This window comes from Microcebus murinus, chromosome 21 (genome assembly GCF_040939455.1).
Source record: "Microcebus murinus isolate Inina chromosome 21, M.murinus_Inina_mat1.0, whole genome shotgun sequence".
Taxonomy (NCBI): domain Eukaryota; kingdom Metazoa; phylum Chordata; class Mammalia; order Primates; family Cheirogaleidae; genus Microcebus; species Microcebus murinus.
The window spans coordinates 33,227,273-33,298,850 of NC_134124.1; the positions used below are offsets into that span (position 1 = coordinate 33,227,273).

Consider the following 71,578-nt stretch of genomic DNA (forward strand, 5'->3'; position numbering starts at 1 on the left):
CATTGCTCCTTCATCTTCATCAGGAAGTATTCTGTAAAATGTACATTCCTGGACAATGCTCCGGAGTTTGGAGGAGGGTGGAAGGGATGGAGAGGATGTGGGATTTGAAGTGCCAATTAAACCCAGATGTAGTAATTAAACTGGGGGTAAGCCTAGGTGACACCAAAGCCTCATCTCTAAAATGTTTTCTTTTGGTATTTGTAAATTTGCATTAATATACAAAAGTAATAGTATGGACTAAATTATAAAGTCAATAAAATTGTTTTAGGAGCCCAAGAGTAAAGCAAAAGACAATTTTAATCCCAGAAGTTATCCCAACATGCATTTATCTTTTCATAAAAAAGTACATAAAAATTCTCACCCCCAGGAAAAAAAAACACCAATGAGAAGGAATGAAATTATATTTTTGAAGCCTCTTAAATTATTGCTGCTGAGAAAATGAATTTTAGTAATTTTTAAATTATATTTATAAAACTAATGATGCCTCTGACTGACAAGAGGTTTGGCTATACAAAAATACAGTTTTATGTGATACCAATAACAATTACTATTTCAGTGTTTTTAAACCTGCCCCAAATTACTTCTTTAGCTATGTGAACTACTGTACTTTGAAATGGGTATTCAAAAATACACATTTTTTAAAATGAATTATTACAATGCATTACTAGACTTCAAGTGTGAATGCTATTACTCATGAACTTTATAAACATTGAAGAAGAATAAATAAATTATGGGATATTTGACAGTCTTCATTGCAAACACTTTTTAAAGGAAAGGACAAAACCCTTGTGTTCATGGTGAGGGTCTCAATTCAGTCCTGAGTGTTTGTCCATTGACCAAAGTTGACCGATCATCCGTGTTGGCAACACAGGCAGGAGCAAGGCTTGTTTGCTTGGCTACCTTGCTACTAATACCCTGCAGCGTGCGTTAATGTGCACTGGTATCTGGAACCTCGGTTTTTCCCATCAATCAGCAGAAGTGGCATTTTCCTGAAGTAGTCAATAATATCTGACACAGACAAAAAGTCCTGAAAGAGTCAAAATATAGAGATAAGGCAACATTGGAATGGGTAACATAAATTTCACCCTCAGTTTTTTTTTTATCTGCATAATATATCCTACCTCTTCAAGCTATGATGATTGTGGGAAACTTAAGTAAAATATGACAAATAGTTTAATGATTTCTGCTATAGAACTCACAAACATCCAAAAAAACATGGATAAGAGACTAAAAATGTGTGTGCGTGTATATATACATATATAATGTGATACATACTTTTTAAAACTTCATATAGAGGGTCATTTACTCCTAAATATTTTAATTACAATACCTTTGCTTTGAGGTTGCGCTCTTTGGTTTTGGTTTCTGTATCCCTACTTCACTCTCAATATTAGTAATGTTAAGAGGCATAAGGAATCAGGAGGCCAAACATCATTCACAGTGTCGAGGTGGTATCTATAGCATGGCACAACGGTTCCTTCATGATCTCTCTGCTGTGTCCCCATTGCCACCTCCATGCTCAAAAGGGCTCAGCAGCCAAGTCTTTCTTTGTATAGCCTTGATCACCCTAGCCCTGATGGCCAGCCTGGGAAAAGCCCTGTGCATCTTTCTAGACATGTGTGAGAAGTCACCTAGGTACCCAAATCAGGATTATGCATTTTCTTTAAGACTAATCTGCTAGGCGCCTACTTTCATGGCAGCTGCAATGAGTGGTTTGCACTTGTGTGTTTCCACACGAGACCAAGAAAAATCTTGGAGGGCAAACACCTCTCTTTCTATAGGGTCTTTGCATCTCTATCCACAGTGAACCAGTGATTCAAACATTTGATCAAAATCATGCATTTTTTTTCTATTCACTAATATTATCATAACTTAAAAGTATTTGGAGTGAAGTGGAAGGTATTGGTATGCTGCTTCTCATTCTGGAAGTGTTGGATGCAGCTGGTCCCCCTCCTGGAACTCTGAACTTAAAAGAGCATGTCTGGGGCATTAACTTTAATTGTTAGTTTCCTTCGTAAAAAGTAGCCCTGAAGGTTTCTTTCACTTCATTTCTGATTACCACTCAAAAAGTGACTGGCATGAGAATCTAAACCTCTGCCTAAAAGAAAAAAATTATCTTTGGCAATTTGGCCATCTTCACAGAGCCAACCCTCCATTTTTAGTAAGAAATGACCCAGGTATCTAAATAATCAGCATAGCAAATATTCTAGTTTTTCCCCTTTCCCAAGTGGCATCCATTTTAATACATCCTTATAAGTACACTGCAATCTACATTAAAATTATGTCACAGAGGTGAACAATAGGGACTTGACTTTGACACCAACTGGATTTTTTAAAAATTTAAATGTTAACATTTTTTTCCTGATTTTAAAAGTTATACATGTGATTTTAGATTATTTGGAATAAAAGATTCAAAAAGACTCCTATGGCAGAGGTAGCCATTGTAAACATTTTGCTTTATTTCTCTTCTAATAAATGAAGGGCCTCACTCATGTGATTTAACTCTGAAGTTGCCATATAGTATGGACTCCCAAAGAACGTTGCCGTGAGGCTCCACGAAGGTATGCAGACAAACATAAGAGAGTTTGGGGAAAGGTTGAAACTTGAAATCCTTACCTCTTTCCCTCGGAGCCCAGTTCCCAACAAGTAAACTTGACTTTCCTGCTGGTAACGGATCTGGATATTGTAAACTTTATTTTTGTACAACACCATAAGGACATACGGGTTGGTTATTGTCTTCTTAGAGCTGTCTCTAACCAGAAAAGTGCCATCCTAAAAGGATAAATACTTGTTATTATGGGAGCAGTAAAAGTCACTATTTTTGCTGCCTGCAAGAGCAGTAGACAACCCTCTAGGGATCCATCAAACTTGTCAGTTGCAGTTTGCAGTTCCTTGACTGCAAAACCTGACAGTCAATGAATACTTAGTTTCCCAAACAGCGTCAGATCCCACGTGTCATGAATTTTTTGGTTATCAAGAGAGAGGCAGCCGAGATTATATTGGAGAAATTTTCAAGTCAACCTCTTTGAAGTCTCTTGATAAAAAGAAGGAAATATTTTTTTCAGTAAAAACCAAATAATAGGTGGTTGAGTAGATAAAAGGCCAGGAGAAATACTTTATTGGTTAACTCAAGATATATCTTCCTATTCCTGTGAGTTAATTCCCTAACCTTTCTTTTTGACATATGAAGTCAGAAAACACCCAAATACCTATGAAATGTACCCCTTTTAAAAACTCATGATCTCTACATATAGTGTTTCATTCATCAGACACCTGAACAAAATTGAATGCAGCTCTATGTGTTCTTATCATCCTTTTTTCTAATATTTACTAAACTAGTGTTGTGATTCATCTTGTACTTTAAATTTCCATCCAATAAAGTATTGCTATATAATATTAATATTGTAAAGACCTAATGTTAAAATAGAATTAATTAGTAAGGGCTCCTTTAAACTAGTCCCTTCTCTTTGTACTGAATCTGGATGGCTTTAAATAGCCATCAATTTGCAATTAACAGCTTTCCTTCATGTCTTTTCATTCCAAGTTAATTGAGCCAGTCAGATCATCTTTGTTAAACAAACATATTTCTGGACCAGTGACTCACTGTCTTGGCTTCGAATTATAATTGAGTTTTGAAGCTTCTGAGAGCCCACACGGCACCCCAGACTAATTAAGTCAGAATCTGCAGGTGACACCCAGGAATCAGGATCTTTAAAAAGCTCCCAGATGATCTAAATGTGCAGCTAAGGTTGAGAACTACTGCTGTATAGACTTTAGATGTGAAAGATGAAGGATCTTTCCTTTCCCATCTCTGATAAATAGATTTAAGATTAAGGTTTGGCACTGGGCCACAGGAAATCTGTTTAAGACCTTATTATATTAAAGGACTAGCTAGAAATGTCTAGGGGAAAGAGCAAAACATTGCTGCTGTCTCTTTCAATATTGGTCTTTTTGCATCGATGTGGATGGCAATCATGTGTAAAGAGGAAATGGAACTACATGGTAAGATGTTGGAAATTTAGGGGAGAGAGAGTCTCCTAACACTATCTGATTCCTATAATAAGATGGACTCCTTTCACTAAAAAAAATCTCCTAAAATTCTGCCAACCAAATGACTGCCTAATTTAGATTTTTCTGCCAGCCAAATGATTCCCAAGTCCTGGGAATCATTGCTATGGATGGAGGTAGTTGTGAAGCTGGCACTAATGGATCTCCTAGGAGTAACAGTGGCAATAGCACCTAGCAGAATTTCTAGCCCCTAATTGGTACTCAGTACAAGTCAGTTCCCTTATTATTCTCTGTTAATATTTATAACTATTTAAAAATAAACTATAGCACAATACCTGGTTTATCCGTCTAAGAGCAGCTTCTGCCTCTGGTCGGGTAATATAAGAAACGTACCACTCTTCATTTAATGAATTCTGAAAATGTAAATTTTTAAAAATTGAATAAATTTTTCAGTTACATATGTAAGTTAAAAGAAAAGCCTCTGAGTAATAATTTCCATAAATCACCAACTCAATTCCATGAGCTTTAAAGCATTTGTTTTCTTAATTTGAATATAGAATCATTTAGTTGGGGCTAAAAGAAGATATTTTGCATGAACTGCTTTTTATCATGACACTGGATGCAAAGGTAGCTGTGAATAAGCATTCCTTATGTAATGGAACCTCTGATCAAGAAAGATACAGATATAATAATTTCTTCATTTTAATATAACATGCTTAATGAAAAAACTGGGTTAATGAGTAATTTGTATGACTAATCAAGGTCATAAGCTAGGAAACAAAAAATAGGATTATTTTCTTGTTGTTTAATATAAAACACACATTTCCCATTGGAAGAGTATGAAAGAACACCAAGGGGAAAAGAATATAATTTTCATTTGGAGTCTTTCTTTTAATATATGTTTTCAAATAAAATAAAACTAATAGAAGATAAAAGTACAAACGACTATTCAATGGGAGTTTCTGATGATTCATTTACTGAGGAAAAACAAAATAACAACATATGCTGTATTACCTCTTCTTCCGCAGGGGATGGGGGCCGAGGTCTGTTTGGAACTGGCAGGGGGAAGTTTCGGCCTTCAGCTCTTAGAGGTGGCCTGTTGCTAGAACCTTCAAAAGTATAGCATTTTGAAAGTTAACTTGCTGTAAGCTATGGTTTGCTTCTGTCAAAACACATTTCCCCCTCAAAACACCCTTGCAATTGTTCCAATAACGAATATTTCAAGCAACCAGAGTTTTGAAAATAAATTTCGCCTGTTCAAAACTATGAGGGCTGCTCAGGCATTGTTCTGTAATCATGCCAATAAAACTCTGAGAGCACAACCTCAACATCGAGTGATTTCCTAGATGTGCATGTTACGTGATGGAAAGTGACTACATCACTTTCACATTCACATGTGAATGTATGAAAAATTCACATTTGTTTTAATGAATGTGAGCATCAAAGAGAATATTCAAGAGACAAATCTTTCATAGACTCCTGTAACATCAGCACACCGAGAGTGGATTCTCAATGCTGTAGTGACAATTTGGTAATAAAGATAATTATGTTCTTAATGTTTTTACAAGAAGAAATGTAAGGGACCCCAGACAATATGAAATTACATTGAGAATACTGTTAGCTTTTAAAACCAAAGTTTGCTACATGCTGTTCTCAAGAGGAAAAACTGTTCAACTCTCACAGAAGGCACTACTGATTATTTGACCAGCCAACATGTCTTCATTGGGCCCTATAAATCACCCAGTGCTTGCACCTCATCTTCTCTAAACTCTTTTTTCTTGTTTACAGTTCCCTGAAACTTTATGAAAACATCTTCTCATCTCAGGAAAGGTTTGATTGTGTTGACTTGTTATTGCCAAGGCTGTTTTCTATGTGCCTTAAATGTTCGTAAATGTTAAATGTTCTTTTAATTATTCATCCATCATTTGTTTGTACATTCAACAAATATTTTATTCAGCACTACTCTGTCTTGAGCAAGGCACTTTGTTTCTGTTACCTTTAATTCTCGAAGCAACATTACAAGGTGAGAATGGGCTTCATTTTGCATGAGTAAATGGAGTCTCAGAGTCTCAGCAAATCACGTGCTATTAGTGGCAAAGCCGAGACTTGACCCTGTGGTTCCCAAACGTTGTTGTGCATAAGTAAGAATCACTGAGGGGCTTTAAATCACTCAGGGCCCAGGAACCTGCATGTTAACAAGCACCTCAGGCGGTTCTGCACCAGGATTGTCACTGCATTGCCAGACCACTGTTACCCACTGAGGGAGGACAGTGACCTGGGAAAGGCTGAAGTCTCCTGAGCCCGGCCACCAGGATCATTGAAGATAGCCTTCCCTGTTTCTAAATAGGCAGGTAAGGCTGGCCCCGAGCTGCCCATGCCTCCCTTCTCCGGTTCCCCTTGCCTAAACAGACCTTCCCGCCCCTGCTTTTGCAGTCCAACACTTTTACACTTACAATGCTTGTTGAATGAATAAAATCCAACAAGCTAGGAGAGTAATAGAACCAGGGCCTGTTGCGTGGCAGTTTTAGAGTTAAGGAAGTATTCTCTTTCTGCTTCTACACCCACAGGCAAGCATCACACACTTTCAAAAGTCATAATTCACAACAGACAAGCATATGCACTTTTTATTGCAGTTCCCCACCACCCCCAATATCTAGAGCCTCAAAGGCACTGTGACCAGTTTTCGGGCAATGCACAGCACAGTCTTTACCTTCCTGACATTGGAGCAGCCAGTGGAGAAGACTGAGGACCAGGGGTCCTGGCAGTCTTAGAGGAAAGGGATCAATTTGGATTAAGGCAGTACTCCAAAAAATAATTAACTCTTTGTATTAATAATCCCTATTAGCAACTCATCAAACTGGAGATGTGTGGAATTTGTCTTGGGAACTATTGCTGTAAAGCGAACTGTCTGGAACTCAGATGCCTGCAGGGGCCAGGTAGGTTACACAAATGTGAGTTTGCAAAACACAGTGAGTTTGAGGATGCTGGAAAGTTGAAGGGGCTGGGAAACTGTGGAAACCAAACGGTGAATATGGACACAACCACCTCAAATGCTTAGCAAACGCTGAGAACGTGGCGGGTGCCAGTGGGGTTGGCAGTGGGATCTCACCTATCTGGGGAATTACAGACACATCCAACTGAATACAACAGATGCACTCCAGAAAAAAATGTTTATTCTCAAGTATAATCCAAACATACTAGTGTAATTTTCTATTTAAAACACAAAATGCTGTTCTGCACAGGAACCATGAATGCAAAAAAAAAAAGGTTTTTGTTTGCTCCTCACAGCATTATAAAAAAGAATTTAAGTCGACATTTAAAAATTGGATAATTCCACATTAAAGGCTATGTTTTCAACTGTTCTTTAAAAGAAAATTGGAAAATTTGGCAACATTAGGCCAGTTTCCTGGCATGGTAAAAATCTTACTAGAGTTAGCTAACTTTTCACAGTCATTTGACATTCAGTCATTCAACAAGCATTTTAAAAACACCTACTATATGCCAGTCACTTGCAAGTGTTTTTGTTTTTGAGACACAGCCTCATTATGTCACCCAAGCTGGAGTGCAGTGGATATTCACAGGCATGATCATAGCTCACCACAGCCTCAAACTCCTGTGTTCAAGTGATCCTCCCACCTCAGCCTCCCTCTCGAATAGGCAAGTCTTCAGGGATAAAAAACACAAGTGAGTCCTGCCCTGTAGGCTTTTGCTGCTACTCAAAGTGGTCCATGAACCAGCAATATCAGCATGATGCAGGAAAATGTTAGAAATGCAGAATCTCTGGTTTCACTCCAAACCTACCAAAGTAGAATCTGCATTGTAACATGATTCCCAGGTAATTTGTATGAACATTAAAGTTGGAGAACACTCTAAGCAAATGCTTACCATGGACCTCCAGAGGTGGTTATTATTAATAAACAAGTCCCTGGGCCTCACTCCAGACTCACTGCATCAGAATCTGTGAGGATGAGTTCTCTTAATCTGTATTGTGAGCATGCTCCCCACTCACAGACTATGGGCAGATGCATGGGGAAATCTAACGCTACAGAGAAAGCCAGGCGCTATTCTGGCTCTGTGTGGGAACAGCAGGGAGGAAGAGCTCTACATGGGAAGGTGAGGGTAGCAAAGTATATGTGCGAATGTGTATGTGTTTGTGTGTGTATATATGTATATGTATGTGCATGCATATGTGTGTGTCTGTGTGAATGTGTATGTGTCTGTGTGTGCACATGTCTCTGTGTGTGTGCATGTGTATGTATGTGTGTGTGTGCATGTGGTGTCTTATGTCATATCCAGTCATTCCAACAGCCCTTGGAACACTGCAGACACCGAAATAAATGTTGAATGAGGAAGTCGGATGCTTTTGGGAAACAACAAAACCCCTGCCAAAGGCTTTGGGACAGGCTGGAGTCCATTCATAAAGGCACGCTGGCTGCAGCAGGTCACCAAAGCCACGAATACAAACCTTGAGAGAAGTAGGGCGGCAGAGAGGCGCTCTGTGGAAAACTGCTGTTGCTGCGGAGACAGGAAAAGAAAGGGATGTTAGTTGGGGGGGGCTGGGTTAGGGAAGCCAGACCGTGGACGACTTCTGCTTCTTTTCCTGCTTTCTCATTGCTTCCCACACCGCCTGCCCTCCAAACCACGGAGCTGGGCCGAGGGGAGGAACTGATCAGATTCATTTCACTCTTTTCCCTTGGACCATCCCAAAGTCTAAGGAGCTTCATGAGCCAAAACAACAACAGCAGCAGCAAAATTAAACTGTGTAAAGGGCATTGAAAAGTTACTTTAAAAAATTGGCGGCAGTTTGAGGCCTTTTAGTTCAGAGAATGGCAGAAGCCCTCTGGGAAGGGCACTTCTCTTTGGTAGGAGGATGTGTTAAGGGGCCTGTCTTTGGGAACAGTGACTCCAGGGCCCACAGGGCTGCAAGGAGAGGGCAGGGTGGTGCGAAGAGAGCGCTAGGTGGCGCTGCAGCCACAGCACTTGCAGGGCTGTGCAGGGGAGGGTGGTGGGAAGGGGGTAGGGGGGAGGGTAGTGGGAGGGGAGGATGGGGGTAGGGGTAGGGGGAGGGCGGTGGGAGGGGACCCCAACATGCTGAGCAGTGACGCTCCCACCCACCAGTCCACATCTTTGGAAACTTCTGCTCTGCACAGCAACCTGGCCTGAGAGGTATTCTGTGAGAATACCTCTGCGGCTCCCAGTGTGGAAGGGAGCAGCAGTCTAGAAGGAGCAGGCCTGGCCCAATAAGAAACCGGCAGGGAGAACGACAAGAGCCACAGAAAACAGGGCAAGAGGCACCCCAGGAAAAGGAACCCTCGTGAGAGTCTTCTCCATAGCTGGCCGGGGCGTACCCATCTTACTGAAGGTCCAGTTTTCCGCAATGCCTAGGGGAGGGAAGTGGGCTCCTCCCTTTGAATATTAAGGCCTTGGGGGACACCAAGAGGAGGCCTCTTGGCTGGTTTGGGGCAATGACCTGGGCCTTTCCCCTGTTCATGCCTCTGCCTCTGCACAGCCTTATCCTGAGTCCTGAGAAACGCTGTTGCTGTTGAGAAAGCCGACCTGCTAGGGTCAGTCTGCAGTCGATTCTCAACATCTGCCGAGAATTTCTCAGTCTTCCCAACCAGCTTGCAGAAGTGCTCCAAGTACTTAAATAATAAGGTAATGACTGTTGTGTGTTTGATTAAACTCAGGAAGTGAAAGCATCCTCCATTTTCTGCCAAGGGGTCCGTTCTGTCCGGAGTGATCGGGGAGGAAGTCAGTTCTGCACCCCTCTCATGCCAAGCAGACTCGAGGACAGCGGCGAACCAACACATCCTTCTCAATGCTCAGCCTGGCTTTGCTTCTTAAGATCTAAAATGCTCAGACCCCACTACCCACCGGCTCATTTCCTTCTTCCTCAACCTACCTGGCATTACCTCCGTGTCAGGTGAACCCGGATGTTATGTTAAGCTACAATTTAATGACGGAGGCACAAACCTTTCTGAGAAAGCTCCAGGCACGTGGGAGGATGGGAGAGAGTGCTTGGCGCCCGGCTTGGTAGATCTTGAAGGGAAAGTGTTGGAGCTCATAGGAAGTAGTGCTGGCTGGGGCAGAGGCCTGTGATGCACTGTGCGGAAGTGGAAACACATTAAGGAGATTGTCAGGACCCAAGTGTCTCTAAGGAACATTCGAGAACTGCTCCCAGCATCCTGTTCTAAGTGGATGACTGTCTAATCGTCCAGTTAGAAACAGCTAGTATAAAGGCAGACACAAAAGTCTAAATGAGCAGATGTAATTAGGAAGTGGTAAGATCGGTCCCTATCCCTCAAGGTTTTTCTAGATGATGTTGCATCTTTAAAGTGCCGCTATTCTATATCATTTTCTATAATACACATTCATTGTATTTTCAGAATGCTAACTTGGCAGAAAATTGTCAACTGGAAACATAGTGAATCTCAGAAATTATTCACAAGTTTTTTTATCTTGTTTTATGAAACTCAAAATTTTATGCTATCTCATTTATCTACAGTTACTGATTCTTTATCTACGTTTGTTAGAGGGCATAAATATTAGAGATTTTTCTATCAAACCATGCATACAATTTTAAATTTTGCTGTACAATTCAGTGATCTGCACTGCTACACATGAACTTAACAGTTCTCTTTGGTGATCCAAACAAATAATTCCATTTTATTGTAGCTGTGCAGTATATCAATTGATGTAAGTCTATTTAATACTAATTTAACAGTTATAATTGATTCTACAGTATTCCTGTACTCAACAATCCCAGTTGAATGCCTGAACAGATATATGAAAGAATGAGTTATAAGTTATAAAAAAAAATTTCTAAACATACCATCATCTTCCTCCTGGGCAGGGAAAGAAAAAAAGAAATATTAATGTATCATCAAAATACAATTTCTAAAAGAAGACTGCATTTCTCAATCAAATAAATGTCTCTGTTTCTTTCTTTGATAGTTATGCCTCTTTATAATAAATATATTGTAGAGAATACTAGAACTTGCTAAGTGGTTTATGATTTCTTAATACAAATAATCATCTCAGGACACTCCAATTTGAGACTCTCCCCATGTATTTAGCATGAAATAGCTTCAGAGGTAACTAAAAAGCCCCAAAGATATAATGATATTAGCAATATCTATGATGCACCCCAAAACATTCATACACAAGATTTCATTCAGTTCCTCTAGCAACCCTTTGGGAATTTCACATCCTTATTTTACAAATGGAAACATGATCCTCAGGACAGTCCTAGCTGCATTGTCAAAGGTTACAGAACTGGGCTCCACGCTGGATCTGTGTGACCCAAAGCTCAGCCTCCTTTTTGTCTCTCATGCCATGGCCACTCTTCTCAACAGCAATACGGCCACACTTATTTCCAGTGCAGCTTACAAGGTGCACTCACAGCCCTCGCCATTTTTATCTTCCAGGCAACCTTGTGAAATAGACAAGGGAAGGGCTATTTTCTCTTCTCGGGTAAGGATGAGGTTCAAGGAGACAAATGATTTTGCCATTGACTAGTAGACCACAGGGGCCAGCTTGCTGTTAAGAAGGGTGGCCTTGGCAAGGGAGTTTTGTTAGGCCAGACCTGTGGTACGAAATAGCAGCTTCCTCAAAGTGTTGTCATAAGGATTAAATTAGTTACTGCATGTGCCTAGCATAGGTTAAGTGCTCTTTAATAAAAGCTTGCTATCATTAATCCTACCACACATTGAGAGAAGGCAAAAGAGATCAAGCCAGAATTACTTGTGCCCACTGGCCAACTGGGAGTCCCAGCAAAGGGCTGTGCACATAACACACACGTACTCAGGAGCCCCCTTCCCACAATGACATTGTTCTTCGACACTGCTGCAACCATGTCCCCTCTGGTTGGGTACTATACAACACCCAGATTCCGATGACAATGAATCTCAATAATCCTTCCAGAGACTGGGAACCTGGAGTGTGTGATGTTATCTTCACTGTCCAACCTTATCTCCACTTTGTCCCTGTATCTCTGTAGCCAAGCCACTGTCCTCCCTGTCTCCACAGGCTCCATGGGCATTGCTGTCCACCCGCTCAGGACATTCCTGAGGCTGGAATGCACCTGGGCTTTCTTCTAGGCTGACTATTTTGTGTCCTCCCCATCATTCAATGACCATAATAAAGCTCACTTCCTCTAAGAAGTCACCACTGGCTCCTTGACCCAAATGGGCCACCTTCTTTCCTTAGCCTCTACAGAGCATCCATGACTGTATGCTCTTTAGCACGTGTGATGTAAACACGCCTGTCTCCAGGCTCAGCATTTCACCTGAACAAGCGCGGCATCTAGCGCAGAGCTATGCAAACTGCAGGGATTTGTGGGTAGAGTGCTGGAACAAGGGCAGGGGTCTGATCGCCTCTGGAGGGCTAACAGTGTAGAGAAAGGCAGACAGGCCGGATTCAGATGCTGGCTATGTACTGGCTGTACAACGTGCCAGTATCCCCTTCTGAGCCTCAGTTTCCTCCCAGTAAAAGGGAAAGGATGACCCCTCACAGGGTCACTAAACACAAAGCATATGTAAGGCTAGTGGTGACAACCATCCTGGTTTGGCTGGCACTGAGAGAGCTCCTGGGATGTGGGACTTTCAGTACAAAAACTGGGAGCACCCTGGGCAAACAGGGACAGCTGGTCACCCTGAAGCAGCTAGCGTAGCAGTGTGCACATGGTAAGCAATCAAATGCTATTTCCCCTCTTTTTCAGATCGTGGAGGTACTGAAAGGGGAAACAGAGGCCTTGGAAACTTCAGTGTGGCCCAGACTCCTGGCCGTCCCTCACGGTATCCTCTCTTCCGCTCCCCACCCTCACCTTGCTAATTACACCACGGGATGGGGCTGCCACTCACCCAGCCCCCCCACCAGGTGCTCTCACAGGGACAGGAGCTAAGCAGCACAGCACGACAGGCTCCGAGAAAGACCCGGGCCCCAGCACTCAGGACCCTCTCCAGGTTGGACTTCAGCGAAGGCCGAGATGGATGGGGCCCCAACCTCCACGGAGCCCACTCTGGTTCCCCCCACACCAAGCATTCACAGAATGCCATTTGGTACTTACATTCTCTCTTCTGTCTTGTCCCCATCCATGCCTGAAATGAATTAGGGCAAAGAAAATGAACTGAGCACAAAGAGTTCCAAAGAGCCAGCCTCACAATATAGTTTCACTTAATCGAATAATGAGAAATCAAACCCACTGAGGCGTGGGAAGTGGGGAAGTGTCGCATCCCAGCAGAAAGGCAGGGGAGCGGGGTGCAGGGGCGATCTGGCCACTCAGCGTGCTGTCATCATTGCAAGCTGAGCTAGGCAGACCTTTTTTTTGGGGTAGCTAGTGCAGCAAATAATTACATATATATATATATATATATATATATATATATATATATATATATATAGGTTTAGTCAGCAAACTAACTCCTTAGTAGCTATTAAATTTCACTGAGCTGTTGTTTCTCAAGCAAATGAAAACATTTTAGGTAATATTCTCCTTTGCTGATGTTTTAAAACAGCCGTCTCAGGACCCATGCTTGGTGTAAAGAGAAGACGGTTGGAAAATGCTACTGCTTTGGGACTTTTCCAAAGGGGGCTCAGTGCAGTTGGCCCAGATGAACAAGACAGCCAAACCGATGTGGCGACAGCTGTCTTAGAGCCGCGGCAGGCATCTGCGCCGCTGCCCCTTAGCACAGCCTCTTCCGGGAGAAGGGAAGAGAAGGGCAATTTGTCGAGCATCTCCCGCATGTCAGATGCTCCCCACGTTGTCATCGTATCCTGCATTTATTTAAAATTTTGATATTTTGTTCATTGACTTTTTTGCATTCATTTTGATTGTTTAAAAATACGACACTGAAATGTCATCAAGCTCCATTACTAAGGGGTTTTCTTGGCACACTCTAGCCCTGGCCTTGATTTAATCCTCACAGCAGCCAAGCAAGGGTGATAGGTACGGATCCTGATTTCACAGATGACATTAACAGAGCCTTGGTGATAGCAGGCTTAGTAAGCAGCAGGGCCGGCCTGCCACCAGATCCATGCATGCCACTGGTACAAACGCCCCAAATGACTTCATGGCAAAGTTAAGAAACACTAGAGCAGCCTCGGTATCCTGCAATTATAAAATGCGGTTGAACAGTAAGGAAGACACAGCGACCTAAAAACCTTCCCCAGTTATTTTCTTTCTGCTACCTGCACTGAAAAATGAAATGGTAAGTGCAGTTCCTATGCACCGTGAAGGCTTTTCTGTAACAAGGCGAAAAAAAAAAACAAAACTCAGTTAAAAATCCGACTGCTTGTCGACAGTCTCTCCACAAACAGCAGCCATCTCGTACTCCGGATTAAACATCCCCCTACTCATTTCTCAGCTATATTCCAATTTCTTCAGACACCCTGGCACTTTGTGTCCAACCAGAGAAGCCTAGACATTCCTCAAGCCGCAGCAAGCAAAGGGTCCCGCCCCAGGCAGGCTGCCTACGCCACCCACCCTGCGGGAATGACAGGCTCTAGTGACACAAGACAGTTACTTGGGCACAGGTGGCTTCTTCCCTGGCAGGGGGCTACTTCTTTCGTGTCTTTCGGTCGCTGGCGGCAGAGGAGGCTTTTGTATCTTGGATAAAGGCTCTCCGAGAGGCCTGCGGAGTTCAGAGAAAGGAAGTGTGAGAAGCAAACTTCGCCAGGCAGAGGTCTGCGGGATACCCCGTGTACCCTCGTGTACAGGCAATGGGGGGGCGTCCTACCTTCCCGCCGGGACGGAGGGCTGCAAGGCAGAGGGGAAGACGAATGAGTGTCCAAGCACTTTTCAACGAGTAAGGACAAAATTGCAAAACAAACAAAAACAAAAGAGGACAGAAACGGCTTACCTTGTCAGAAAACGCTGGTTTCTTTCCTGTAAATGACAACGGACAGGCCTTGAATACAGGACTTCATAAGCATGAGGTTTAAAAACACAGTTGGAGGAGGCTGTGAGTCTGAGCTCTTAAGGGGGCCGCATTCCAGCCTTCAGATTTGGAAATGTCCCTTACAGAGGACCTCATTTGACAGGCTCAGAGAAATCAAGTGTCTTGCCCACAGTCACACAGCTTTGTGAACATACAAACAGTATTGTGGACTCTGTGCTTTTTTTTAACATTTTACTTTACATAACTGATGAGCAAAAGAACAAACGTCTTCTTGGGATTTTATGCCTCTTTCATTGGCCAAAATATATTTTGTACAGCCTAACTTTATTTTCAAACTGAAAATAAACCCATTTGCCATGAAGGGGTTAATTTTTTTCCAGTCCTGTGGAGCACTTGATATTAAAGTGCTCCACTTAGTTTTTGGAGAGCACTTTTAACTTGGGGAAGAGGGTTTCAGGAGATTCTCCTAGAATGCTGCAAATCTTTTTTTTGGTTGGCTTTTGTTTGTTTTACTTTTCTTTTAGAGCAGATGATATATGATATCCCAGCTCCCTGAAGAAATGCCAGACGTACCTGAGAATTCTGCATTGCAAAGTTACTCGTTGAGCAATTTAACTTGTATTCTATCTAAAGTCGCCTAGAAAAGATACACCCTTTGTCGTCAATGCGATAAAAGTATTACTAACAGGATTCAACCAGGTCTAGAAGCAAATCCTTTATGACCTTGAACAAGTTACTTAAGGTTTTTAACTCTCAATTTCATCATCTCTAAAATGAGGTTACAGGCTAAAACCCTATAGGTTTGTTGTAAGAATCAGTTGACAATTTATATGCAGGGTCAGGCACACGACGGTGAAATCTGATTATACGAATTGGATCATTCTTGTCATACCCAGCTAAAACAGAGTCAAGAAGTCAGGGGAGGAAAGCACCCAGGACACGAATATTGCTCCAGAAATGTAATTCTCTGCAAGTCTGGCTGCTGAAATTGCCTGCTGTAACCTCAAACTAGTTTTATCTAAAAGTTGCTGAAATGACCTGCTGCAACTCCAAGGCTAATTTTATGCACTGCCATCACTCCCTGGTCAAACCTGCCACCTCCCTGGGAGCTTGCTAGTGCCAATGAGCTTTCTCAAACAGTAATAGGTAACATTCCTCTTTTTCGTGCAACCTCCAACCTTCTCTTTGTTCGTTGGAAATACTGAAGACCACAGGTTTGTGTGCATGCCCTGAATCTCAATTCTTTCCTCCCAAATAAAAGGTTAGATTTAGAGATGCATCTCTGCATTTTTATTTTGACTTTGTCATGATCGGTGTGGGCTGACACTTCTTAGTTACCTTCCTTTCTTTCCCTCCCTCCTACATCCAGGCACAAGTAACGCCCTAAGGCGAATGGAGGGACGATATGCCTGGAGTTGCATTTTCACAACATGGTTTATTCTTTAAGGACCAAAAACATGCCAGGCCCGTGATTGTCCTAAGAATACTGTCCTACCGTGAATACTGTCCCACTCACTGGCTAGTGGGAGAGAGTTTTGATGGTATAAACCTGTTTATTATTTATAAAACTTTAGTTTGGGGTAGAACCCTCACTTTGGAGGGACACCCAGAAAAGTTAGATTTATATCCTCTGGCCTGAATGTACTTTTTAAAAAAATATGCTCATTTTTGTATATATTCTCTGGGCATGGTAGGAGTCTCATGTTGAGTCTAAGTATTGTAAAACGACATTAATTCTTCTAAACCTCACAGAAAAAGGGAATAATTCAAGAGTACAACAGAAATTATCAGAAAAGGATGTCTTTAAAGACATAATATGCTGAAAAAAAATAGTAAAAAGTAATCTTTAAAAGATAGGTAATTGTGGAGGATTTGACATGATTATTCTACTTTTCTGTTGGCGATGTGTTGGCTCGTGGCAGTGAGCAGGATTGCAATCTGAAGTCAGATCTGTCTTCATTTTCACGTAATTACACAGCTCTGCTGCAACTATTCCAAACCAACACAGCCAACACAGCTTTGCATGACTCAGCGCAGTTATGATACAGTTTGAGGAAACAGCATCAAGCAGCTGCCTCAAATCCAAGAACTGAAAGTCTTTTTGCTGACAGACAAAGGAGTGAGGCCACAAAAGGCTAAATGCCTTGCTTGGAGCATAGCCAAGGGAAGGCTGGGGTATGGCTGGGACTCTGGGCTCCTCTTCTATTCAGTTTCAGAGTTCCTTCCCCAGACGCTCCTAGTCCACAGCAAGTTAAAACTCAGGGCCCTGCAGCATTATGTGGTAGAAAACAGCAGCCACTTAGAAAGACATAAGTTCAAATCCTGCATAAGTAGGTACTTATGCAAATTTAGGCAAATCATTCAACTTCTTTGAGCCTCAGTTTCATCAACTGGGAAGTAAGGATAATAATGCACCTGCTTTGTTGGGTTGGCATGAGGATTAGAGATAATGTAGGCATATTTGCAGTAGGTAAGGCACTTGGCCTATAGTAGCTGCTCAATAAATGGTTACTAAGTTTTAGAATTGAATTGAAAATAGCTCCATGTGAAAGTAACTGCAATCCAAGAATTTTGTAAATTGTGGGGTAAAAGGATTGCAGTATACCCAATGTTTGGTCAACTGCATACATACAACAAAAAACAGCCCTGACATTTGAACAGCAACTCAGTATTTTATAAAGCATCTCACCCTTACAGAACACCTGCCTTACAAGTTAGGAGACTGATCCCTGAGAAAGTAACATCCCTGTGTTCAACAAGCAGCAGATACCAGCTCCCCCACCTCTAGTCTCCTAGCTCAGGTCCTCCCTCTGTACCACAAAACTCCCTGATGACTCTCAGCTGAGGGACAATGAGATGTGTGCACACATATCACACATGCCCCGTGGAGAAGCTGGCCCAGCCCACCAGCCGGGCTATCAGGCTGACCTGGGCTTGGGTGTCTACCTCCATTACTTGGTATGTGAGCGATCTTGCAAAGTTAGATCTTTGTGCCTCTGTTTCCTCATCTGTAAAATGGAGATGATTCTGACAGCCTCTACTTCATAGTATTGTGGCCATCGGTATATGAGATGGTGCACGTGAAAAGCATGCAGTAAGCACTCCAGAAATGTCGACCAAGATCTCTATGCATGGAACGTGAGTCATACCCACCTAGTGTGAAGGGCTCTCTGTCAAACGGAGCCAACGAGCGATCCAGGGGAGGTTTTGTGCTTCTGTCTATGGAAGGAGGTGGCACTGGAAAGGAAAAAGACTGACATCAATTAAAAGAAGGTGGCAGCTGCTGCGGGTGGGCTGGGGTAGGGCGGGCTGGTGGGCAAGAGAGAGCAGCCCTGGCACTCACGCTTTGCCGTTTTGTGGTTTCTGCCTCTGCTAGGCTCTTCGTGGTTGGGCTGGAGTGGGGGCAGTGGCTACATAAGAAAAGATGCAAATGTTAGGAAGCACGTGCCATGCATAAGCAAGACCCCGTGGTTCTGCTTTCCAAACTATGTCTGGATCCTCTCACTTTTCTCCATCTTCATCTCCATCTCCTCCGCCCACTCATAGCCAGCTCCATTTCTGAACGACTGAGGTGGCCTCCTGATGAGCTCCCTGTTCTACTCTCTCTTATGAAAGCTGTTTTCTGCATGCAGCGGAGTGAGTCCGTCATGCCCCTGATGAACCCTCCAGGGGCTCCTATCACATCAGGAACAAAATAAAAACTCACTGTGGCCTGCAAGGCCCTGCCTGGGCTGGCGCCTGTCCACACTCCCAGCCCTTTCATGTCCCCTGTCCGGTGCCCACCACGGGGTCTTCTCTTAGTTCCTGGAAAATCTCAAGCTCAGAATGTTCTTCTCCCAGCTCTTCTCACAACTGGCTCATTCTGCCCCAGCCCCTTGTCACCTTGCCACCCACCATCCTGTTGCCTGGTCTTCTGCCTCCCTGACCCCACACGGCTCCTCAGATCATCTCATTCATACAGCTGTTTACCGGCTGGTGACGTGTCTCCCCCAACCCCAGGGGAAGCTTTATGAAACAGGGACTTCATTTGTCTTGCTCACACTCTATCCCGGCACCCAAAACACTGCTTGGTGCCGGGATAGAGTGATGGAATGATTGAATCCCACATCCCAGGAGTGGAGGTGGAGGTCTTCAGATTTCAAAAGCAAAATGCATTTTATAGGTACACTTGGGAAGAGAACACATTGCCAGCTATCCTAGCGACTCCTTAACCTGAGCTCCTCGGGGTCGCTCTGGGAATCTACTAGATCCCCGGGAGCTGGACTGTGTGCTTGAAGAAAGAGGAAAGGGGGCTTTGCCGCCTCCCGCTCCCTGGGATCCTTGGCTCCTTGTCTTGTACACCCTGGTCTGGAGGCCTCTGTCCCCAGAAGTTCAGGTGTTGGCCAGCAGGTGGCGCAAGTCCCTCTGCAGGAAAGGGAGGCCCAGGCCCCCCGCCGTGCCAGGAGGTGCAGGGACTTGTCTGTTTCACAGTTTTCACTTCTGTCCGAGCAATGGCACAGTGGACATTAGAAGGGGAGCTTTTATTGCACAAGGAGTTGATATGTTTATGGTACAAAGAAAATACCAGTAAGCATAATGACATAGATTGACATCGCCAGTATTTCTCCCAGAAAAAGAAACACTGAGCAGTACTTGGGTATGCGTTTTCTCAGCCTCGATACACTGTTTTCTTACAAAATTAGAGTGAGATAAAGGTGTCTGTGGTTGTCTTTTCTCTCTGACAGAGGAAGTGACTGGAGTGGACAGAAAGCACTGGACAAGGCAGGAGGAGGCTGCCTACCGAGTGGTTCCTGCCGGCCGGCGGGGGAGGCAGGGCGGCCATGGGTCTCTGCGGGGGCGCGGGCGGCTGCTGGGGGCCCTTCCCGGATGGGGGCCGGTCTGTGGAAATGGGAGAATATTGCGGTGAGAGAGTGTCGCCACGCTCAGGGGCCAGTGTGACCCCCGGCCACGGGAGACCCAGCCTGGGTTCCACGGGGGCTGCGGAGTCCTCGGCCCCTCCCCGCCCCTCTTTCTGTCCCAGTGTGTGTCACTCTCCTCATACACAGGAGCAGCTCTCATCCCCCCACCCACAGGATTAGGTCTTTATCACAGATTTTGCCAGTCACAAAGGCCCCTTTGTCGTTAGCTCAGCCAGAACCAGGAGGGAGTGTTCTCAGACAAAATTGCAAAGAAGTAAACGCACATGTGACTCCGTGTGCACAGACACACAAAGGCACACGTGTGCACGTGTGTGCACACACCTGCACGCGCAGAGACACGTGCGTGCACACAAGCACACGGGCACACCCACTGCCCGGGCAGGGTTAAGCCGTCACCGCTTGTGAGGATCCTAGTCTGGGTCCCTTCCTTCCCCTCCCAAATGCTCTGGCACTTCCTCCTTTAGCTCACCTCTTCCCACAGGGGGAGAAGCTGGTCACCAGCTCCTGTTTCTAAATCACAGGCTCTTAACGGGGACCTGGGCTTGCCTTGGAGCGAAACTCGCGCTACTCCCACTGCCCCAGAAGTGTCCCTAGGCCAGGCTGACAGGCTGGCAGTGTCCTACGCCTTTGCCAGAGAAAGGCCAGAGTGAGACTGTTAGGAGAGAGCGGGAGTCAGTGAGGGCCTCCTCATGGTCGTGCCCTGGGTGCTCTCTCACTCACCCGAGTCCCAGCCTGGGGGGGGGGCGTGGTCCTTCCCCAGAGAAGGGGCTCAGAGCAAGGGCCAGCCGGGCTAACCTCGCCCCACTCCCCACGCTGGCCGTCTCTCAGCTCCTCTAACATGCCGTGCTCCTTCCAGCCCCAGGGCCTTTGCACGTCCATTTCTACTGTTTCAAATGCTCCTCCCTTACCACGTCCATCTCCACTCAGCCCCCTTCTACTCATCCTTTAATATCAGCTTACTATCACAGCTTCTTATGGCGAGTGAGCCCAGAGCAGGCACACACTCTAGCCTCGTCTCCTGCACTTGTCTTCCCGACTCTGCATCATCCTTTAATTACATAATTTTGGGACTCATTTGTTTGACGCTGCCTCACCCACTGGACTACGAATCCTTGGAGCGAGGACTGTCCTGTTCACTCTGTGTCTTTGCAACTGGCACATGCAAGGTGCTTAGCAGCTTCGTTCCCCATTTCTTCTCTGACCTCCACTTCCCCATACAAGACACAGGCCTTATCACATGGTCCTTATCACACAGGGTGCTTAAAAGCACACAGGAGATGTTGACGCAGTGTTATCAAAGGGCTTTAAAATGAAACAGAGCTGTGCAGCACAGAGGATTAAATGGTATCAGTTTTTTCAGTATTGATCATCAACTTCCAGCTCCCACCTGCACTTGTACGATGCAAGTGTGCATGTGTTTGTTTTCTGTCGCCACCACTACATGAATGTGGCCCCCGAGACAGATAGAAATCTTAAACACCGTCTGATTTTTGTTAAAGTTGTAGTCAACCCCCCTTGCTGTCTTTCTGTTTACTCTGACAGTCTCTAGGTGGTAGTGCCAAGTAACTATGATTTGGCCAAAGGTGGGAGGAACAGGAAAGTGCTCTTGAGTACCCGGGCAAACCACAGAATGAGCTGTAACTGCCACATGCCTTCAAGTGGCAGCTCAGTGCTACGAGCGACCACAGGCAACGGTTTGTTTGCAGTGTTAGCAATCCCCAAGCAAGCCTACGTGGGCTTCACTATCATCACCCCATTTCACAGATGAGGACGTTGAGGCCCAGAGAGATGGAGTCACTTGTCTAAAGCCACACGGCTGTTCAGAAGCCGAGCTGCCGTCAGCACCCAGAGCTTTCTGCTACCTGGGCGAGCTGGGGCATCGGCCTCCGGTGCCGCAGTGCGGAGCTCGGCTGCGGGCTGGCAGGGCCGAGCACCGGGAGGCGGGCCTTACCGATGTACATGGAGCTGGTGTTGGGGAAGGGCTTGGCCGGCAGGATGGAGCTCTGCAGAGCTTCCTCGTCGTTGGAGGGTGGCGGCTCATAGTCGGCGTCATCTTCCACGGGTGCCTCTTCCTCCTCATTGGGGGACTCGTAGTCACCGTCGTCCTCCCCATCCTGATCGTCATTGGGACTTTCATAGTCATCTTCTTCCTGCCAACACAGGGACGGGGACAGGGCAGTTTGCAGAGGCTCCAGGGCACTCCTCGTGCCTGTGTCTGCTCTCCCCACTCCAAGCCTCACTTTGGCACGCTCCGGGGGACAGGTAGCCTAGGGCGGTCACTCCCATCTTATAGACGAGGGACACACACTATCACACAGTCTGGAAGTCATGGACTTGGGGCCTCAGTCATTTACACCTTTTTTGCACAACAGGAAGAGAGAAGAGACGGGGAGGGCGCTGGAATAGGGACTCAGAATCAGGCTCTCTCTTGAGTAAACCCCTTTTTTACTCCAGGCATCACCGAGAGAAAGACCAAACGCCTGGGGCGCTTGTGATGATGCGAGTTAATTGTCATTTCTGTTCTTAGTGTGCCTGTGCTCAGAAAATTTCTTCTCATTATAACCCGGTGCAGCACTGAAGGCCCAGCTAATGGGGGAAGCCAGATAAACAAAGCCCGTTAATTGGAAGGAGATTAGGTCGTGTCTGGGAGGGGACAGTCAAGGGCTGTGCTGTCCTATTTGCTGAGAGCTGAGTGTATGGGAATGACATCTTAGTATTCATGAAACCTGGCTCTGGGTTTGAAGCTACTCTCTTGGAAACAAAAGCTCTCTAAATTTGAGCTGTTTATTGTATTTCATTTTCGCTTCTTCCTGGGGCTCGGGGAAAGTAAGCCATAGGTTCTGGGTGCCTGCCTTTGAAGCCGCCCATGAAAGTAACAGTCACGGTGCTCACTTCCCAAGCAGAGGCCACACCACTGGCCACCGAGCGAGGAACACTCTTCACTGTCTTGCCAGTGGGTACGTGAACCAACCCAGAGCTCTACGGTCAAGGGCAGTATGGAAAGAAGCAATGGGAGGTTGCAACTTTTCCAGGAAAGAGAGGTACCAATATCCTCAACATCTTGACAGCTTTGACAAATGGCTTAAGGAAGACTGTATTTAAGTTGCTCAGTTGAAAGATTCCTGTGTTTATTTTTGAGTTCAGGAATGTTAACAAACAACAAAAAGCAGGAAGGCAAAGTGAGGGTCCAATGCATTCCCAGCTCCAAAACAGACTTTGTCCTGCCCTGTCCGTGTTCTTATAACTCAGGAGCAGGTGGGCCCGGCCCCTGAGGAACAGGACTTTGGAACAGTGGCCTCTGCAGGGAGGTCCACAGACAGGTGGCCTGTCTCCAGCCCCTCCTGGCTCCTGTCCTGCCCAGACCACTTGTTCCTGACTTTACACCAGCCCTGTACCCCATACACCTTTCTCAAACAGCAGACATTTCCTCTCTGCTTCTACAACAATTATTCTCTCCCCATCGTTTGGCTCCTAAATTTGTATGCATGGTTGGGTTGCTAATCATATTCTGCCATACGTGTGTTAAAGTCAATTAAAGTGGAGGCCAGGCCCGAGGAACCCTGAGCAGACAAAACTGTTCAGGCTCGTAAGTGACCTAAACCTTGCTTGGTTTTGCAAACATAAGCAACACTTAAGTTGAGCTCTTTCTTATAAAAGAAAAACAACTTATAAGTTCAAGCAATCAGAAGTAGCCAACAAACATAATTTTATACCTAAGAACTTTCCAGCAAGATAGACCAAATAAGACAACTTTATAACTATAACCAATCAAGTATTTTCTTTGTATTACTTCTGCATTCACAGGGGTACCACTCCTGGTTTGGTGCTGCCTGACTTATGAATTGTCATTTGTGTAAATAAACTCTTTACAATTGTCCTGTGCCTCAGTGTACCTTTTAAATATGTGTTATGCATGGCGTAAAGTGCTTATTTGACTGGCTGCTGGATGTCCACCCACCTCCCTGTGTCCCATGTGAAGAGCTGGGCACCTAATGGACCCACTGAGCTTCCAGCCACCAGCGAATGGAAGCAAACCCTCCCTGAGCAGAGGGACGGGACAGCGCCCCTGGGCTGGGCACGAGAGGGCTGCGTGGCGAGGATTCAGCTCTGAGAGAAAACAGAACCATTTTGGGGGAAAGTCTGTTCTATTTTCCCTGCATACAAAATACATCTGTCATATTTCTTTGCTTTCATGTAGAAAGCACAAACTTGGCTAAACATTTTTTTGTTTTCAAGTTAAATGCTTTCTTTTACTAGAATCCCAGTAGGACAAGGGACATTTTGTTCCTGCTTTCTAAAGGCACGGAGGCAGCCGCTTACCAGGAAGACTGCTCGACCGAGGGTCGGGCGAGCTGGGTGGCAGTACTGCCTGGGACTAGCTGTGTGGCTCTACTAAGTCACATTCTCCCGTGGGCTCAGCGGCTTCATGTGTGAACTGGACAGACTGGACTACGATCCCTACTAGAGCCCTTAGCCCCAGACTAGCTGCACACGTGGTGACTGTACATGTAGTTTTCTGGGGAGAGGACATAGAGAATCCATTCGACTCTCAAAGGGGTCACTGGGACCCTTCAAATGTAAAACCCAATTGGATTGGACCCTCCCTGAGGTCTTTTCAAATCCTTTTCCTCCTGTGCTACCAGTGGGGACTTAAGTCCACAAGAAAAGCTCCTTTAGAGTGGATTTCCAGCCGAGTTCATTTTTGGAGATAGGCAGGGGACAGGGAAGGGACCTGCGTGGGGTGGATAACAATGGATAACTGCACGGTCAGCAAACTACGGCCCAGGGGCCCAGCCCTGCCCTACCCTCTGCTTCCGTACATAGAGGGTGATGGGCACATAGCCACACCCATCTGTTAGCTCATCCACCGCGGCTGCTTTTGTGCGGGTGGCAGAGTTTAGTTGAGACAGAGGCTGCATGGCACCCAAAGCCGAAAATACTTCCTGCCAGGCCCTTTGCAGAACACCCTTTCTGAGCCCTGGAGGGGTGGGCTGGCATGTTGGTAGAGGCCTTGCTCCATGTGGCTTTGTGCTGGGACCTTATGACAAGGCCACCCTGGATGCTGCTGTCAGGTGGAGCATCAGCCCCCTCCATACTCACAAAGGACGACCAGCCGCCGTTGTCCTCTTCGTGGCTCTCTGCGGAAGGAAACGACACCAGCGTCAGCACCGAAGGACGCAGCTACTGCGCCTGCGCCCTCCCCACCTGTGCTCCAGCCCAGGCCTGCCTCCTCCTCCCCCACACCTGGGGCTCAGCCACCTGCTGTCAGCCCCCAGGAGTCTCCCGGAGAACCAGCGGGCGGCAGTGGTTCCCCACCTTTCCCGTGGTGACAGTCACCTAGGAGTGCTTTAAAATAGGCAGACACTTGAGGCCCCTTTCCTAGAGCTTCTCATTCAGCAGGCCTGGGCGAGGCCCAGCAATCTGCAGGTTAACACTAAGTACAACTGAGCCACTGAAAAACTGCTTTGAAGGCTCAGACTCGGCCCCTCCCACAGGCGCGGACACAGTGAGAAGGCACGGTGGGGCCCAGGAAGCCCCACCAGACAGAAAACCTGCTGGCACCTTCCCCGCGGACTTCCCAGCCTCCAGAGCTGGGAGAAATAAACTGTTGTTTGCAAAAAATAAAGAAAAGGCCCAGAAACAGGGGAACGGGCCCACATCAGGCGCTCGGTCAAAGGCTGGGCCCTTCTGCCCCATGCAGCTCCCAGACCCTCACTGTGTCACTGTGTCTCTGCAGACGTCCCAGCAGAGCAAGAGCTCTAAGCCGGGTGCCTGCACAGTGACAGCTCTCCTGCCCTTTCCTGGGTAAGAACAGGCTGGCGGGCAAATGAGTAAGGTCACCTGCATGACACCCCAAGGAGCCCTAGGCACCTGACAGGCAGGAGAACTGAAGTGCCTGTCACCTCCTAAAGTAATCACCTCTCAGCCCCAGCCTTTACCTGTCTCTTCAGGAAACCGCTGGACTTGGGGTCTGCGAAGGCAAAAAGCATAGCGTTAATGGTCCCACTGATTTAAGGGGATCTCCCTCTTTCCTCCATCTAGTCCCGTGAGAGGAGTCCCCAGTGCAGGGCGTGTCTCACTGCCCATGAACGACTTGTCCTTGTTGCTTGGCAACTGGGGCTAGGATGCTCCAAAGAAGATTCTGGAAACCACAAAAGCCACATTGGTGGCACAACTGGGAGCATGATGGTCTAGAGGAAGTTCCCCTGACACACGGGCCCTGGGGCAGGATGCAGGGCAGGGAGAGGGAACCCTGCCCTCCTTGGGCACCACGTCCGAGATCCCTGGGACTCAGGAACCACTGCAGGCTCAACATGACTTTTTAAAAATTCTTGAGTTTCCTCCCAGGGGGCCCAGGGCCACCCCACTCACTTGCGTGTGAAGATGCTCCTCCTCTCTTCGTTCTTGTTGATTTCTTGACTTAACTTACTGAGAATCCTATAAGATAATGAGACAGATACAGAGAGAAGACCATCTCCTTCTGGTCTCAAACTTCCCACTGAGCCCTGAAGTTCCCTGATCTATAGGACCTCAGGACACCTGGGCTGATTTTGGCCAGCCTCCTCTCAGTCACTGTCGTGGGGGTCCTCTGCTCCTCACTTGTCACCCCGTCTCCCAGCCAGACCCCTCACTCCTGCCCAGGAAGCCTTCTCTCCCCCTGCCGATCTCTCCGGCTGAGCCTTCTGCATCTAGCTCAGAGCTTCTCCTTAAAGACTTGTCAGCTCACAGGTGGCTTCCCCTCCTCTGAAACGCAGGAGCCTCAGGATCTGGAGACTATAATTGTGTATTTTATTGTATTATTCCCGGGGCTGAGGTCCCCTGACTCTTGCATGAGCATCCTCATGGTGACATCTTGCTCCCAAGAATCTTCAAACCATCTCCCAGACCTAGAGGAATCAGCAACTTGTTGCGTATTTCTGATTACAACCTCTAGTAGGCTGTTCTTTGACTGTTTTCTTCTTCTGTTATCCCCTCCCTGACTCCTACTCAGTGACATAGATTCTTTTAAAAACTTGGAGAAGAATCCCCTATAAAGGCATAGGCTGTAGAGTGAGAGACCCCCTGAGTCACCCATGCCCCTGATGCCACCTTGAAGATACCCTTAGCCCTCAGGTACCTCCATGCCTGAAATCGCAAATCCTCAAACCCCAGGACAGGGAGGGCTTGTCGTCAGGACCACATCTGCAGCATGCACTAGCGACAAGCGTCCCGTCCACTCTCAGCCCTCCAGGACACGAGACTCAGGCCTTCTGAGCACCCACTGATGAGACCAGCAGACCCACATGAGTAACCCACCGGGCTCCATGTTTCCTGGGGATTTGGGGCACCTCAGAGATTATCTAGTCCACCTTCATTGTACAGGGGAGGGGACACAGGCCCAGACAAGAGAGGGGATTCACCCACAGCCATGGCGGGTCGGTGATGAAGACTGCCCGTCTCCCCGCAGCACACGCCAGCCCCGCAATCCAGCGCCCCTCAGTGCACCACCTCCCAGTGCTCATTCCCTGCATGCCGCAGCCTCCCCGGGAGCAGGCACGGTTGGGTCCCCACCTCGCCCATCTATGAGAATGACTCGTGGTCTATGTTTGCTTAACGATCTTCTTAAGGATCATCTCAAGGTAACAAGTTTGAGCTCAAACAAACTCACTGTTAGCAAAGACAGTCCTCAGCATCTGCCACATCCAGCTTCCTTCATCATTCCCCGGCCCCCACTCTCCCACTTCTCCCAGGGACCCGGGCTCCAACCCTCCTGCCTCATCAGAATGAAAGGATGAATGAATTCCCACAACTACGCTGGGGACTTACGGGGACAGAGAAGGAGAAAGGGCAATGTTTAATCCCCTGTAATAATGTCATTGTTGAAATTTCACACTTCTGTGACTGCCCAGAGATGTTTAAAGCAGGGGTGGGGACCTCCTGGCCACCTTCTGATCATGCCATCAGAATGCTCGAGATGTGGTTCTATTTGGGCTCCCTTAAGTAGTTGTTTGAGAAGATTCGTGGCATGCTAGATGGAAGGTGCCCCTACAGAGCGGACAGGGGAGCCCTTTAGTGTCCTGCATCCTGGCCATGTCACGTGGCCACTGTTCATTCAACAGTATGCATTAAGGGCCTTCTATGTGCCAGGGCCTCTGCTGGGTGCTCAGGCTACTTCGATGAAGAAAAGGGACCCAAGATCTCTGCTCTCCAGGAGACTGCGTGCTAGTGGAGAGAGATCTTTAAGGAGGTGAGATTAGAAGTTAAGTCTACACCGTGTATATCCATGCACAATGGTGGTGAGGCTGGGGACGGGGATGGCAGTGCAGGGTGGGGTGCAGTTGCCATTGAAAATGGTCAGACCTCAATGAGAACGTGACATTTCAGTAATGACTTGCGGGAGGGGGGCTGAACCGCACCCCAGCGCCCCGTCCCACGCATCTTGGCTGGCCCTGACGAGTTCACAACGCTGCTCTGGATGTTGAAAGGACCCCTGCTCTCTGCGGTGTCACCTCCTCCCAGTATCTCTGACAGCCAGGCTGGAGGCCGCGGGGGCTCTACCCGGGTAAGGAAGGAAATGCCAAACCGCAGGCCTCAGCAGACGAGCGGCAGCGAGCTGGGAGCGGGCAGCACGGGGCCTGCAGTTGGCTTGCAACCAAGCTCCCAGGGGCCTCCTCCTTCAGAGGCTTCAGAGAACACCTTCCAAGCCGGCAAGACCACTGCCAGGGGCTGGCAGACACGGGGCCATGCTGGCTGGCGGGCAAGGCAGGAAGACGGTTGCTACGATGGCCACGTGCAAACCTTCAAAGTTGCACCCTACCCGCAGAGGACCAAGTGACAGTGAGTGGCTGGAGGCGACTCATCCTCCCTCTACCACATAAACTCCAGGCTTCACCCAGGACCAGAGAAGGAGGTGGAGAGGGCCAGGCAGCTGTGCATGGTAGTTCTCTCTGATAGCCTTTGTTTGAGGCACGAGCTGGCCCTGAAATGGGCTGGACCTGCAACAGGAGGAAGTCAGGCCATTGCAGAAAGGTGATGGCCTGGGTTCCAGCCCAGGTGCATCCCTAACTCGCTGCATGATGGGGCCAGTCTTCATCCTCTCAGTCTAAAGACCCTCCCGGTGCTGTACAACTTGTGGAACGTGTAGGCACAGAGAGTCTGACTGCAATGTCCTGCCCCAAGGGAGGTGCCTGCTGTGTGACCTCAGACAGGGCAGGTGCCCTCCCCAGTTCTCAGTCCCTCATCAGCACAATAAGGGGGTTGGGCCCGACTAGGGAATCCCCGACAGGCCTGATCGTCGGGACTGCCTGGGCGCACCTGTTACGCGCGCGGGTGAGCAGGCCCCCCTGGACCTAACCGACCAGACACTCCAGGGAGACGCCCGGGCAGCAGTAACGGTGCCGGCCCCCAGGCGAGTTTTATGATCACAAAAGTTTTATGATGAATAAATCCAGTTATTCTTGACACTGGTGAAATTGTGTTTTAAAAAAAGAGGAGGAGGCTGGGCATGGTGGCTCATGCCTGTAACCCTAGCACTCTGGGAGGCTGAGGCAGGAGGATCGTTTGAACTCAGGATTTTGAGACCAGCCTGAGCAGGAGTGAGACCCTATCTCTATTTTAAAAAATAGAAAAAAATTAGCTGGACACCTAAAAAATACATATATATGTATGTGTATATATAGACATACATGTATATATACATACATACATGTATACGTATATATATATATATACACACATATATACACATACATATATATATAAATTAGCAGGGCATGGTGGCGCATGCCTGTAGTCCCAGCTACTCGGGAGGCTGAGGCAGGAGGATCGCTTGAACCCAGGAGTCTGAAGTTGCTGTGAGCAAGGCTGAGGCCATGGCACTCTAGCCCAGGCAACAGAATGAGACTCTGTCTCAAAAAAAAAAAAAGAGGAGGAGGAGGAGAGCCAGAAGGAGAAGGAACTTTGTAACGATGAAGGAGTGAGCCAGGGAGTGGGGAGAGTAGAGGCTCTCGGTCGGTCTTTGATGGAGCCCTCAGTTCTGCCTGTGCTCCAACAACTGCACTGGTGGGTCTTGAAGTCAACTCTGCTGATCACACAAGAAGTAAGAAAGAAAGGAACTAGAAAAGAAAGGCGCTGGCAGGCAAGCAGGAAGGCAGGAAGGAAGGGAGAGAGGGAGGGAAGGATGGAAGGGGTAGAGAATAGAAATATCAGAGCACACAGCACACAGTAAGAGTAGGTACTATCTCATGAAAATTCTGTCTTGGTTTCCTACATTGTCGCTGTGTAGTCGTATAGTTGTGTAGTTGGCTTATGATGCAAAATGTATTTCTTACACAGCTTGCATGGTGAGAGCTTTGGACCAACTACCCTCCTCACCCTCGCACAGGGCCTTCCCCGTTGCTCCCTTGACTCAGACTCCAGACTGCCTGCCGGCCTTCCCAGACCAAGGGCTCCAGGCCCTGTGGCCGGGTGCACCTGCCCCTCCCCCAGCGCTGTCTCTCCAGCTCTGTGTGACTGCCTGTCTGGGCTCTGTGGTCACTTTTGTCCACCCCTCCTCCCTGCACACATTCCCACTTTCAGCCGGCCCTGGCTCTGCGCACCTTACTCCTTTCTGTCTTTAAAGACCAATCTCCTTGAGCCAAACCTTCCAAACTCCGTCTTCCTCACCCGAGAAGCCAGGGAGCGGCCCAGATGTCTTAAGACTCAGGAGGGGGCCTTCCGTCATCACCTTTGGCCTCAGCAGAGGACCCATGGGGGGGGTGGGAAGTAATCACTTAGGGGCACAGCGTGGCCTCCCCACTCTTGACCCCTTTCCCCACCCCGGCAATCTTGCATGTCATGTTTTCCTTGAGCCTCACAATCGCTTGCATGGTAGACAAGTATAATTATTCCCATTTTTACCAGTGAGGGAGGTGAGGACCTGAAGGGGGTCAGATGTCAAAGGTCGCGTGACCAGTGTTACTGGGGAGCTGAGCCGCCAAACCGAGTTTTCTGGGCTTGCACTGGAGAAGAAACGGCAGGTGAGAGGAGCCACCTTGCCTGCGGGCGGATTGCTGAGGGTGCAGGAGGCCTGAGACTGGCCAGGGTTAGCCCGTAAATGGGAGAGGAAGGAGCACGTTAGAGACAAGTCTTATCACTGCTTCAGTTTGGCTGGTTGCTGGTCACATTGTCCAACAGGTACAAGAATACTCATTTCACCTCTGGGTCCCTCCCTCCACACCTTCCCCGTCTTGTCTGTCTGATTTAGAGAACCAGGTACTCAGGAGGCGAGACAGGATGCCATCCCTGCCATTAAGGGGCTCACAGCCTTACAGGACGACAGACAAATGACAGCTATGTCTGCATTACTTCTCTGGAGCTGAGACTCTCCCAGCCCAACTCCACGATCGGCCCTGGGGCCAGTGAGATCGAATACAGAGAGTCACCCAGCACCACCCACTCGTCACTCTCCTCTCCTCATTACCTCACCTTACACTGTGGATTTCAGTGCAAAACTTAACAACATTTTCTTCTTTAATGAACCCCAAATAGGCACTAGCAGATTTTAACATGTATTGTATTGATTTAACCATACCGTTGCCAGCTACAGGGTGAGGTTTATCCAAGGCCCTGTAAAGGGAGCCTTCGTTGTTTTCTTAAAAAATCCTCCCATCACAATACTGAGTGTCTTGGGGTCAACTATGTCCTAGAGAGGGGCCATGTTTGTAGACAGAGGCAGCCTCCCTCACCAGAATTTGGCTTCTTCCAAAATCGATTTAATACTGATATTTTAAGCTTTGGGGAAGAAAACAGATATGTTCAAAGGAGTGTAATCTTGTTTGGGTCTGCTACACATAGACACAATTTCTTTTCCATATCCCCTTAGGGTAATGAGCAAAAAAAAAAAATCAGCTTATGTGCAAGGGCAGGGAATGAGTAAGCACTGAACATCCATATGTGTCAAAGGCAGTGCTAGACAATTCCCGTGGGCTGCCTCCTTTAACATTCTCCTCTCCCTGAAAGCTAGTTCTCTTCGCTACGACAGATGAGGAAACTGAGGCTCAGACTGGTGAAGCCACTTCCCCAAACTCCCACTAGAAGGAAAGGGGCAGAGGCAGCCTCAGAACCTGGATCGCCCCATCCGAAGCCCCATGCCCTTTCTATTCTTCAATCTTCCCTTTCTAACAAGATAGAATGCTTAGTAAAAAATTCTAATTTGTGCTAATTGGGATTTTATGCAAAGTGAGAATAGCTAACACTTAGTGTATATTATCATTTCCCCATTATTTCCTTTAATTTTCCCTATGACTCTTTGAGGGAGGTTCTATTATTATCCCCATTTTACAGATGAGGAAGCTGAGGCTCAGAGAGCTGAGATAATTGTCCACAGTCTCACAGTCTTCCACAGTTTGTGAGTGGGAAGATTGAGTTTCAAGTAGTCTGACCACGGGGCCTGCGCTTTTTCTCACTATCTACCTGGTTTTCCCATCTACCTGTTCACACCTACAATGGTAGCGTTTATAACCAGCAAGCCCATACAGCATATATATTTCACCCTTTGCAGCTCTTTGTAGTCTAGGAAACTGAGGGGGGTCTAGGATGTGTCCCAGTTCACACGGCCCATTGGAAGTAGAGCTGGAATTGGTGCTTGTTACACATTCCTGCCAAGAGAAACGGGGATTCTCCAAGTCACTGATAAGGGTGATCAGTGACTCTTTATTGCCCCTTCATTTTTGAAAGGCATTTTTGCTGGGTATTGAACTCTAGATTGACAATATTTTTCTTTTGGTACTTTACTTTCAGTACTCCACTGCCTTGAATTCTTTCTTTTCTTTCTTTCTTTCTTTCTTTCTTTCTTTCTTTCTTTCTTTCTTTCTTTCTTTCTTTCTTTCTTTCTTTCTTTCTTTCCCCTTCCTTCCTTCCTTCCTTCCTTCCTTCCTTCCTTCCTTCCTTCCTTCCTTCCTTCCTTCCTTCCTTCCTTCCTTCCTTCCTTCCTTCCTTTCTTTCTTTCTTAGACAAAGTCTCACTTTGTTGCCCAGGCTAGAGTGAGTGCCGTGGCATCAGCCTAGCTCATAGCAACCTCAAACTCCTGGGCTCAAGCAATCCTTCTGCCTCAGCCTCCCTGGTAGCTGGGGCTACAGGCATCTGCCACCATGCCCAGCTAATTTTTTCTCTATGTATTAGTTAGCCAATTAATTTCTTCCTATTTATAGTAGAGACAGGATCTCGCTCTTGCTCAGGCTGGTTTCGAACTCCTGACCTCCAGCTATCCACCTGCCTCGGCCTCCCAGAGTGCTAGGATCACAGGCGTGAGCCATCGTGCCCGGCCCCTTGCATTATTTCTGACCAGAAATCTGCACTGATACTTATATTTGTTCCTCTGTATGTAATGTGTCTTTTAATTTTTTTCTAACTGCTTTTAAGATTTTCTTTTTATCACTGGTTTTGGGGAATTTGATTATGATGCACCTTGGGGCATTTGTCTTCTTTTTTCTTGGACTTTAGGTTTGTTAAACCTCTTGAATCTGTGGGATTATAATTTTCATCCAATTGAAAATGTTTTAGCCATTATTTATTCAAATATTTTATTTATGTCTCTCCTGCCTGTCTCATATGCACATTCTTTCCTCTTCTTTGGAGACTTTAGATGTATATTTGGCTACTTGAAGTTGTTCCAAAGTTCCCTGATGCTCTTTTCATTGTTTTAATTTTTTTCTGTGTTTGTTTCATTTACTGTATCTCTGCGTTTACTACTATTGTTTTTCTGCAACATCTAACCTGCTCTTAGTCCCAAGCAGTATATTTCTAATCTCAGATATGATAGTCTTCATCTCTAGAAGTTCTGTTTGTGTATTTTTGCATTTCCCATGCCTGGATTTAACTATTCACACATGAAATAGTTATATTGTCCATGTCTGCTGATTCTAATATCTGGGTCAGTTATGGGGCAGTTTTGATGTGTTAGCTTTTCTCCTCATTATGGGTCATACTTCCTGCTTATTTGCTTGCCTGTTAGTCTCTGTTTAGATGCCTAACATTGTGAATTTTCTTTCATTGAGTAATGAATATTTTTGCATTCCTATAAAGAGTTTTAAGTTTTGTTTTGAGATGCAGTTAAGTTACTGAGAAACAATTTGTTGCTGTTGTGTCTTGCTTCTAAGATTTTCTAGGAAAGACCAGAAGACTTTTTAGATTAGGGCTAATTATTCCCTACTATTAAGGCAACATCCTTCTGTGCAGTCTAGCCAATGACTGTTCATCTAGAGGTTCTCCAACCAGGCTAGTAGAAACAGGCACCATTTCCAGCCCTGTGAGAGGCTACTAGTTCCTCCAGTCCTCTTGGGTAGTTCTTTTGTGAACTGCAGGCAGTCTCCTTTTGTACATGTACCCACCGCTCAGCACCTGATGCAGACAGGTCCTCTGGACCTCTCCGGAACACCTGCTAGGGCGCTCTTCTCTCAGGCTCCTGTTCAGTGAACTCCAGACACCTGCATTCCCAGCTGTCTCCTCAACTCAAGGTGTCCACCAGGCTTAGCGTTATGTTTCCGGCCCCTGCACCATGGCCTGGAGACTCTCTCAAAGCACTGAGCGGTCATAGCATTCCCTGCCTTTGTTCTCCATTCTCCTTGTCTGATGTCCAATGTCGTGAAAACTGCTGTTCCATGTATTTGTCTAGGTATTTGGTTGTTTCATGCGGGAAAGTAAATATGATCCTATTACTTCAAGTTCCTATGCATGGGATACAAATGCTTGCTGTGCCTTGGGACAAGCCCTCAGGTCGTGGTAGGGACTGGGGTGCACAGGAGCTCAAACCCCACCTACACAGGGCAGCGGACATCAGCTCCAGCCCACTCCTGCAACGACAGAATATGGGCCCTGGATCACCACATCTTTCACTTGTTTCTAAAGAACGTGGATTCTGTGAAACTTCTCTCGATTTTCAAATGCAGTGTGGACTAAACTTAACATACCTGCAGGCTGGGTCTGGCCCCCGTGTGGGAAGGCCTCTCTTTTACATATTTCTATGGCTTGTTTCTGGAACATCGCATTTCTGCAATCATGGAAATGTTCTACATCTGCTCTAGTGTAGCAGTTGCCAGCTATATGTAGCTGTTACAATGTGGCTAGTGCCTCTGAGTAACTGAATTTTAAATTAAATTTAAACTTAGATAGCCGAGTGTGGTTAGAGGAAATCCTTAGAAAGATCAAGCCATCTTCAACAATAGCCCCAAAGGCAAACCCTTATTCTTCTTTTCCTTTTCCCTTCCAGACAAGGGAAACCTGATAATTACGCTAAAAAAATATTTTTTTAATTGAGTCTCTGGCATTCATGAGATCTCTCAAACTCCTACTCATTTGACCTTCTTGCCTTCTGTTATTATGAGTTCTGAGACCCGTAGACCAAGAGAAAGGACCTCAGAGAACATCCAAGTTGAGGTCTCGAATGGGTAACACCCAGCCTAACTCTAGCTCATAGGTATGTTTACTCTGGCTTTCACGACATTTAAAAATATTTGAGCCAACATTTCAAAATAGAGATTAATCACAGAAAGCTCGTATTTCCAGCTATTGTTGATAAATTTGAAGATTGAACATTGTCAGGTCCACACTGGAGTGTGGTGGCTACTGCAGTCTTTGAACGGAGATTATAATGTCTGGTTTGCCTCAATCTCCACTGCTCCCTATTGTTTCACCAACAATGAGGCTTTGTGGTGGCTACTTTTTTTTTATCATCATAACTGTGCTATTACTTTTCTTACAGTGGAGAAATATTTCTCCGTATAGAATATTTACCACTGTTTTACTCAATGGTGGCAAAACAAGAGATAAATCGATGGGGCTTTGTGTTTTCAACCTGGCTCATTTTACATATTCCTGCCTCCTGCCTGGCTCCTGTATTAGGTATTTTTGAGCACGTGAGATCCTTACTTAGAGGGATGAAAAATGCGTGGCACGATGTGCACACTCTAACTTCCATTTCAGCTCCCAGGGCAGACATGAGTAATCAATAACAGCTCTGTTTCCTCAGGATTCTTCCCAAAACAGCACCCCTGGCAGCCATCCCGAGGCAGTCAGTATCTGCGCACGCTGATTTGCATTGCCATCCTGCATCTGGCTCAGCTCTCATTTTGCTGAGCTGGAAACAAAGGTCCAGAGAAACTCAAGATATCCCAGAGTTGATGATGACGCCACGATGAAACCTGTGGTCTCTCGGGGCTGGCGCTGTTCTTAGAGGCCCAGGCACCCCATGGGAAGGGAGGAAGTGAAAACACCATCTAGAGCCGGGCTCGTCTGTGGCAAGAGCATCCAGCTCACCAGCTGGGCCGGAGCTGTGACTTCCTTTTTCCAGCCCATCGTGCAACTTCTCTTCCCCACACCCTGCCCTTGTCCCCAGCCACCCAGCCTGCTTTCTCATTCCAACCCAACAGAGACACGTAACTGGCCCAGACCCCCAGACTACTTCCATCCCAAACTCTGTTTCCCAAACGGCACAAGGGGTCGGGGAGTACTTACGGCACCCGGAGCTTGGGGAACTTCTGGATGTCGTTTTCCGTCAGGCTCTGAAATGAAGACATGCATGGCAGGCGGTCACGACCCGCAGGGAGGGCTCCGAGCCAGGCGAGCAGTGTAACGCGTGGAGCAGGCTAGGGAGTGGTGGGGCTTGCGGCAAGCTGAAGCGTATACCCCCACCCCCCACCCAAAGCTGGCAGCTTCTAGAAATTGTCTAAAAGCCCATGGGCTGTACCTGGGGTTGCTGGATCTACTTTTACATAGAGAACCCTGAAATACAGATTTTATGAGAAATGGTCTGAGTTTTTACTGTTGACAAGTATTTTTGACTTGACCAAACAGAAACGATGAGAGCAAAATCTGTGAAACCAAGCAACTTGTTTTGTGGGCTGAATTTGGCCCTGTGGTGACCTCTTCCCTAACCTCACACCCCAGACTTCAGGGCCCCTTGGGCTCCACGAGGCCCGGCTGTGGGGAAGCCAACCTGGAGGAGGGCCCCTGCCCCCTTACACTGCCACACCCCAGAGACTCTCTCCAGGCCCCTGGTGGAGCTTTCGAGATGGGAGGTGCAAGGAAAAGGCTCTCCCGAGGGAACCCAGAGCGGAAAGAGAAAGACCCTCTGATTCGCCAAGAGCTGACGCTGGGCTTTTGCCTTGTAACACCTCAGTTCGTCCTCCATCAGCCCTGTCATGCAGGGACTGTCTGTCATACATTCCTAGGAGCACAGAGGCTCAGGGACATTAAGGGAACTTCGGCTGGTCGGTGACAAGCAGGGTGGGGACTCTGCTCTAGGGCATCACGGTCTATTTTCTCCTGGTCTGAGCCCTTTGGGGGTCCCCGTGGCCTAAGCTGGAGGGAGGTGGGTGGAGAGGGTGACGGAAGACATCTTGAAAGCAGGGGTGGGGGGCGGCATGCCAGTGTGGGGATCAGAAACGAGGGTGGGGTGCTTTCCACAGAGCCAGCCGTGAGCCAGAGAAGGGGCCCTTCCCATCAACGCCCGTGGTCAGGGTGGGGGCTCTGGAGTTGGACAGGCTGCATTTGAGTCTTGGTTCATCCACTTGGCTTCTGTCTTATTTTGGGCACACCCTTAGCTCTTCCAAACCTCAGTTTTCTCATCTGTAAAATGGGGATCATTATAATATTCATAATAACACCCCCCCTTTCTCGGGGGCATGAGAATTGAATTGGGCGGTGAATGTAATGTGCTTGGCACAGTGCCCAGCAGAGTGGGAGACTGAGATGTTGGGGAGGAAGATGAGGAATCACTAGCTCAGGAGGTGGAATTGGGAGGGGAGTGGGTCTGGCTGGGTCTTGGAGGTATTTTTGCTTCTTTTCCTTCTTTGTGCGGGGAGCTGCTTGTCAGGTTGTTTGCTGCCCACTGGGAAGAGCTGGACAAGCTTCCCTTTGAGCTCAGCTGGCACGGGGGCTGGGCTGGGCATCTTAGCAATGTGCTGATTGGGTTCATCTGACCTAGCTCCTAGGAGCAGTTTGGGACCCAACCCGTTTGTCAGACCATGTGAGGCAGGACTGGGAAAAGAGTCAGCCAAGGGTCCTGAGAGCACCAGGCTTTTGGTCAAGCTTCTTAACCGCTTCTGCTTTTTTTTTTTTTTTTTTTTTTAATGTCTCTGAGCAGCAGCATCTCCCCCCTCCAGAGCTACGCTACTCTCAGGGAGGGGACTGAGACTCATGCTGAGAGCGTGGCGTGATGCGTGGAAGGTTCCCAGGGCTGCCAGAGGGACGACAGCTGAGCGCCAGGCAGCCGGCTACCAGCTTCTGTTGTGCCGAGAGGTGAACACAGGCTGAGGGGATTTCAGGAACATTGTGGAGGAGCAGCGGAGGTGAGCATGGCTGGAGACACAGAGGAGCAGCTTGTTAGGAAAAGGAAAGACATTTAGAACTGGGACAAGAGCAGTGAGGAACGACAAGAGATATTGAAACAGGAGTTTTGGAGAGTTTCGCTGTGTGACGTAACCCAACCACCACCACCTCTTTCAAAAACCTTCAGCAAACCCTGGGTCACTTGTGTGATGACTTTGGAGTTGGTTTGGTGACTTTGCAGAGGTGTTATGTGCCATGGGTGTCCAGAAGAGGGACACAGAGAGGGCAAAGCCTCAGACTGGGCCCGCCTGGAGAGGCAGCATGCAGGCACTGCAGTTTGCCTACTAATACCCACTCTTTCTTTCGTCCTTACTGACTGGTCCTGAATTCGGGGCTTTAAACATACTTGTTCAAAATATTTAACTCCCTAGACTCCTTTGCTCATGGTGGAGGTCACATGACTTCATCACAAGCAGTGAGATATTACCTAAAGTCTGCTGGATGAAACTTCTGGAAAATGTACTACTTTCCTGAAAAAAGAGGGCACACATTTACCATTCACCATGCACCTGTTACTCTTTGCCCTCCCCCTTCCTCCGGCCTACAGCGCAGATGTGATGCCTCCAGGTGGAGCAGCAAACTCACAACCATTTGGACAGGAGCAGTAGGGTTTTTCCACAGGCTGGATGAAGCCTGGGTTTTTGATGACTTCCTTCAGCAGTTCACCAGCCCCAGCACCCATCTGTACATTTCTTATTAATTGAGAAAGACCAACCTCTATTTGGTCAGGCCATTGTGGTCAGGTTTCTGTGACATGGAGCCACATACCTTTCCAACTGATAAAGATTTCAAGCACATTTCCTTCTCTTTTAATACTTCTGGAAGCATAGCGTCCCTATTCTCCACCAGACAAGATTCTGTCCTTCTTATATGGAAAATAAAAATGACAGCAAGACAGATTCAAGGGGCCTCCTTGCTCCTACTTTGAAGAAGAAGAAAGAAAGAAAGAAAGAAAGAAAGAAAGAAAGAAAGAAAGAAAGAAAGAAAGAAAGAAAAAGGGAGAGAAGAAAGAGAGAAAGAAGGAAAGAAAGAAAAAGAGAGAGAAAGAAGAAAGGAAGAAAGAGAGAGGAAGAGAGGAAAAAAGAGAAAGAAAGAAAGAAAGAAAGAAAGAAAGAAAGAAAGAAAGAAAGAAAGAAAGAAAGAAAGAAAGAAAGAAAGAAAGAAAGAGAAAGAAAGAAGAGAGAGAAAGAAAGAGAAGAGAAAGGAAGGAAGGAAGGAAGGAAGGAAGGAAGGAAGGAAGGAAGGAAGGAAGGAAGGAAGGAAGGAAGGAAGGAAGGAAGGAAGGAAGAAAGGAAAGAAGGAAGGAAGGAAGGAAGGGAAAGAAATGGAAGGGGAGGGAAGGCAGGCAGGCAGGAATAACTAGGGCCCTCCACTTTTGCCTTCAAGAGTAGCCTGGCCCTGGATATTATAGAGCAGGAAGAAGTGAAAGACAAGTAATTAGAGCCTACACCAGGAGTCCAAATTCGCACCCAGAGCAGCTGGGGTGGATGATGGGTTTCCCCAGTTGGGGGGGGTGCTGGATTCTGGTCTCTGCTCTCCTGGCCCGTCTCCCCACTTTCCTCCTGTTCGCACAATGAGCAGAATGTGCTGCGTTCTCTGAGGGACTGCCGGGTCCCAGAGATTGAATTAGAGGAGACAAAGCTGCTCAGAAAATACCTCTTGACCAAGGACATGACCCTGTCCTCCCCAGCCTGACACCACAGGGGGAGTGTTGGGGGAATCCCAGAGCCGGCGTCCGCTTTGACCCGGCTCAATGCAGAAGGGAGCAAGGCAGGCTCAGGGAGGAAAGGGCTTGCTCACGGTGACCAGGGCAGCAGGGCCACTGCAAGACCATCCTCAAAGGTGTTATCCTCCCTTTTTACTCAAACATGGTAAGTCTGTTCTCAGTGCTAAAGGCACCAGGATGAAATATTTGGGTTCAGCAGTAATTTGCAAGGACAGTAATAATAATACTCCAGGAATTCTATTGACTCAAAGCTCAGTATAAATTAATAACATTGTTATAAGCTCAAACAGTTTTAGACTAAATTAAATGCATGCTTTAGCTTGATTACTAGGTCTGTGACATAGAAAAAATCGCATCACACCTCTGCGTGTGTTTCCTCATTTGCAAAGAGGTGGCTGGAGGCCTTCCTGGATACCCTTCTGCTATAAAAGAAGCTTCTAGAAGGCAGAAATTACATCTTAACCCTTTCTCTATCCCCCAGTACTTGGCATGATCCAGCATGTGAAAGGACCTCAGGAAAATGCCTGTCCAGTGAATGGATGGGTGGATGAATGAATGATTTAGGTGGACCGTGAATAAATATGTCTTACACGGCACCTGATAGCAAAACTCAGACCAAAGGAAGCACAGGTTTAGTCTCAGCGTGAGACTTCAGAGCTGCCCAGAAAGGGGCAGATAACTATGGGTGGTAGTGAGCTCACCATCCCTGAAGGAATTCAAGCAGCTGTTGATAGCAGGGATGCAGTATAAAAATGGTGTCCTGGTGTCTTGAATGACACACTGGAGCCTGTGACCTCTCTGGTCCCTTCCAACTGGCCTGAAGCCTCACGGTCAAGTTCCTTTACTGGCACTGACTTACGGGCCATCAAAGCTTAGCGTGCCCTCCTCACCACTCTGAATCCAAATTAGGAACATCCGCCCCTTGAGACCTTGAGAGTCCTGTTTACATTTCTTTTTTAAAGAGTGAAGCAAAGCGCCCAGAAGGGACGGATTGGTGCAGTGAGGGTCTCTCTTAACCCACTCGAAGAGGTGTCACTTCAGGGAAAATGTCAGACCACCCCCGGCCACATCCTGTACCTCTGTCTCCAGCACTAGAGCGGTGTCCCTTTCCCTTCCGTGGCTTAGTGCTGAGTACACACCTGCGCCCTGGTCTTAGACTGAAAGCTTTTTGAATGATGATGCAGCGGAGAGCCACGCCACATGTGTGTTTGACACAGAATAAACTATGAATTTCAGTAGTGAGAAAGAGGGGAGTAATTGAAATAAAGAGATGATGCCACCCTTTATTCCTCTCAGTGGCATGTACCCCAGGGTGAGACGTTGGAGGTGACAATTGTCTGTTCTCTGATAGGATCATTTTTCCTCTCGGGCTTTTCAAAGTGTGGATGGCATTTGAATAGATTTTCCAGATTTTTTTTCCCCAACTGTACTTAGAGTCCTCCTTGTACTTTAGAGTGTATCTCAGCATCAGCAAGAGGCGTGAGAGGGGTCTGAATAGGGGGGTCCGGAGAGGTGGTGGGAGAGGGCGGATGCTACCCCAGGACCCCCGGAGACAGCCATTGACATGGGCGTCCCCAGGGACAGGGCAGACCAGCTGGCCCTGCAGCCAGGGGACAAGCACAGAGCACCCCTGTCTCAGATGCCGCCTGGCCAGAGCTTACCAAGAACCGCGCCCCGTCGATGAGGTGCTTCCTCACGGCCCTTTCGCAGTCCTTGTAGTTCAGCTGCGGAGGAGAAGGGGCCATCAGCAAGGACACACGGGCTCACGCCATTGGTTCCCCTCCCTTGCCTGCCCCAGAAGCTCAGCAATTTGCGGTACTTGTGGCTAGCCAGTCCCCCTTCCCTCCCCGCCCCTGGCTAACATAGGGGCCCCGTCCCCAACTCAACCCAGCTGTCACTACCCCCTTGGGACTGCCTGAAATGGAGAAATCGCCTCACTCTAAGGCTCTGGGGCCAAACCTTTCATGAAGACACTGTCTTCAAGGCATACAAAGCTCTGGCCACATGCTCCTTAGGAAGTAGAAAGGAGCTTCGAGAAGAAAATAGGTACCACCCAGAGACAACCTCAATGAGCGCTGCGATGTGTTGTCCTCAATGCTTTCTTCCTAGCGTGTTTCTAAACATACTTGAGGTTATGATTTATAGCCAATCCTGTTATCCTGACTTTTTCCCCTTAAATTACCTAAAATGATACTCTAAGCACTGCCTAGAGTTATACAAATTTATTTTGAGCGTTATTCTGGTGGCTACAACATTACATAATTGCTTCCTTATTTCTGAACCTTGAGATTGTATACCAAATTGCTGTTTCAACAATGATAACTAAAAACTGCTAATAATTAGTGAATGTTTTCTAGACAGCAGGCACTGTCCCAAGTATTCAAATCAGTCTTAAGCCATTTAATCCTCACATTTTGCAGATGGGGGGTGAGAGGCAGGGTCAGGTAACTTGCACAATAAGGTTCCAGAGCTTGTAAGTGACAGAGGTCACAATTGGGCTGCAGAACGAGGCTTTAATATCTCTATCAGGAATGTTCTTGCTTTTAATAACAGTATTATTCACATACAGTTGTAAAGTGAACAAGTGAAAGTGCAGCTTGATACATCATCCAGATCAAAATATTGAACAGCATGGATATTATTTTGCAAAATTTTTTCTTCCTATTTAAGATAAACTGTTTAAGTCAAAGTCTCAGAATAGAGTTATATAGGATCCACTGGAATGAGCATTTTTAAGGTCTTGGTTATTTTCCTAAACCAATCAACAACTGCTTGAAGTGCCCATTTTATCTGGTCCTCAACACCAGAAACATTCACATTTGAAATATCTCTAAGTCCGATGTCTTGGACAGGCGTATTTAATGTTAAATGTTTTTCCTTGAGGAGCTAAGGTTCTCCCACTAGGTGTGGGCCCCACAGTTCACGGCAGTCTTCTGTTGGGGCAAATTTAAAACCACGTTCTCATCTTATGGCCCACAAACTTAAAGAGTAAACACAATTGTTGCAACCTCTTGGCTTGGAAGGGTGGAGGGAACATGGCACTAAGAAAACTGGTTTAGGGGTTGATGTTGAAAGCAAGCGGCATCTGCCAGCTCTGTACACTCTTATCTCCCTGCGGCGGGGGTAAGCAGTTCTTGGAATAGTCAACTGCCTGCAGTTCATCATTTTCACTGTCATCGTTATCAGATATACCTCTGATTTTGCCGAGTGCTGACTGGATCTAGCTGGACAGATAGCCCAGCAGACTGGGACCTAGACATTGGGCTTGGCCCCAGTGAGATCTGGGCCTGGGGGCCTAGAATCTGTAATTTTAACAAACACCCTAGATGACTCTTATACGCATCCAGCTATGGTAGGCACTGGTCCAGAGCAGGTTACATGGCTTTGTAGATGGGGGAACTGGGGCCCAAAGAGGGGAAGGAACTGGCCTAAAGTCACACAGTGAGCTGGGATCCCAACTGAGATCAAGACATGTGGCTCGGAGCCGTCACCCCTCCACCGCACGGCCCAAGGAGGCTCTCCTGCCAGTCAAAAGCAATTGGAGGGGTCGAAGAAATACAAAATGCAATCTCAGTCCTCAGCAGCTTACATCCCAGACACAGGCTGAGACACACATGTCAGGGCAATAAGACCCAACACCTGCAGACCTGCCAGTCTGCATGGGCGTCCCCAGCTAGGGGCCAGCTACTAAAGCAGGGACAAAGGAAGATCACACACATCATCTGCTTTAATCCTCACAGGCATGCCTTCAGGTCAGTTACTGTTAGTATCTCTGTCTCACTGAAGAGGAAGCTGAGGCACAGAGAGGTGACATAACTAAGGGAAGGCCACCAAGCTAGCAGATGGCAGAGCCAGGATTCAAACTAAGGTGTCTGACTCCAGAGCTGGGGGGGGGGGAGCGGTGTCTCTGAGGGTGGACTGACCCCAATACTGCAGCAGAAACTGCACCTGCGGATGGGTCCTTTAAGTGGCAGGTTTGGTCACTAAGATCCATCCCCAAACGACCCCACGGTCCCTTCTCTCTATATTTTCTCTTGGTGGGGTGGGAGGAGGTACTCACAGTTTGAAGGGTCTCTATCTGAGTCTGGGAGGGAGGGCCTGGCACTCCCAGGATCTTGCCCTCAGCCTCCTTGTCCCTGCACTCAATCCTTTTATGCCAGGAGGGGATCCTGTCCCAATGCTCTGGATTTGTCCCAGGCTCTGCCATCTCCAAGAAGAAAACTCTCCCTTCCCCCAACTCAGGCAGAGAGATGTGTCCCTGAATCACCCCTGACCTGTAGGCCATCTCCCTGCACTGGCAGGAATTGCACCCTCAGGTTCTCTGTTGTCACTGGCTGTATAATTCTCCCGGCCACACTTGAAGATGGGGCCCGTCTGTGCCTCTCGGCCCGCCTGCCTGCAGACTTTCCCTTCATGTCAATTCCTTTCTCCTCTCTTTACGGAGCTAACATGCCATCTTATCCCATCTTGGCAAATTTTACCTTGTTGCCCCAGCTATTTGGTCTATATTTAAGGAACGTATTTAGAACCACCCCTCAAAAGCCAGTTGTGCAAAATTCTTTGCTGCAACCTAAGTTTATTATGACCTTGTGGAAGGAAAATAACAGAAATGAAATTGGCAAAACATGGCCAGTAACAGGATCTGTGGGCTGTGCCCCTACCGTGCCACACCCAGTTCGACATGCTCGCATTTTCTTCTGCAGGTTGGGGGAGAACGGCTGTGACCGAAAGGACCTTGGAGCTGCGCAGACTCCAGGCTTGGCTGTGTCCTAGGGAACCATGTGTCCTGTTTCACCCCCTTGGGTCTCAGTTTCCCAGGAAAAACAGGAAGTTGAATTAGATGACTTCTAAAGTCTCAGCTTTACAATCTCATCTTTATAGCGGTCCAGAATAGTAGGATAGGAATAGGAATAGTCGGATGCCAGCCTGCAGGGGTGAGGGTGCTGGAAGCTCAAACGTCCCTCACAAGGCACCTTATCCCATTGACAGGGGTAGAGGGCCCCTAACCGAGTCATGTGGCTTGAGATCTGCCCACACAGATGTGAGGTCCCCACCAGCAGATGACCAAGCCCGGGGATCCTTGAGCCTCTCCTCCAAGCCTGGAAGATGGGGTAGCAACACCCTGGCCCCAGCTCTGCTGCAAGCTTGGCCCTGGGCTCTGTTTGGCTAAGCCTACAGTGGTATAGGAGCCTCAGTTTCCCTAGCTGTACACTGGGGCTTGTATCAGTTTTCTGGCCTGCCTCATGAGACTCTCATAAAGTTCTAATGAGACCTTGTCCCATGGGAGAGCTTGAGGACCCTTCTCTCATGCTGTGTGCAAAGAATGCCCAAATGCCATGTCTGGCATTGCTCACCATAGCCCCTGCCAGCTCTCCCACCTGCCTGTCCTCTCTCCCAGCCCAGGACTCCAGTCTCCCCTTTCTCGTAAGTAGCCTTGATCTCATTAGCGGGTGTAGCAGTTCTCTGCATCTTAGAGCATGGACGTTGAAGCCACAGAGGTGTGACTTGAATCCTGCCTCTATCACCTATAGTCTCTGGGGCTTTGGGCCATTTAACTCCCCTGAGCTGGCTTTGCAGCTGAGCTGAGGGGACAGATGACAATATCAACCACCCAAGGCAGCGGGGAGTGTTAAGTGTGCCAGTGCCAATAAAGCACTGAATTCAGATCGCCGCACATAGTAGGCACACACTCACGTGGGGGCTCCCCCTCCCACTTTCTCTCCAGAACTCATTGCCATGAAAACTCAGCGGTCTACACGGCTCTCGTTCAACCGGTAAGATAGCCGTGGGCTTGTTAGTTTCATCACTATCTTACACACCTCGCGGGATCTGCCCGGATTCTATCTTCGAGCCCCTGCCCAGCCCACCAAGGGCAAGCCCACCAGCCCAACCATTGACAAAAGGCAAGGCTCACCTTCTTAAAATAGTCAGCAAGGCTATCGGGGTCCCAGGCCAGGACCTCTGAGCGAAAGGGCACATTCCGAAGCGCCATGGCTGCTCTCCAGGAGGAAGCTCACAGGCTGGGCATGGGCGCTGCACCCATAGACGGAGGACCCCCAATCCAGAGCTCGGAGGCGTCCTGGGCTCTTCCAACTGCCAGCTTCCCTCTAGAGCAGCCTTTCTGGAGCAGACCGTCTTTTCTGCTGTAGCCAGATCCCAGAAAGCAACGGCTTCCTCTGCGAACAAATATGGTCTCTTCTCAGAAAACGACTCAGCTAGTTTCCTTTACCACTTCCGCTGCTAGCTCTAAATAAGTAAACAAGGAAGCCCAGCTCTGGGGACTTGAGATGCAGCGAGAGCCACAGGCCTGGTGATTCCCCACTGCCCGAGTCACCCCAGCCTAGTAGGGGAGCAATGAAGGGGACTTAAACTCCAATGGGAGCCCAAGTGTTTTTCCATTAAAACTCCTGGCAACCATGTGTCTGCACCACATTCCTGCTCGCCTGGGTCTGGGCAGACCAAAATCTGTCTTGACAATTGACCTAAAATGGAGACAATTTCCCACACCAGTGAACTGCTGGCCTTTTGATGCATTTCTACCACCTTCCACTCCCATCCCACAGTCACCATCGAAAGTTGGGATTCCATCAGCTGCCTCTTCACGGTTCATCATGACAAGGACCTCAGCAAGGGAGTGAGTCAGGCGCCCAGGGCTCACAGGGCGCTGCACTGGGCAGACAGGGCTCAATTTCTGCTGGGGCCATTTCTGCTCTGTGCAACCTTAGGCAAGGACTTAAACTCTGGGAGTCTCAGTTTCCATATCTGTAAAATGGGAAAACAGAGGAATGCCTCACACACAGGGAAATGTAGTTGCATTCAACTAGACATAGTTAAAAAGAACAATTAGAAAGAAGAAAAGTTAATGATTGCTCTTGATGGTGCCATTATTCCGTTCACTGTGTTTTCACCGTATATTCTAGACCAAGAGCACATTGCCTGGAGATAGGAGATGGGAATCTGCTGTTTTCTTATCCATCTCAGACCTGTGTACTTCTCATAACTGAGCAACTCGTTGGCAGAAAGTAGGTCCAGTGTCTAAAAGCAACTATATTTGTGCAACATGGCACCCTCTAAACACAAGTGAGCTACTTCATCTAATACTCCACACACACACAAACACACAAACACAAACACACATACACACACAAACACACATACAGACACAAACACACACACAAACACACACATACAAACACAAACACACAAACACATATACACACAATACACACACACAAACACACATACAGACACAAACACATACAAACACACACATACACAAACACATATGCACACACATTCACACACACAAACACACATACAGACACAAACACACACATACAAACACAAACACAAGCACATACATACACACACACAAACACACACATACACACAAGCACATACACAAACACACAAACACACATACACACAAACACACACACAAACACACAAACGCACACACACAAACACACACACACAAACAAACACATACACACAGAGCCATCTGTTCAGTGCTTGAGGTCTTCCTGAAGGTTTTCAAGGGCATCTATGGCCATGCAAGTTTCCATCTTCTGCATACTCTCAGGAGCCCCCTTGTCACCAAATACACCTGCTTCACTAGCAGGTTGTCAACTGAATGCATTTAGTTCCAGGCCCGGCGCCTAAAAAGTGGGTCGTAAATGCAAGCCAGCGTTACCTGGCTCAGAGGGTGCCGGGGCATTCATCAAGGTAGCCTAGGCCAAGTGCTCCTCACAGGGCCTCGTGCCTACGAGCTCTCCGTACCTGACGCGCTGTTTAACGCTCAGACCTGCTGCTCAAAAGCTCGGTCACTGGTGAAAGAGGTCACTCGTCTTTCAAACCACCAGCATAGCAGCAAATGAAAAAAAGCCATTTGAAAAGAGAGGGACAGAGAGAAATCACTTCAAAGTAGAGTAATCAAAGATGTCATGGAATTAACTGATATTTAAGCAGAGCCCTGGAAGATGGAGTACACAGGAGGGTGATCCTGGTCTGAATCAATCTCTCTCTCAAAATACACGACACTTGTGGAAAGGAACATTCCAGATCATCCTTAAAAGTAGAAGCTGTGTGTGCATGTGTGTGTGTGTGTGTGTGTGTGTGTGTGTGTATTTTTGAGACAGAGTCTTACTCTGTCGCTCTGGGTAGAGTGCAATGGCATCATCACAGCTCACAGCAACCTCAAACTCCTGGGCTCAAACGATCCTCCTGCCTCAGCCTCCCTACTAACCAGGACTACAGGTGTGTGCCATGACACCTGCCTATTTTATTTTTTTTATTTTTAGTAGAGACAGGGTCTCATTCTTGCTCCGGATGGTCACATGCGAACTCCTGAGCTCAAGCGCTTCTCCTACCTCGGCCTCCCAGAGTGCTAGGATTATGGGCGTGAGCCACCACTTCTTGCCAATATATATATTTTTAAATGATGTTCATTCTTTCTCAGGACGAGAAAATAAAACTACAGAAAATCAGAAGTTGTAATGAAGGTACAGGTAAATATTAGAATCCTTTAGAAGAACAACCCAATAATTGTGGCCAAGAGGGACAGTCCATGCAGCTCATTCAGAAGGTAGACATGGCAGTTAAGAGATTTGGATGATAGCCGGGCGTGGTGGCTTACGCCTGTAATCCTAGCACTTTGGGAGGCCGAGGCGGGCGGATTGCTCAAGGTCAGGAGTTCGAAACCAGCCTGAGCGAGACCCCGTCTCTACCAAAAATAGAAATAAATTAATTGACCAACTAAAAATATATATACAAAAAAAAATTAGCCGGGCATGGTGGCGCATGCCTGTAGTCCCAGCTACTCGGGAGGCTGAGGCAGGAGGATCACTGAGCCCCGGAGATTGAGGTTGCTGTGAGCCAGGCTAATGCCACGGCACTCACTCTAGCCTGGGCAACAAAGTGAGACTCTGTCTCAAAAAAAAAAAAAAAAAAAAAAAAAAGAGATTTGGATGATAGTAATGATGACAATAAGAACCATAAGAGACGCAATGCCTCGATCTTCCTATGTGCCGGGGAGCATGCTGAGAACTTTGCACTGATTGTCTTACTTAATGGTTGGCACAATTATTACTTCTACGGAAGAGAAAACTGCATCTCACAGAGGTCAAGCTACTTGCCCCCTTGCACTTGGCAAGTAGCTTGCACAGCCAGGTCTCCTCCAATTTTACCTGAGTTCAGAGCCCCTGTCCCTTGCCACTGGCCACCTTGAGGCTCTGAGATGTCACCTAAGTTGCCCGAGGTGGAGTCCGGATTGAGACCCGGGGCTGTCTCCACAGCCTGTGCAGTGCCCTCTGTATGGTCTGCCTTCCATAAACACAAAGCAGGGTTGTCAATCCCAACAAGCTCAGAAAAGGTTACAGCCCTTGGCATAGGCTGGCATCGGATGCCCCCTCCCCACAGAACCGCAGCCCATTCCTCAGAAGGGCGGCTGGGTGGGAGAGCGGGTGACGCAAGGGGAAGCGTGTTGCCTCAGGCCACCGCGGTGATTTCCCAACACTCACGAGTTTCACATCTCCCGTCCCTGGCTGCAGGGCCCCCGAAGCTCCAGGAGCAGGGCCAGGGAGCCCCCGAGACAGGCTCAGGAGACCAGGGGACCAGTGTGGCCCCGTGCAGGCCAGGACACTCGGCTCAGCCTCTGGTCCCTCACCTGTAAAATGGGGCACCTCAGGGTACAGGCATGGCAGCGGGGCGCCGTGACGGGGGTCCAGGGCTAGTTCAGTTTGGCTGAGAGCATCAGTCTGTCGGTCTCAAGCGTGAAGCAGAGCAGAGGGGGCCCGGGTAGGGCGCAGTGATTTAAAGCAGTGACTGTCCTGCAGCGAGGAGACCCTCGCCCATCTCTCCCTCCCTCCCCAAACAGGTGGAGAAACCCAGAACTCAGAAAGTTAAAAGGGTAGCAAATGAAAAGGTTAGCCGAGGTCCTCTTAGGCCTTGTGATGCGTTTCTCAAGGTTAGGAAAAGGGCAAACGGTCTCTGAGCACAATGAGAACCGCATCCTGCTAGTACCCAGGACGGGCTCCTGGAATAGGAATCTGAAACGCCAAGCGGGGGCTGTGGACAGACACAGTCCCTGCAGGGGGCGCTGTGTCAGGTTGCTGGAGCTTAGGCACAAAACGCAGGTGTGGGGGCTGCAAACTCCAACCCAGAGTGGAGGGTCAACCCTTCCCCCCCTTACTCCCGTCCCTCCCGGTCCCTCTAACCCACAGCAGAACCGGGTAGGGAAGTAACTGCCTTTCTTCACAGGAATCCCAGAGGTGAGAAAAGTCCCCCATTCGTTGGAAGAGACTTAGGAGTGTGGCTTCTGTGGGGGGTGCGGGAAGGGGTGGGGGAGTTGTCGCTTACCCACCGGGGAGGATGGAAATGGGGACTTTACAGATGAGAATGTGCCGGCTTTCGTGGGAGAGGAACCCGAGAGGTCAGAGGTGGGTGGGAGGAAGCGCTTGTGTGGATGTGATTTGGACAGAGGCTCTGGACCAGGGGAGAGGCACAGGTGGTGGCATGTGGCCCAGAGAGGACACTGAGGTGGGACGCAAGCAAGAAGATGCCCTGACATGCGTCCACCCAGCCTCACTGCCACCAACTTGTTACTCGGGGACGTATGACCGGAGGCCGAGATAATTCGCTGCTGGAACTTTCTGGAGGGCCTGCCTGGGTTTGCCTTTTGGGGGACAAAAGGCTGCAGTGCTCATCCCCGCAGGGAGGGGCAGTTTTCCCGCCTTTCTCAGAGGCAGGCCGTGGCAGCACTGTCCCCTCCTGGGTGACACACTGCGCTGCCCATGGGGGGGGTGGGGGGGAGTTCCGACAGTCCCCTGGACGGGGCCGGTGACCCCACAGCGGCCCTTCTCCGGGCCACACTCCGCTCTGTCTTGACAGCCACTGAGGCCCCCTCCCTCCCCACCCGCCACACGGCCTCACCTCCCCCCATCCTGGGATGTCGCGGGAGGAAAACATGAACCCCCGCTCCTCGCAAGGGACGAGGAGCAATATTTTCCACTTCCTCACAGCCGACACTCGCCTTCTTTTGAGAAAACGGTTTCATCCCCGCTTCTCTGTCCCCCTCGCCCTGCCGTTGGGGCCGGTGTCTCGGAAGTCCGACGGTGGGCGGAGGAAGCGCTTATTTGGACTTCCTGCCCCCTCCACCTGCCCTACTTCTGACTCAGGCCCTGAACCCCGGAGCTCAAAGGGAAACTCCAGGCCCGCCAGGGTGGGCGGCGGGACAGGGGCAGGAGGGGCAGGCGGGCTTCTCCACCAGGCCTTGCTCCTCAGGCAGAGTTGGGGGAAGGACGAGGGTACAAGGAAAGAAAGGCAACCTTACCCCAGCCAGGAAGGCAAATGTGAGCGATTCAGCAGCTCCCACTAAGAGAGCTGTGGGACCTGGAAGTTCCCACTTGACCCAGAGACAAAGTGCAGATTTGCCCCACAGGAGAACAGCAGGGGTTAGAGGTCAGGGGTAGGTTTGGGAAAAGTGGATGCAGCTGGAAGGCATGGAATTTGTCTGCCATCACTTCCAGGGGGCTTCAAGCCTTGGGAGGGGAAAGAGCAGGTCCTCACGTGGCCCACATAGCAGCTCTTTGTGAAAAGGGGAGAGTTATACCTACCCATTTTACAGATTGACAAGAGAGGTGGAGGAGACCACATGCTTGTCCGTGGCCTCACAGATACTCGGAGGTAGAATGTGGGATTTGAAACCAGATCTGTCTGACACTAAGACGCTTTCCATTGAAAGATGTACTTTCCAAGGACAGAAATTTTACTAGGTGAAGAATCAGTATTCACCCAGAACAGGTCTTGCCAAACATATTCATCAGGATGTGAAAGATGGGATATTTTGTCTCTGAGTTCTCCTAAAATGATGATCCTTGGTTTGCACACATTTTTCTCTAATTAAAAAGAAACAAGCTTAGCGATCTAATGCTGTGTTCGTGGTGTGGGTTCACCACGTCCCTCAATCTACCCTGCAAGAAGGGAGACATCTGCTCAGGGCTGCGGGGCTCGGCTGGATCAGGCTGAGCTGGAGATGGGAGGTGGGGGTGGTGGAGGAGGAGAGTAAAATAAAGGAGGAACGTGACCCCTAGCCTCCATTCATTCCAGCCTGGGGCCCTGAAGAGGCCTGAGTTGCTTTTACTGCAGAGACATTGGAGCAGCCAGTCTCTCCTTGTTCTAGGCCAGGCTCTTAAGACTGTCCTTTTGAATATGTGAATGCCCGAATGGCCTGTATCATTCCAGTAAGTTACATTTGTGTTCAGCTTGGACAGAGTTGGATTCTGTTGCTTGCAACCCAAAACCCCTGACTCTCTCAGGTACACAGACCGTTGCTCTTTCATTTGTCCAAACAGTGTCAAGGGGGAAGAGGAGGTAGCCTGGAGTGATGAAGGCAGCCGTGGGCTGGGAGGTGGGAGGGCCCAGGCTTGGATCCTAATCAGGCAGCACCGTCAACTGGTGTCTGCCCTTGAGCCCCTTGTAACGTTTCCTCCTCTTTAAAAGGGGCTGATAAAACTTCACGCCCCTCTTGGTGCTATTGCTGATGAATGAAGTTGCCCGTGTTACAAGCCTGTCCTGGGTCTGGTGCATCCTGGAGATGCTGCAGGTGCATTCCCTCCCCCAGGCAGTTTCTAGAGCTTCCTTTCAGGGCAGACATTCTATGATCCTCTCAGTAGCTGACTAGTTTCTGTCCACCTCCCTTTGGAGACAGAAACAAAAGAAATACAATCTGATATCAAGGCGTTGTTCTGTTTCTACGGAGTATCACTGGAGGGTGACCATACATGTGATCTGCCAAACCAGGACATTTTCAGAGTGGAGGGAGCACTGTTTGTAACCTGCTGGGACAGCGGGCAGACTTTGGGGCCACCCCTGGCAAATGACAGAGGCGCCCAATCGCCTAGTTCTCATCTCATTATCCTGATGTCTCGGTCTGTTTTCAACCCTGCAATGTCTCGTCCGCCCCACCTACGCAGGATTCCTGCTCCTCCCTTGTTCTGGCAAAGGGTGAGTCTATCTGCGTTTATCAAGAAATCGAATCCTATTTGCCACAGGCAGAAACCCCAGACGTAACCCAACTGGGGGCACGTCGGGGCCTGTGCCTGCCGCGCGTGCTCCCTGAGCCCCGAGGCTGCGCGTGCCCAGCCGTCTAACGAGGCCTCTTCCGAGCACGGCCTTCTCCCGCGCTTGCTGGCACCAGGGGGTCCGTTTTCTCTCTAGAACGGGGAGGCTGCACAGGCTCACGGCTCTACGTTGAATGTGTGACCAGGCACAGCAGAGCCAGATTTCCACAAACTTCCCCCTTGTCACCCCCTACCACCACCACTGTTCCTCTCTCCACTGCAGTTTCAGCCCCTCACGTGGGTCTTGTGCTCCCCGACTGCCAGGGTTGTGATTTAGGAAGTCTCACCCCGGCCACTGCTGGCCAGAATTTCCCCCAAACTGCAATTTCCCCAAACTGCAGGAGGGCCTTTCTTCCTGTTTTGGGGGCTCCCTATGTGAAACTGGGGTCTCGGAGGGACTCAAGTTCATGCTGGAGATTTGGCAGAATGATCCTCCTGCTCTAGCTCTTCTTCCCCAGGCCAATCCTTCAAAAGTTCAAAGTCCCAGATAATTCTGTCTTTCTCAAGTCAAGACCTAGAGGAGTCCAATAACATGTTTAAATCCCAACACACTCCGGCTGTGTGACCTCGGGCAACTTACTTCTCTGTGCCACCGTTTCCACGCCGATGGGGAAAGCGACAGAACAGCGCGGACCTCCCTGGGTGTTTGTGGGGACTCGGTGGAATATGATTGGAAGCACGGAGTGCAGCTCGTGCCACCCCGTAGCTGGCGTCCTGGCCGGCAGTTGTCACCATTCTGAGCACATCTGACTCATTGATCCCTCCCAGCCCGTGTGGCAGTTGCTCCCCATGGGCGTTCATTCCTGGATTGTAGATAACACTGAGCTCCCCTGTCCTGTGTCACCTGTGGGTGAGGACCGGCTGCACACACCGCTCTGTGATCACACACCGCTCTCTGATATCCGACGTAAACAGAAGTGGTAGAGTCGGGCTTTCCTAATAATTAAGAAGAGGCAGCCAGGCGTGGTGGCTCACGCCTGTAATCCTAGCACCCTGAGAGGCCGAGGTGGGCGGATTGCTGGAGGTCAGGAGTTCGAAACCAGCCTGAGCAAGAGCGAGACCCCGTCTCTACTGTATAGAAAGAAATTAATTGGCCAACTAATATATATAGAAAAAATTAGCTGGCATGGTGGCGCATGCCTGTAGTCCCAGCTACTCGGGAGGCTGAGGCAGCAGGATTGCTTGAGCCCAGGAGTTTGAGGTTGCTGTGAGCTAGGCACTCACTCTAGCCCGGGCAACAAAGTGAGACTCTGTCTCAAAAGAAAAAAAAGAAAAGGTGCTGCAGGCTCGAAAGCTGACAAGGCCAGGGGGAAATGCAAGTGCATGAAGCAAACCTGGTGGGAAGGACAACCACGCAGCGCAATGCTCAGTGGCAGCCTACTCCGGGCAGGAGCACCAGGGAGTGATTGGGCAGGGCGCCCATTGCTGCCACACTGCAGCGGGGCACACTCGGGCAAGAACGTGGCCCTGTGTTACCAGTTCTTACTTTAAGGAAAGCTAGAAAAGTAGGTTTTATGTAAAAAAAAAAAAAAAAAAAAATCAAAAAGAAAATGTGGTCACCTGTCATAGGCAGATATTCACACCCTAATCCTGGAATCTGCGAGTATTTTAGGTTGCTACCAGCTGACCTTAAAACAGGGAGATTAGCTGGGCTCTGTGGGTGGGCCCAGTGTAATCAGAAGCGGCCTTAGGAGTGGAGGACTGGGGTGGGAGAAGGAAGAATGGAAGGGAGAAGTGACTGCGGGAGAAAGGCACAGAGAGACCCGGCACTGCGGGTGTGGAAGAGGGAGGGAGGGAACCACAAGCCACAACAGAATGTGAGTCGCCCCTAAAATCTGGGAAAGCAAGGGAGGGGAGCCTCTCCTAGAACCTCGAGCAAGGGAGGAGCACAGCCCCTTAGATTTTTGACCTCCAGAACCGTAAGGAAATAAATTTGTGTTGTTTTAAAGTCACTCGGTTTGTGGAAATTTGTGATAGCAGCAGCAATAGAAAACTAATACGACCACTAACTTTTTGAAAAAGGGCAAACAAACCACACCTGCCTGTAGAGCCACTGCGAGCCACTTTCGATTGAAAATTACTGAATGACGTGTACTTTTGTAAGCTGGAAGGACTTGGAAATCAGCACCGTGGACCCCATGACCTCATCAGCTGCGGGGAGGGCCACGGTCACACCCCCGTGACTCCCAGTGGGAAGGCTGAGTCTCAGAACGTCCTCACCACGCACCCCAGACATCTCGGGAGGGCAAATGGAGAGAAGTCATGCCGGTAAGTCCCTGCCCATGTGTGGCTCATGTCGTGTGCCTTTGGACCTTATGTAAACACAACTGCACCTGGCTCCAATGAGAGAGAAATAGCAACTTAAGTGGTGCCATTTTGTCTACTGTTCTATTCGAGAAGTGAAGGAATGCCCCAGGTAAGCTCAGAAAGTCCAGCCAGCTGTGGGTGCTGTCTTCAGACTTAAACCCTGTCCAAGAGGAAGCTCCCTTCCGGACACACGGCACTGCGCTGGGGCCTTCACCCATCGTCGCTGTCAACTCTGGCCTGCTTCCCAGATGGGTGTCCCTGTTTTGCATGCCGGCTGTGTTTCCTTTTTTCTTTCTTTTTTTTATTTTTTTATTTCACATGTATTTGCAAAAACACCATTCAGTTTCCCCAGAAAGCTCTGCACTAAATGAGAACACGGACAAGTATATCTTCATTGAACACTACCTATGGCAACAGTTTTCTGGGCCCTGGACTGCTTTATACACAAAGGATGCCCATCAAGACTGTGGCATGTTAAAAATTAGCAGGCTGTGGAGGCATGCTCCTGTAGTCCTGGCGACTTGGGAGGCTCAGGTGGGAGCGCCGCTGGAGGCCAGAAGTTTGAGGCTGCAGTGGGCTGTGATCACATCACTGCACTCCAGCCTGAGCAACAGAGCAAGACCCTGTCTCTAAAAAAAGAAAAAGAAAAACATAACACTGTGGCCTGTCTAGGGTTGAACCTTTGGGAGATGGAACCAGAGACTTTTCGGCATGGAGTGACAAGGGCCCTTAAAGGGACTTGGCTCCAAAGTGGCATGGGTGTCATTTAGCTGTGGGTGTTCTGTTTGGACAGCAATGCCCCTCACTGTCCCCACTCCCCCAAAATGACTTTGAAAGCCTGTAGCTGGAGCATGTCCCAGGGTCTTCGGCCACAGAAGGCCCACCATTCAGCTAAGGTCCCCGCCAAACCCTGGAAAAAGTTTGAGTTTGTGACAGTGTATCTTTATCCAAGTCCCACATTTTAATTCAATTCGCTTATTCATTTATTCGACAAATGCTTACCGAGCACCTTCTACGTGCCACAGGCTGTGACGGGAACGAACAGAGTCATCGGTCTCACAGAGCCTACTAATGGTAACAATGGTGAGAGTGAGGGTGATAATTAATAAGCACCGAGTATTTACTTGGTGCCCAGGTATTTTCTTCACTGTAAGGTGAGGAAACTGAGGCACGGAGCAGCTCCACCCTTGTGCAGCAGGCAGACATTGACACAGGAGCAAGGAAGGGGGGCCAGGGCTCTGCTCGGCCTGTGGTGGCCACTGGCCTGGCGGTTTCAATCTGAAGTAACTGAAATGAAATGAAATCCAAAAATCTAGTCCCTTGGTCATGCACATCTCAAGTGCTCAACAGCCCCACGTGGCCAGTGGCTGCCATTTTGGGCATGCAAACAGAACTTTCCGTCATCGCAGGGAATTCTACTGGGCAGCCCGGCCTAGAGTGTTGTGGTCAGTCATGAAGCTCCGGAACTTGAATCTTGCTGTAAGACTCACCAGGTGGGAGGCCTTGAGCAAATCCCTTAACCTCTCTGTGTCTCCGGTTAGTGATCTATGAAATGGGGCTAATAGTGGTGCCACCCTCCAGGGCTTTGGGAGAAGGCGGATGCATTCTGAGCTGTTTAGAACAGTGTCCAGCACACAGCGGACATTTGGTCGATCACAGCTGCTATGATAAATGCATACAGTGATGGGAGGCCGTGATAAATGCTATGAGGAAAAATAAAGCCAGGTGAGGGGACAGAAGGTGACAAGGTCTTGCTTGGACAGGACGGTCAAGGACGTCCTCCCAGGGGGACTCCATCCAGATGGAGTCGGGAAGCCAGACTTGTGGACACCTGGGGAAGGACATCCGGCAGAGACCATGAGCGAAGGCTCGGGGATGGGCTTGCTTGGCGTGTCCCAGGGACAGCAGACAGGCCGACGTGGCTGGAAAGCAGCGAGCAAGGAAGGAGGAAGAGGGAGACGGGCTTGGGAGACACTGGAGGACCGTGGTGAGGACTTCAGCGTTTGCATGGCAGGAGCACGGTGGGAGCACCCGGTGGGTCTTAAGCAGGAGGTGGTGAGGTCTGACTCGCATTTGAAGGCCACCTTGCCGGCCGTGTGTGGCTGAAGGCCATGCGGCGCGGGGGCAGGTCGGGAGGCCAGAGAGGAGGTCCTCCTGGCTCCCTCCCGCACCCCGTAGGTCTCGACTCAGAGGTCACCCTTTCAGAAAAGGCCCCCTGTAGGGGACTGACATATATTTTCCTAGTTTAAGATTTAAAGTTAGTGAGTAACGTACGTGTTCTGCCCAGAGTGTTTGAAAGTAATGTGTTCCGGACAGACTCCCTGTGATAAACAAAGGAGTTGCCTAGAGGCATAACAAAGGACCTGAGCTGCGAGTAGCAAGAACAGCCCCGCCCCACGGCACTGGGGGTCTGGAGGCCACACGATAAACACATTGTTCCTGTGATTGCTGCGTACACCCCATAAGATGGCTGGTTAGTCAATGACGGGTAAGACCCCTCAAGGGAGGGGCGACCAAAGCCAGGCACAAAGTCGGCAGGGGTTCAGCCAAAGATCTCAGGGGGTCACCCTAAGAGAAGCTGGGGATGAGAAATGCCCCCTGTGGCTCACCTCGCCCATCCTTGCTAATCTCGGTCCTTTATCTATGCCTAGCGCCTAGAGCAACCACCTGGAAACCTTGAGCCAGGGGATATCTGCTTCCCTAAGTCTATGAATTTATGGCCATTGCTGCAATGCCTGGGCCATTACGTACAAGGAACTAACTTTAATTTTTTAGAGTATAAAAATAAAATGGAGCTGGTGTATCATTACTCGAGTCAACCGTTTGTCAGCTTTGTGTCTTGCTGAATGGCTACAGCAGTCCCTGTCACAAAGTCAAGAGTGAATGAACGGCATAGCGAAGGCAGGACGAAGGCGGTAGGTGAGAACGCCCAGGCTGGAGCGGGGGTCACCAGCCAGACACTGCAGCAGCGGGTGGCAGGGCCCGTCCTGGGACCCAGGCCGCCCGCCCCTCGCCACTTCATGTAAGCTCTTCCTGCACTCTCGGAGCTCTCAGCAAGCATGTTCCTCTGTGCGCGGCTGGCACTTTTCCCCCGAACCAGCTGTGCCTCCACTGCCTTCCGCATTTTCTCAGAACGGTTTTTCTGTTCGTCTGAACTCTCTCCTTCTCCGCAGGCCCAGCCCCCTGCAATGCCCAGGGGGTTTTCTGCACCCTGTGAAAGGAAAGGGCAGGAAGCAGATGCCCAGGCTGGCTTGTCCGCCAGGCAGTCCGCACAGTAGGGTGCAGGGGAGGGGGCAGTGGGGGAGGAGACAGCTAAGCTCAGCCTCCTGCCCCGAACACAGGTGCAATGACAGTGGCCCGTGCAGTGTGCTCTGGTACCTGCCCAGGGATTGCCCCGAGAGCAGGGCAACCCGGGAGCTCAGGCTGCCCTGCCCTCTGTGAGGTGGCCTGGGGGTCCTTAGAGCTGGCCATCCATCTGTCCCCTCCCCCTCCCCCTCCTGACCAGTGAAGACTGAGTTCCTCCAACCCGCCTGCTGCCCGTCTGGGCTCTCACTCCATCCTGCTTCTGGCATGACAGCAAAATTCTCCCCCTCATTACATTAATAATAGTTACTAAATGAAGTGGCTGCCTTTTAGCACAGCTACCTTTAGTTTCTATCAGGTACTTTGCAAACCCCCAGTCCTGCATCTCCCATTTCATAGATCAGGACACTAGGCTTAAAGGTCACCCCACGAGTGGAGCTGGGCTCAGTCCTGGGGTCAGTCTGTGTCAAGGCTGGAGCGTGTTGTCTTTTCTTTTCAGACACAGTCATCAGTCACTCATTCATTCATCCAGCAATTTTTTAACGGAGCCATACCGTGTACCCCAACGGTTCTCAGCACTGGGGTATGGTGATGAACAGGCAGACACGGCTTTGCTCTCAAAGGACTAATTCCATGCAAGCAGTGGGAGAAAAAAGCAAGGAACAAGAAATTAACACACCAGCCAGGTCATGTTGGATGGGATAACAGTTCTGCTCACCCCAAAACAAGCTAGCGTGACAGGGGAGCACACTGTGGGGGCTTCGTGATTGGCTGGCTAGGAAAGTGACTTTATTTGGGGCAAGGTCCAGGTCAGGGGGGAGCCACGGATTGAGGCAGAGGGGAGGGAGTGCCAGGAGGGCAGAGAGAGTCCCAGAGTGGTGCAGGGTTCTTGAACCACTAACCATGTAGGGGCATCTTCACTCTCCATCTCCAGCCTTGTGTTAAGTCATGTAAACCTTCTCCTCTGTTGTGTTTAATGTCAAGCAACTTCCATTCTTCTCCCTTTTCCCCCCTCTATGCCTTGTTGGGTTCCCTAACAAGTTTTTCTCCCGAGGAGGCTTAAAGAACCACCGTGGCAGACAGAGCGGCAGTAATGTCCTGGAGCTTCGCCCGGGGACCTTGCCAGGCTGCATGTCCCTCTCACCTTCCGCTGCTCCCTGGGCTGCTGGCTGCCCCCTCTCCCCGCTTCCCACTTCTGCCCTCCCCGATCCCTCCTGGCTCTTCTCAGCTCCTGCCCGGTCACCTGACCAGGGCTCTGGGGCCCCAGGACCAGACTCAGAAGAATCACCCTGATTCATGAGCCATGGGTGGCAGATCGAGAACAGGCGTCTTCCAGCATTATCCTGTCCCTTCTACGAGACCGTGCAAATGACTCCTCCCCGATTCTCTTCCCTTGCAATGCTGAGCATCACGGACTTCGGAAAACCGAACCTCCTGAACCTCCAGGTGAGGGCGAAGGGTCCCGCCTAAGCGCTTAGGGGTATGCTCCGCTCACCCCCGTACAGCGCCACCGCGCGTGGCCGCCTGGCTGTGCACCCCACACTGGAGTGCGGTCTCCGTGAGGGCAGGTGAGCACAGTCTCTCAGTGGCTAACAGGGCGCCTGCACAGACGGGTGAAAGAGCCTCACAGCTGGGTGTGTTCAGGCCCAAACTGGCCCCGCCGTGAGGCTGCTGCTGTGCTTCTGCACGAACTATTAGATGATGTTTCTGTCCTGAAAACAGAACGCATGCTCATTTCCCCTTCTGACTATCTAGGGTGTGGGGACCCTTCCAGGTTTGGTGACTCTTCAACTTCCTCTTTGGTTTCCCCTAAGACGTGGCCGAGGGGTCTGTAGGTGCATCAAGGGTTGGAGAATCAGAAGCACGTTGTGCTGAGAGCAGCCTACGATTGCTCAGTGACAAGCAGGGAAACCAGACTTCCTGTGACATAATTGAGCATGGCATGGGGACTTCTGCATTTCCAGGAAGACTCTGAAACCCCTGCTTAGAATGTAGCTCGTCCCTGGCACCGTCTAGGGCTCTGAACCAAGTAGCAGACAGAGGTCTGCGAGACAGCGGAGGGGGGGCAGGGGAGATGGCTTCACATACATGCGCCATCCAAATCCCCTTAAGTTGTCTGCAACCCTAGGTCTTATTTTGTTTGAACAAAGTTATGTCTTTTTTTTTTATCTATAAAAATAAAACAGAGTCATTATGGAACATAAAATGCAGGCAAGAAAAAAAGTAATAAAAATTAAACACAAAATGCTGGTATTTCCTTTTTAAAAAAAAAAAAACCTCTTTCTCACTGTCAAAATGAGATTGCATGCTTCATAGAGTTCTCTATAACCTCTGATAAAACAAAACTTTAGACAAATTAAACTTAACAGGAGTCTGCTCAAGCCAAGAATGAGTCATGAATCCACAACACTCAGAACCAGAAGAGGTTCAGGCAGCCAGGCAATGGGAAGAGAAGGGAAGGGGAGGGAAGGGGAGGGGAGGGGAGGGGAGGGGAGGGGAGGGGAGGGGAGGGGAGGGGAGGGGAGGGAAAGAGATCACCTGGTTGACTGCAGCTAGGCCTCTGCCTTACCTGGGCATGGTGTGATGCATTAGCTGCTGTGATTGGCTAAAGCCTGGCAGATGTCATTGGCTGAAACCAGCTATTTTCTTAGGTATACTCCTAAGTCAGGTTTCAGTTTGTTTACCTACTAAATTAGGGCGCAGTTTGTTATGCAGGAACTCAAAGTACCAAGGTAACCACGGGCTAATGTCCTCCTGCTTATTTTACACCCCTCTGTGGGTTTTTTGTTTGTTTTCTTGTAGGCAACGGGTTGTGAGGAGCTTTACAGGAGGCTGAATGTCATCCCAAAGCAGTTTTGTAAATGGCCGCTGAGTGCCATGTGGTGTGTACGTGCTAGAATTTATTCCAATAATTCCCTATGGCTGGATATTTAGATTGGTTCCGAATTTCATTATTATAACCCAGAAATGAGCATTCTTTTAGGTAAGCTGCTGCACACAGCCATGACTACTTCTGTAGGATAAATTGCTAGATGTGGACTTGCTGGGTCAAAGAGGTGGACTTTTATAATTTTGCTGCATCTTACCCTACTGCTCTCTACAAACACAGTTTTCATTTTGGCTCCTGCCATTTGGGCATGAGGGAGCGTGTTGTGATTTTGTGGCATTCCCTCCTGTCACGGTTGCCTTTGGTTTCCACTTAACCCGTTTTCACTGGGATGAGGGATGCTGGGCCATGCAGCTGGCTCCAGTCCCCACCTGGGAAAAGCCCCTGAGAAACCTCAATAAATCTGGCTCATGCGAGGGACGGCCAGTGTGAATGTCAGTAGAGCAAAACGATAAGTGATTAATAAAATGCCGCGATGGTCCTATTAAACGTAGCTTAGATGTTAATTGACTCTGGGATCACACAGACCTGGGTTTGAATACCAACCTTGACTTGCACAAGATCTCTCTGAGCCTCGGTTTTCCCAGCTATGAAGTGGAATAATAATATCACATCCTGATGGGGTTTATTGGGAGCTAAGTGGAGTCAGGTATGAAAAACTCATAATATAAGGTGGGGATCCAATGGGTACACATTACCTAGAATCGTTATTAATTAGGCACAATAATTTGAGCCAATGTACCACCAAACTGTTTAGTTAAGGCCCTTAAGAGACCTGTGAAAGGGCTAAGAATGATTTCTAACTAGTGTAACAACTGTTCTCATGGGAAGAGATGCCCATATGAGTTAATTTCCTTAAATGCTTACTGTATCCTAATTCAGTGTTTCTTAACATTCCCTGTGGAATTTTATTTGGCCTAACAGCACTATTTTCACAGAGCTGTCCTAGCAAGACTTTTCCACGGCAAGGGAAAAGCAAGCCCAGGCTTGGGGAAAATGCAGACCCTTGGGTCTCACCGAGACCCCCAGGCTCAGATTTCAGGGTGGGTCTGTACCCTCATCAAGCTCCTTGGATAAACCTTATAGCTGGTGGGGCCTAAGACTGCAAACTGGCACTAGAAATGCTGGAAGGTAATCACAAATTGGATATTTGGGGTTTCTAGGAAAAAGGGTGACCTTTTTGTTTCATTCCCTTAAAAACACTAACCACAGCCTCTTTTCTGCTGTATCCAGAAGGGAACGTGGCCTTAGGTCTCTCAAGAAGGTTAACCTTCAGTTTTAAACCATCTGTTGTGAGCTGTGACTTTAAATTTTTCTTTCTACTCTAGACCCTCCCCTCAGGGGGCCTTGAAGTCTGGTTTTTGGTTCTTGGTGTTGTCAGGGCCCCAGAGCCCAGAATTGCACTTCCTTCCCTGAGGACACGTTTATTCTGGTGGATGAGCTGGTTTCCATTTAAATGTCCTTTGGCCATAAAAGTGCTGCCTCCCATCCCACTAGGCGGGGGCAGGCTTTGTCTGCAGAGGCCACGTGTTCCCGGCTGTCAGCTTGGTCTGGAAGAGGGAGCTTTTAAAGGGCAGCTCAGAGTCCTGCTAGGAAGATAACTCCTATTTCGGTGTATGTTATTTTACTTTGGAGCTCCCCTTCAAGACATCCATACATCTTCCCAGTTCATGGAATGAATTATTTGAATGACATTTCATTTGTTGCTTAAGGGGAGGATTCTTTCTGCTGCTTGTCACCAAGAGCCTGGTCTGACTGCTAGGGATCACTGAACCCAGCTTATAGACAAGGAAGTTAGGCTCTGGGTTAGAGCTTTGGAGCAGAAACCGCCTCTCCTAGAAACTCAGGCATCCAGGAATGCTCCATCCAGGCTGGGCTGGGCTGGATCTTGAGCCCTGGTATTCAAAAAAAGATGATTACTCTTTGGTTTGGTTTCTTCACCAAGGCCTGCACACCAGTTCGTTTCCTGAGTTGCATGCAACACGGCCAAATCCAGGTCAGCACAGAACGGCAGCCTGTTATTGAGTGCAGTCCACCGGGGTGATACACAAGGTGATTTGAGCTAGAACACAGATGAATGCATGTGTTTTACAAATGTAAGTTTGTGTACCCCCTCCCACACACATTGCTGTGTATGAGAAAACTGCAATAAGCTCATCTAATTCTAACATTTCATGTGACTTATTGCTCAGAAAGAGGAAGAGATTTTTCTAAATTTAAAAAAATGAATTCAATTAAAATAATGTAATAAATAACTAAAAGTAACTATGGTTAATTTCAGGAAAAGCAAAAACCATGACGGTGATACAGGAAGGTCTGAAACAGAAGTCTCCAGAAAAGTGGGATGTACCTCTGGGGAGTGTCAGGCCAGATTCTGGTCCCAGAGGTGTCAACTCAGAGGACGAATGTTCTTGGTACCATCTCTTTTGTTGAGACAAATGATCTTGAAGCTTTCACTTCCTATTGGCCATCCATCCTTCATCTGCAAGCATGCGTGAACCCAAGCCTGGGCAAGAGAGGTGGGCCTTCTTTGCCCAGTGTCCAATGAGCAAGTGAGAGAGGCAAGTTGAGGTTTTTATGATTATTGAGAGGGATGTTTTGGAAGCTCATGAAAAATAGAAAATCAAGAGTTCTGGCTGGTGTTAACCCGAGGGCATGGGCTTGGTTTGTTTCCAGGTGCAGCGTGTCCTCCTGGAGTTGGAGGAGTTCAGATGAGAGATACCATCTGTCTGCTCACTGTTTTCTTCCAATATTCATTGAAAACTTCTTACTTCCCACCTATCAGGAGCCAGACACTGCGCTGTGCACCGCCACTCCAAGGTGGATGAGTACTGAGTGTCCGTTCTCCGGAGCAAGATCGACAGGTAATCTGTCCTGTATGGTTCACTGGTCTTGGTGCGATGGTTCTGGTCAACACGGGGACTAATGGAGCAGAGGAGAAAGGCTTCCTTTCTGTATGTTGTGGGGAAGTGGGAGGGTGGGGTAAGGGATGGGGTTAGGGAGCTTGTTTAAGCCAAGCTGGGATTTGTAAGACCCCCTCCCCATTTACTGGCTATTTGCCCTTGGGACCAATCACTTAATTTACCCTTGATTTTCTGTCTTCATCTGCAAAATGAGAATAATAATGCCTTCACAGATTAAATTAGATGATATATTAAAAGGGGTTAATAATATCCCCTTGTATGCTTATACCACATTTTCTTTATCTGTTCATCCATCAGTGGACATTTACATTGTTTCCACCTCTTGGCTAGTGTGAATAATGCTTCCATGAACACGGGAGTGCCAATTATTCAGCCTTAAACAAGAAGGAAATCTGTCATGGGCTACAATATGGATGAACCTTATGGACACTGTGCTAAGTGAAATAGGCCTGTCATGAAAGGGCTAATACTGCATGATTCCATGTCTAGGAGGTACCTAGAGTAGTTGAAGTCATAGGAGCAGAAAGTAGAATAGTGGTTGTTGGGGACATGGACAGTTGGCTTTCAATGGGCATAGAGTTTTAGCCACACAAGATGAAAAAGTTCTAGAGATCTGCTATGCAACAAAGTGGCCGTAGCTCACAACACTGTACTGGGCACTCAAAAACTTGCTAAGAATGTACATTTCATGTTATATATTTTTCACCACAATAAAAAAGGGAAAGGGCTTAAGCAAACAATACTATTATTCTTCATGAATGTTTACATTCGTAGTAAATGCATAAAAACATGGGAGGAAGGCTACCTACCAAGTTCTGACAAGCAATTGTTTCCAGGAAGAGAAGGAGAGAAATGGAATTGGGAAGGGAAGAACTCAGATGAATAAAACTGTAAAGTTTATTCCTTAGAACAAAAAGGATCTGAAGCAAATGGGGCAAAATGTCACCTTGGTTAAATCAGAGTGAGGTGCACATTGGACTTTATCGTCTTCATTGTGGTTGAAATATGTAACGATCGTAACTAAGAGTGAGACGGTGCTCAGCAAAACACTTAGCACAGAGGAGGACTCAAAAAGTGGCAGCCAGATAATACAGACTGAAACACAGAGCCCGTGCAGAAGTCCGGAAGCAGGAGGCAGAGAGCTGGGCTTCTAGAAAGCCTCGAGCACCCATGAAGCTGGAGACGTAGGCTCGAGAGCTGACACTGGGGGGAACACCAGGGCCAAAACACAAGGGGCTCCCACGTGCCGAGGTGCACACCGTGAGTCTTCACACTGGTTTAGCGTGGGGGGAAACAAAGTCTCAGCTCCAAAGCCCACGCCTTCCTCAGGGAGGCTGAATGTGGCTTCAAGTCCTTGCAGCCCCATTCACCTGGGAGGCTTCCTACCTCCAAGAGTGGCTCTTCCAGGTACTACTGAGTCTTTGTGCTCTCTCTGCACATCACCTTGGAATCACCAAGCCTGGCCTTTCGTGGGTAAGAAAGTAATTGCTGTGATCGAATGAGAGAGGGCACATAACAAGATTTTTTTGTGATTTGAAGGCTTGAAGAAAAAGCTGTCCCACCTTGTGCAGGGATTCCTGGGGGAGCAAGGAGGTCCACGGTTCTGAACATAAGGTGGTAGATTCCAGAACCAGCACCATCCCAGAGCCTCAGGGTCAGCTAGCCGGTGGCTGGTCTGAGAACTCACACGGTCACTTATGGCTCTGGCAGTCTCCCAAAGCACACCTGAGAAAGGGCACGATCTGCCAGTGGAGGCACAGGGTGGCACCCACACCACGTCCCCAGGTTGGACCCTCAGGGGCAGATTCAGAGCACTGTCAGCTCCACCTATGGCATCTGCCCTTCTGTGAGAGATGGCAGCTGCCATGGTCCTGGGGCAACCTCCGTTTCCTGCTCCCACTGTGAGCCCAGGCCAAGCCACAGCTGGGACGGGTTCTTGGGGCCTCGTGCCTCTGGCCCATGGTCCTTCCAGTTCTCTGCAGCCTCATCCTCAACAGCGGACAGGAAAGTGCTTTGTCCTAAAGGCTGTGGCCATTTTTCTTGGGAATTCCCTCCACCCAGAGGGAGGGGATCGAAATCGCTTTCAGGGTCGAGACTTGAGTTAGTTGATTTAGTAACAGTTTCCACCGAACATAGCACTGGGAAGTGAGTGTCTCCTCTTCTGAAACCACCAAATCCCGACACCTGTGACTGCTACGTGTGTAGGAGACTGTGTTTACTTCCCAAGGCTGCCAGAACAAATTGCCACAAACTGAGTGGCTTAGCCAACTGTTCTAGGCTCATGTCCTTGGAAGCTAGAAGTCTGAAATGGAGGTGCTAGCAGGGTCATGCTCTCTCTGAAGGCTCTAAAGAAGAATCCTTTCTTGCCTCTTCGTAGCTTCCAGGGATGGCCTGCAATCCAAGGGCATTCCCTGGCTTGCAGCTGCAGTGCTCTAATCTCTGCCTCTATCTTCAAATAATCTTCTTTCCTTCATGTTTTTATGAATGTATGTCTTTAAATCACCAGCTGTTGGATTTAGGGCCAATCCTAATTCAGTATGACTTCGTCTCAACTTGATTATATTTGCAAAGACCCTATTTCCAAATAAGACCACATTTGCAGGCTCTGAGTGGACAAGAATTTTTGGAGGACACCATTCAACTGACTACAGGGCCTTAGAGAGCTTCTGGATTTTGGGCACAGCTAGCAAAGGTCAGCTACGTGCAGCTTCTCATGCCTGCTAGTTTTACTGAAAAAGGACCAATTATATTGGTTTTCCCCTAAGACACTTGTAAACATTTGGGGGGCCCTGAACATGTAATGGACACACAGACTCTGAAAGCTGTTGCAGAGAACACACTTAAATTCTGCTCTTTCTTGTGGGATTAGAAGGTGTTGAGGAGTAGGCTGCAGCTAATGCATATGAGCCCTGGGGACAGATTGGAGCATATTACTCCAGTATATACTCCAGTATATGTATATTACATATACTCCCTTGAGCATAAAACAGGAGAATTCACCTGTTTAATGATGGAAATTAGTGTATCCCCCACTTCTTCCTCAGTATGTGCACACAGCAAGAGATGAGATTTCCAGTTTCATTTGAGAGTAGAAATAGCTTTGTGATGATAATCCAGAGTTGAACAGGACACAGTCTCTTGACTTCAAACATTCAAAGCATAGGGAAGAAAAGGACAAGTAATCAGTCCAAGTTTTCACCAGTGGAATCTGAGCAGGATGTGCAGATTCAGTGTCACTTGGTTAAAGGAAATCTCTTGCCTTAGACTTCCCTTCTTTCCCCTTCCTATAACCCTGAACAAGGGCACATAACCCAACTTAGATAATACATAAGAAAACAGCCAATGGTTAGCTAGGATCTGGTGGTTTCTGAAGCATACCTGTGAAAGGTGGAAGAATAATATGGAAAGAACTTGAATCTCTAGCCTTTCCCTAACCAAAAAAGACAAAACAATACTAAACATGTATGCACCTAACAACAGAGTTTCAAAATACATGAAGGAAAATGTGGCAGAGCTAAAAAGAAAAATAGATGAACCCTCAATTACAGTTAGAAAATTCAACACTTCTCTTTCAGGAAACAGAAAACTGACAAATTAGCAAGTATCATAGAAAACCTGAGCAACATAATTGACCAACCACATTTAAATGATGTTTATAGTACACCACCCAACATCAAAATGCATATTTTTTTCAAGTGCACATGGAATGGTCAGCAACGGACTATGCCCTGTGTCATAAAACAAATCTTCAAAAATAAAAAAATTAAATCATAGAAAGTATGTTCTCAGACTACAATGGAATTAAGCTAAAAATCAGTAATAGAAACATAACTAGAAAATATCCAAACACTTGAGAACTAGACAACATACTTCTAAGTAATCCATCAGTCAAATATAAAGTCTCAAAAAAAATTGGAAAATATCATGAATTGGACAAAAATGAAAATATATCACAATTTGTGGGGCACAGCTAAAACAATGCTAGAAGAAATTTTATAGAATTAGTGCTTACATTATTATAAAAAATATAAAGTCTTAAATCAATAAGGTAAACTTCCACTATTAGAAACTATAAAAAGAACAAAACAAATCAAATGCAAATGGTAGAAAGGAAATAATAAAGATAAGGGAAAAATAAGTGAAATAGAAAACAAATAGTAGAGAAAATTAATGAAACCAAAATTTAGTTCTTCAAAAAAATCAATAAAATTTATAAACTTCTAACAAGACTGACAAACAAAAAAAGAGAGAAGATACAAATTACCATTATCAGGAATAGAGGAAAGCATATTACTAGAGACCTTTCAAAGGATGATAAAAGAATGCTCTAAATAACTCTATGCACATAAAAATCAATATTTTAGATAAAATTATTTGAAAACTATAAACTATCAAAATTCACCACACCCCAAATAGTCAATATAATAAATAGTCTTATAACAAGTGAAGAAAATAAATTTATATTCAAAATCTTTAAAAAAAAATAAAGAAATTTCTAGGCCCAGATGATTCCAAAAATTCTACCAAACATTTAAAGAAGAAAGAACATCAATTCTATACAACCCCTTCCAGAAAACAGAAGAAAAGGGAATACTTTCAATTTACTTTATGAGGCCAGCATTGCCCTGATATCAAACTAAACACAGTTCAAGTAATATCCCCAATATTAGTGTAAAGATCAATATCCCTTATGAACATAAATGCAAAAATGCTCAACAAAATATGAGCAAATCAGATCCAGCAAAACATAAAAAGGATGATATATCATGAACAAATGGGGTTTGTCCCAAAAATGCAAGACCGGTTCAAGATTTGAAAAAATTGCCATATTAACAGTGTAAATAAGAAAAATCACATAACTATAATAATTGATGCAGGAAAAGCATTTGAAAAATTCAACATTCTTTAATGATACAAATTCTCAGCCAACTAAGAATAAAGGTAACTTTCTCAATCCAATAAAGAATGACAACAAACAAACAAATAAACAAACAAAACCCAAAGCTGACATCATACTTAATGGTGAAAGAGTAAATATTTTTCCCCAAATATTAAGACTAAGGCAAGGATGTCTGGTCTTTCCACTCCTATTTCAACATCACCCTGAGAAGTCTTAGCCACTTCAATAAGACAAGAAAAAGAAGTGACATTCAGATTCAAAAAGGAATAAAACTGTCCCTATGCATTTTGACAATATACTTGTCTATGTAGAGAATCCCAGGGGAACCATTTTTTAAAAGCCCTAGAAATAATGAATGAATGTAGCAACGTCAAAGGATACAAGGATACAACATCAACATATAATAATCAATTTTATTGCAATCTACTAGAAATGAACAATTATAAACTGATATTAAAAATAAAAATATCATTTACAAAAGCACTCAAGAAATGAAATACTTAGGCAGAAATCTAACAAAACCTGTACAGATCCGTATGCTAAAAACTACAGAATGCTAATGAAATATCCCAAAGAACACCTAAATAAATGGAGAGACACAACAGACAGACAAGCTTATGCTAAAGTTTATGTAGAAAAGCAAAGGACCTAGAGTAGCCAAAACGATTTTGAAAAAAAAAAAAAAGAATGAACTTGGAGTCATACATCCTGATTTCAATATTTATTACAAAGCTACAGTGATTGAGACAATGTGATGTTGCTGACGACTTAGAATATAGATCAGGGCAACAAAATAGAATTAGACCTACATAAATACGGTCAATCAATATTAGACAAATATGTAAAGGCAATTCGATGAAGACGGGTAGTCTGTCAAAAGTGTGTTTGAACAATTGGTTCAAATGTTTGGAACATGGGCCTAAGTGTAAAAATAAAACTATAAAACTTTTAGAAGAAAACATAAGAAAAAAAAATCTTAGGCAAGAAGTTCTTAGATATGACACCAAGAGCACTATCCATAAAAAAGAAAAAAATCATAAATTAGACTTCACCAAAATTTTAAAAGCAATTTTCTCTACGGAATACACTTGTAAGAGAATGAAAATACAAGCTATTGGGAGAAAATATTTGCAAATTACCTATCTGAGAATATATCCAGACAGTGCCAATTGTAATTCCAAAAGACAATCCCAAATGCCATAGTCCTGAAAGATTAAAATCCTGAATGTTGAAAACCTGAAAGCCAAATTCTGGGGAAGGGATTAGTGCATTTTCACTTGTATGCAGGGTGGTTGCATCACGTTAGTTGCATCATGCTAGGTAGAACTATTACCTCGTTATTGTCTTTATTTGGAAATCAAGTATGGTTTAAGGAGATGCATATGGGTGTCAGGTTGACAAGGAGTAGACTTGTGGGCTTAATTTGAAGTGTCAATTTGACTGGATTAAGGAATACCTAGAAACCGGGTAAAGCATTATTTTGGGTGTGCATGTGTGAGGGTGTTTCCAGAGGAGATTGGTGTGTGAGTCTCAGTGGACAAAGTGGGGAAGATCAGCCCTCGATGTTAGTGGGCACCAGCCAATTGTCTGGGGGCCTGGAGAGGAAAAATACAGAAGATAACAGACTTTTCTTCTGATACTTTGGACATCAGAACTCCAGGCTTGCTAGCATTTGGACTCTAGGACTTACACTAGCAGCCTTCTGGGTCCTGAGGCTTTCAACCTTGGACTAAGAGATACATGGTCTGCTTTTCCGATCCTGAGGCCTTTGGACTAGGACTGAGCCACTCTACTGGCATCCCAGGGTGTCCAGCTTGCAGACGGCCTGCCACGGGCCTTCTCAGCCACCGTAATTGCATGTGCCAATTCCTCTAGTAAATCCCCTCTCATGTATCTACCTACATACGCTTTTAGTTTTGTCTCTCTAAGAACACTAATACAGATTTGGTATTGGGGAAGCCAAATATCGTCCCTTCTTACTCTATTCCTTACAACATAATGGTAGCGGTCTGTGAAATTGTTTCCTTGCAAAAAAGACTGTGATAAGTTAAGCATAGGGGGCTACTTAATGGTGAAAGATAAAAGTTTTAAACCTAATTATCACTGGTGCTGCAAAAGCAGAAAATCACTTAATTGCAAATGGCCAAACAACCACCAGACTTTCAAATGGACAGCATATGCTTACAAAATGTGCAGACCACAGCCTCTCTCCAAATACAAATGCGGTATTTCAAAGATCACAG

At 47.6% G+C, this 71,578-nt stretch overlaps 1 protein-coding gene across 1 annotated transcript; it reads right to left on the reverse strand.

The window, feature by feature from the left end:
* Positions 1–280: 280 nt before the first annotated feature.
* Positions 281–46,146, reverse strand: LCP2 (lymphocyte cytosolic protein 2). The gene is made up of 21 exons (XM_075996283.1): positions 45,811–46,146; positions 41,558–41,620; positions 36,296–36,342; positions 26,198–26,263; positions 25,765–25,796; positions 24,926–24,963; positions 21,777–21,975; positions 19,687–19,784; positions 18,250–18,316; positions 18,060–18,143; positions 14,868–14,893; positions 14,745–14,764; positions 14,532–14,639; positions 13,076–13,106; positions 10,841–10,853; positions 9,982–10,111; positions 8,474–8,523; positions 5,023–5,117; positions 4,344–4,421; positions 2,617–2,772; positions 281–1,027 (listed from the first exon to the last, which is right to left on the reverse strand). The coding sequence occupies exons 1-21, from the start codon at positions 45,886–45,888 to the stop codon at positions 908–910; spliced, it is 1,599 nt and encodes a 532-aa protein (XP_075852398.1). The 5' UTR covers positions 45,889–46,146; the 3' UTR covers positions 281–907.
* Positions 46,147–71,578: the final 25,432 nt, after the last annotated feature.

Excerpts from the sequence above, each read along its gene's own strand:
- LCP2 (XM_075996283.1), bottom strand. The coding sequence starts at position 45,888 with ATGGCGCTTCGGAATGTGCCCTTTCGCTCAGAGGTCCTGGCCTGGGAC. Across the intron at positions 14,640-14,744 it reads CCCTCCGTCCCGGCGGGAAG|GCCTCTCGGAGAGCCTTTAT; the intron begins GTAGGACGCCCC and ends TGAACTCCGCAG. Across the intron at positions 5,118-8,473 it reads GCCGCCCTACTTCTCTCAAG|GTTCTAGCAACAGGCCACCT; the intron begins GTTTGTATTCGT and ends ATACTTTTGAAG.